The following is a 71595-nucleotide window of genomic DNA, read 5'->3' as shown; positions in this document are numbered from 1 at the left end:
ATCCACATAATCAGTCTGAAATGAAATCTGATGGTTCTATCTTCTCTAATTAAGATGAAATGCACTTGTATTATTCAAACCAATTCATAGTTTCCAGTAAGGTCAATAACTGGAGGTCTTTTGCACACATTAAAAGTGTGTCTACTTATTAGAAATGAGGGTCTTTGAAAACCTGCTTGACTGATACACATTAATACTCCTCACTGAAGTAAAGACTCCAACTAACTATATCATAAAACAATAACTGTTGAAATTTTGCAAATTATATGAAAATCCCGAGCCTGTTTTTCAGGTTTCAGGCTCGAAAATGACATTCCCAGAACAAATGACCATATCTTCCCTTCTAAAAGGGTTAAATTAATAATCTTTTTTTCTCAAAGTAATGATAAACCTGTCAGTTGGATGTAGAAAAGTCAGATTCAATATAGATTTTTTTTATTTTAAAGAAAATTCCGATTGAACAAGGTAAAAAACTGTAAATTATAGTGTCCGTCCAAAACATATTTTGTACTTATAGTGAAAACTAACCTTGGATGATGGGTTAGTAGAATAAAAGCTTTAGGAATCCAAAGTACAACATATAATAAGTGCCCTGTATCAAGATTGATGCAAAACAAGTGATATTTGACATTTTTAGACAGATTTAGCAACAAAAAAAACCTCTTCTGGGGCCATTTGGGTGGATTTTTCATATCTCTGGCTCCCCCTGCTGGATTTTGACATGTGACATCTCTTTCTAACCGTCAGAGCCAATGGAATCGAGGGGAACTCCCACATAGTCCTTATTTGGTCATGTGTGTGTATTATACTGCCGCATAGCTAAGACCGGAAGCAGCAGCCACTCTGGTGGCTACCATTAGCAGCTAACTTTTGCTCTGCGATTTTTACATAAAAATGGAATTATGGATTATAAATAATTCCAATTATTGCCCAGGAACTTTATCAACCTATGGATTAACCGATTCAGCCGCGTTTTTTCTCGTTTTAATGCCATTGAACACGTCTTTTGATCAGATTAACAGCTACGGTGAGACGATCTCCCTAGAAGCTACGTAAAGGTACGTGTTGTGATGTCTGTCTTTGCTTCCCCTGTCGCAAGTTCGGATCACTCAGTGATGATACTATATACCTAAATAATCTGTGCAACCTCAGCTTTAATCGGAGATCTTGTATGTGCAGCTACGATAAGTAATAAGGGTACTTTTATCTTGAGTTCTGTGCCAATGTCCGTTAGCATTTTTCGCTAAGGGGTCATTTAGATGCTTCTTATGAGACTTGTGTTTTGTTTTGGTAAAAATGGTTTATATCGTCAGTTAGCTGAGATTATTTCCATTAATCTTCTATAACACATTAATAGGTTCTTAAATATTAAGATCCCCTGAGACACAGTATCCTGAAGAAAAAAAAACAGGGACCCCGCCGGCGGGGACCTTGGGGCTTAACAGGTTAAAGCTGGCTTTCTAAGTCTGGCACAGTTAGAGTTATTGCTGCCGGATTTGCACTGTGGCTAGGATGGTCACAATCTAACACAAATCCCACTGTTTTTATGTTATTCCACTCTAGTTTATGCAAAGAGAAGCAATTTACCCTGAGTCTGTTTCAGAAGAAATATTAAACAGGTTATTCCTTACAGTATACTCCTTTGCTTAACTCCGTAAAAAAGTGACTTCACTATGTAACACTCGTGCTATTATTGGCTAACACTACAACACATTGTACGTGATAAGCTAAGGGGTTGGACATCTCTAAGCGGTTGATTACAACAGAGCCGGCCAGCTAACCAATCAGAGCAGACTGGGCTCTGGTTTCAGACAGAGGGTGAAAAGAGGTGTAGCATCACAGGCAGTATGAGAACAATAAAGAGCTCGTTGAACATTAAAGCATGGAAACATAAAATACAAATAGGAATCTGAAAAAGAGCAGGATACGTCCTCTTTAATAAACATCTGCTGATAATGACATTGCATTCATGGCAAATGCGTACGTGTCTCGCACTGTGATTGTTGCCCTCCAGTTGTGAGGTTTATAAACACAAAAAAAAATACTTTTGGACGGTCAATCACAGATAAGAGGAAGGGAAGCAGAGACCGTCTTTATCTCTCGGCTCCTCCTCTTCTGTCTCGCTGTTTGACAATCCTCTTCTTGTGCAAGCTGATAACTGATTGTTGAGGTAGACAGTTTAGGGAATCAATGTTCATTTACAAGTCTGTAAACAACCATCACACACACACACACACACACACACACACACACACACACACACACACACACACACACACACACACACACACACACACACACACACACACACACACACACACACACACACACACACACACACTCAGCCTTACGTACATCTAGATGTGAGTCAGACTCAATGGATATCTTAGCTTTTCCTGTAAGGACCATCGACTATGCTCTGTTTCCCCATCGCAGAGATAAGAGACGCCCACCCAGAATGGTTTGGACATCAGCCGATAGCGTCAACGAGCTGTCCGTCAAACTCTGGTGAACCAGTCAAGCCTCTATTGAATCCAAACCAGTCAGTCAGTTTGATAGAAACACAGCTGGCATGAGGAGAGAGACTGAGTCACTCCACTGCAATATCCTTCTATCTTCTGCCCCCCCCCCCCTTCCACTTCTTCCTCCGTCTCTTTTCAGCTTTCTTTCATTTTGTATTCTTTCATCAGGTGGATTTATTCAGATCCAGATCCCTGTCTAGCGAGCAGCATGGGCACAAAATAATCCATACAAATGGTAATCAAAATAAACAAAACAAGGCAGCAATCACACAGCCAGACAGGAAAAACAAATTCAAACCTCAGAGAGTATGTGAGCGTTTAACTTAGAGTGATTTCAGTATGCTAAATGTATACGACGTATAGCATAACACTTGTCTTACCTTGTGAAGAGTATAGGTGTGTAGCATTTGAGTCTGACCTTTATGAGATTTTTCATTTCATTTAATCGTTTATTTAGCAGGGACAATGCACATTAATGAACACTTAAAACTAAACAAATGCAAATAGTGTAAATATGCCGGATTTTAGCTTGGAGCTAATTTCCATCCGCAGTCCCTCACATAAAACATTTAAGAACGTGACAATTATACACATAGCAAAAACAAATACATCATGATATGCAACAAGTGCAAAAGAGCAAGAGCAGCATACACAAGTATTTACCACATGGCAGTAAAATCTAGCAGCAACGACATGTAAAGTGCAGGAGATGATAAAAGAGCTAAAGTGCGAGAGGAGATACCCCTGTGCTAAAGTGCATTTAGCGGTGATTGTTTCTCAACCATTCTTTGAGTTGACCTTTAAAGCTATTGAGAGTGGGACAATCTCGTATCTCAGTGGGGAGGCTATTCCAGAAAGAGCTGCTTTTAATGGAGTACATTTGGTCCAAAAGTGGTCCGTCTGCGGTGGACTTCACAGTCTCCTCTGGTTTCTGACCTAGTTCAAGGTTCAAGGTTCTTTATTGTCAAACTAACATAGCTACAGAGTAATTATTTTGTTGAAAATCTTAGGTCACAGGCTTCTCCAACAATGCAACACAATAATACAGATACTAGTGCAGCGTCCAGTGGATGAATTCCCCTAAGGGAGGGGGGCCAGTCCATGGAAACATTTAGAAAAAAAACACGTACTTTTAAAAGACTTACAATTGTCAAAACTCAAGAAATTGTGTTTTTCAAGGATGGTACAGTGGTGGTACGAATTTGGCTTTCTGTCAAACACCTTGATAGCTCTCTTGTACAGTTGTATGGATTTCAGGTTTGTGGCACAAGCAAACGACCAGTTTGTCAAACAGTATTCAATGTGGGATAGATCTGAAACTATAAATGATGGATTTTGGAGCCACATAGTAATTTGTTGAGCCATGGCTTATTTAATTTCCCTTCTGGAAAACCAACTTTTTGATATAAATCTCCACTGGGACTGTGAAATGTATTGGATAAAAACAAGGCACTGATGGAAATGACTATCTTCAGAATGAAAGGCAGCATCTGAATAGAACATTTCGCTGTTGCATTTAAAGGAATAGTTCAACATTTTGGAAAATGTGTTTATTCCCATTTTTGTTGCACATTACAAGAGAAGATCACTCTTTTGTGTCAGTACACTAAGTGTAAGTATTCAACAAGCAGCTGGCTAGCTTATCTTCGATTATATTAGTTTTGCCTAACTTTGTGTAAAGACTGGGAACAAGGGGGAACAGAAATAATCTGAAACATACTCTCTCATAAAGCTGCAACGTTGATGCATTTTTTATTTGTTCTACCAACGTTTTATCTTAAATCTTATAAACTGTATATCAACATTTATTGCGTAGTTCAGCCATTTGCTAAAGTAAACTGTGGTCTGGTGCTGGGAGAATTTACGCATGACAAAGGTGGTTTGTTAGAGATTTAAATGCAGTAGAGTTTTGATATTCAAAGTGTAGGCTAAGATTTCATCTTTTGCTGTTCAAAAGTGCGATGATTTTGTCTGTCTTTTTCTATTCTTGTGTTAGGCATGCACGTCATTGCAGCCCCTTACATTGACCCTATTTACTGACCTTGTTTTTGTTCCTTCAGTGTAGTTGTGAAACTACATATATATTTATAATACTACAAAAGTACCAATGGCTAAAACATGTTTTATAGTGTTTTATACATTACAGAAATTATGTATTACCTGGGATTTTGTTAGCTCTAAGAGGTGCTGCAGTGACAAGTAGACAGAGCCAGGCTAGCTTTTTCTCCCTTCTTTATGCTAAACTAAGCTGACTGGCTTACTAGTGCAGGATATTCATATAATATTGGCATCAATATTCTAATTTACTCTAACTTTAATTCCTCTAATGGCAAGGAAATCATTCCTAAACTGAAGTAGCAATAATCAGTTTCCCCCCTCATCACATGTAGCTTTCCGCTCCCATTTGCTGTTTCCTTCACCACTTATTTTCTACTCAATCCACCTCTCCCTGACAACTTGACCGTTTCTCCTTCACCAGGAACGACCTCCTGTGCTGTGCATAATGTCCATTAGCTTCTCCATACGCAGACTGACCATAGTTGCCATGGAAGCCACTGCAGAGAGTCAAGCGCTACAGGTGCTTCATGCTGAGATGTAATTGCATTATGTTGCTATCACTGCATGTCGTATCAGCGTACTGTACTGCTGTTCCGATTTTCCTGTAAGAAAGGCTTTGTGTGAAACTCAAGCCCATACTGAAGTGGTGAAGTTATTTTCTTTTAACTGGAGCGAGAGGCAGAGTGAGAAGTCATGCCTTAAGAAGTAAATACATATTTTATCATCTCGAATCCTGCCCCATTATTTTTGACTCAGACAAAAAAGCTACAGTGCGGGATCCACAAGCCAGTGCACTTTACTACTAAATTGAAAATGTTCACATCCAGTCCAGGTTGGGCAAAACACTCCAGGCTTATCCCTCAGGTCATCAGGGATGTCAATAGCCTGAGCAGATAGAAATCTTTCATTAACATTTCATTTAATTGCAAACTCCACGAATATTCAGCAGAATGCAAAACTCTAGCATACGATTTGTCCTTCAGCTGAAGAGAAAATCAAAATGTGAAACAGTATTGTGTCGTTTCAGCTGTGGTGGTGTTTGAGTATTCTGAAAGAAAGCATTGCTACAGTATTATTGCCTTTATTTAACAGCAGCTCAGCCTGTTCCAGAGGGCTTGAAGTGTGCAAACATTGAGTATGAATCCGGCTGCTACAGTGAGTATAACAAATTGGTGCAATGCATCTCTCTCCAGTGATGCCTGTAGTCCTGATGCACTGTAGAGCCACTGTAGATTACTGAGGCCATATAGAGAAAAGCAACTGAAGGGCTTTTGGTACTCCGACAGCAAAATAACCACAACATCATAAATAGCCAATATGCTGTATATTTTATTCACCACCTCAGTGGATCCAGCAAATCAGTGGGTGTAGGAGCTTGAGTTTTGTTGCAGAGATTTGAGCAGGGGGTGTATTGCCATTCCCCAAAACCACTGTCATGATCAGATTTAAAGTATTACAGAAAACACAAGTTTTTCTTCTGGTTCAGACTCGGATGATTTCCACTGAGTTTTGACCCAGACTGAGAAATAATCTGTGCAATTTCTACTCGCAGGTCATGAAATATTCAACTCATATCAAATGAATAATATATCCAGTATTTCTCACTTTTACTCAAATGCTGTTCCTCTCTGTGTATTGTCACAACAGGACAAGAATGTAAATACATCTAATGCTGACATATGAGTTATATAACCAGTAATGCTGTTCAGGGACTGAGGATATTTGTCATATACAGCCCATGAATGATGATGACATATTCTGACATGGTAGTTTTGTTTTATAATAAAACTGACAGTTTTCTGAGATTTTCACCCAATTCTCTGCCAAATCAATGCTCTGCTTTACTCCACTAGATTTTGAAATAACTTCAATTTAAAGTGTTGCAAATGGAAACACTTTGCGGGGAACATATGAAACTCTGTTCAAAGCCCTCCTCATTGACTTCCTCCACTCTCATTCCCTCTAACACCACCTCTGTCTCGCCTGTCACTCACCACAGCGAGCAGCAATTTTCTCTCCCTTCATTCCTTCACTCATTTGTCCTTCTCGCGGTGGGATCCATACAGGTGTTATTGATTTACTGAGTGCAGAAGTGGGAGACTCACACAAGGGAATCCAACCTTGGTCTCATCTGATATAAAGCATTACATCAGAAACGGTGAGTAGTAGGACCATTTTAGTTTTGTTTGCTTCAGGAGCAAAGAGTGTTACCGTAGGTAAGGCTTGTTTTTTTTTTTAAAGACACTGTAAGTTACAATCATTAATGGACTGTTGTTTTTTATAAATGTTGGGACACATGGTCACTATACAAGTAAAATACTACAGTATTTTTAATCAACTCTTCAAGATTTCAGAGGATGAAGATTAAATAATTCTTACCATCTTATTTGGTTGGTTGGTTGGTTGGTTGGTTGGTTGGTTGGTTTGGTTGGTTTGTAGGTTGGTTGGTTGGTTGGTTGGTTGGTTGGTTGGTTGGTTGGTTGGTTGGTTGGTTGGTTGGTTGGTTGGTTGGTTGGTTGGTTGGTTGGTTGGTTTGGTTGGTAAGTTGGTTGGTAAGTTGGTTGGTTGGTTGGTTGGTTGGTTGGTTTGGTTGGTAAGTTGGTTGGTTAGTTGGTTGGTTGGTTGGTTGGTTGGTTGGTTGGTTGGTTGGTTGGTTGGTTGGTTGGTTGGTTGGTTGGTTGGTTGGTTGGTTGGTTGGTTGGTTGGTTGGTTGGTTGGTTGGTTGGTTTGGTTGGTTGGTTGGTTGGTTTGGTTGGTTTGGTTGGTTGGTTGGTTGGTTGGTTGGTTGGTTGGTTGGTTGGTTGGTTGGTTGGTTGGTTGGTTGGTTGGTTGGTTGGTTGGTTTGGTTGGTTGGTTGGTTGGTTTGGTTGGTTGGTTGGTTGGTTGGTTGGTTGGTTGGTTGGTTGGTTGGTTGGTTGGTTGGTTGGTTTGGTTGGTTGGTTGGTTGGTTTGGTTGGTTTGGTTGGTTGGTTTGGTTGGTTGGTTGGTTGGTTGGTTGGTTGGTGGTTGTTGGTTGGTTGGTTGGTTTGGTTGGTTTGGTTGGTTGGTTAAAGCATAGCATTAAAAATTGTAGTATACTGAAAATGCAAGTCACAATGGATGGTCATTAAACTCTCACAAGTTAATCATTAATACAAAATACAAGAAACTATGTTAGAAAATACCTGGTACATTAAAGTAAAGATCATTTAACAAAAATTACTAACACGTTTCTGTCTAGGAATTCCAATCTTTAAAGTATTTTACAAAGATCACTAAAGATTAGTTTTAAGGGTAGGGTTTTGTAGAAAACGTTGCAGTTTTAAATAATTTACTTCACATGATTGTTTTCTTATTGAATGCTGTTTTGTTTCAGAATTGTAGAGATCAAAAGTACTTCAGAAACCAACAGAACCAACTTTTTAAGTATGAAAAGTCAAAGCCCTTTTCACCTTGTGAAGCAAAGTTATATATATTATATAGAATTCAAACCCATAAATAGACCGAATGTCCGGTTCATTTCGAGCGTTAAATAGTTTTTTGGGATGTTTCGGATTTTCAGACCAATTACAGGAAGTTCTGTCAAGAGCGGCAAAGTGAGTGTGTGGTCGAGAGAGAAGGAAGGGGTGGATGCTGATACTAAAGTTTTCGTGTCTTGCTTCTCAACTGCTGGTTAGCCCAGTTTGAAAAGACTAAAATCTTGAAAATAAACCAATCAATTGCAAGAAATAGCAAGATGCAGCTCACAAAGGAGATGGCGACAAGAAATAGATATGTCATATATAGGGTAGTATAGTGCAATGAGGAGAAAAACACGTTTACCTGTTACCTGTTTTGTTCAACAGGATCAATGTTAACACCACTTGAGCAAATTTGAAGCATAAAAGCAATCGGCAGTATTAAAAAGCTGACATTGCTACAAACAAACTACATCACAGAACTTCACGTCACCACCGCCAAGCTGACAATTGACTTCATGAGGAGGGAACCAGAAGGCACTGTGCTTCACTGTGCCGTCAAATCAAACTCAGCTTCTTCTATGCAACGGTAGAGTCTGTTCTCCTCTATGGCAGGGGTTCCCAAAGTGATTACAAAATAAAAATTGAAAATTAAAAAATAAAAATAAAAAATTGACCCTGCTGGACCCTGAAGCCAACCCTGCAAAAGTCTCTAGTCGGATGCTACACCAGAATGTTGCGAGCAGTACTTAACATCAGCAAGAGTTTACATGTAACCAACAAGAGACCTAGAGAGAGAACCTGGATGCTAACTACCCACATGTTTAGGACTCCTTCCTGCACCACTGCAGCATTTGACCTTGATTCTGACTTTGAAGTATAAAAAAACCTCTACCTATCATATACCTGTACCTAGAACAATGCAAGAACAAATCCGGAGTCAACAAATCCCCTCGGTTTCCAAACAGGTTATATAACTGGTCCTGTCCTCAGCTGTTTCCTCCAAAGTCGACCTATACAACATCCTGTCCTTTCCTGTCCTGTCTATTTCCATTTCCTCTTCTCCCACTCTCTCTTTCTTCCAACAACCTAACAAATATCTTGCATCATTTAGTGTAATCACGGATGGGGACTTGTTGGGGGATGGTTACGCACCATATGGCTTATTAACAGTTAAAAGACGTGACAGGTATTTTCTATAGCGTTCTCTCCTCTAATTAACGCACTCCTCCCTCCCCCCTTTTCTCCGTTTTTTATAACTCCGCCCTTCTATTCTTTTCCTCTTTTCCTTATTCAATCCTAAACAATTGAACACAATCATTCCTTTTAGGCTCCTGACAGCATGGCAGGAGTTCACTGTATGACAGCCAATCAAATGTTAATCGCTGTCTCTGAGGAGCGCTGCTCTCAACACCCCGCCATTTCATCCCTTGTGCAGTCCTTTCATTAAACCGTCCTTTTCTTCTCCTTCAAGGGTGCGGCTTTAAACTGTCTTTGTTCGCTTATATTAACACTGTGCATCACAGTGGGCCCTCTTCTGACAGGTTGAGAGTTCTTTGACAGGTAAGGATGGTGCGATAGTGTCATTGCACTTATTTATTGTGAAAAAATCACACTCTTCTAACACCAAAGCTATATTATTGTTGTTTGTAAACAATAGCAAGGTGGAAATCAAGGTGACAACACAATTGAATGTATGCTGGAGTTTCATTGCTGTGGTGTTTTTTGCAAAGAGCTTCCCAGAGATCATCTACACATCAAATACTCTGTTTAAAGGCATCATATGCAACTAATCACTGAGGCCCAGACATCAATACATTTTTATGAATGGTTACAGATTCAGAAAAACACAGATTTATATTTGAAAATGTGACATATCGCCCGATTGCACTTGTGTTACCTTTAATGAATTGTGCATTAGACCATTTTGTCTGGAGCAATGGAAAAGGTGATTCAGAGTTTACAGCGTCATGACAGCAAAGTCACCACAAACATAATTTATCTCTGTATCAATTTGTCTTTCTCTTTTGTTTCCTTCCTCTCTGCTGTACTGAACGGAAACCAAAGTCTGAATAGATGGGTTTATGAATATTCAGATACTCTGTCTGGCATAAACCATGAATACCACTCCCCTGAGTGCAGTGTGGACTAAATTGACTACACAGCAGCCACGGAGCAATGCAATGATAATGATATGATAATTGGGAGTAAAAAAAGGGTTGAAACTGAACATCCGCCTCATGCTCAATCACTGAGGAGTCTCAGGCTGTTTGATCTGATGTATGCTAATTTAATACATGTGAAGCATGGTAATTTGATAGCATTTCATATTTGACGGGGCTACCCAACCCAACCCCACCCCCAACATATTAACCTTTCTTTCCTGCATACCTCAGCACTATCAAGATGTCGGGACTATTGTTCGCTCAGGATTTCACATAAAAACAAAGGCAATCATCTCCTGGAAAGAATATGAAAGGAGAGTGTAAATCAAAAAGGGCAAATGCAGGGTTTAATAGTTTTTTCGGGTGGGCCAGTCATCACATTCGGAGATACCTTGTTGATCTTTATTCTAATTGACGGTGGTATTGCAGTTGCATATGAAATGATCCACAACCTCAAAGAACAGGAGTAACAGAAATAATGTGTACTTTTTGCTTCTTTGATATTGTTTCTTAAGATTCATTTAAATGATCAGCAAGTAATAATTGGGTTAGACTTTTCACAGATAACTTTTACAAGATAACTGTCAACTCCATTTTTGATATTAGTCATTCTCCATGCATCCTTTTGAGATCTTCTTTGGTCTCACTGAGACCTTGGAAAAGCTGGCTCTGATTAATGTATTTCCCATTTTGAACCTGCTTCACAGAAAATATTGTTTGTAAAAATGCAGATGCAGGTTTTTGAAAAGGATGGGGACACTTTGCCATTCTGACAAGGTGGAAAATGGTCTCTCATCTCAAATGTTACCAACATGTTGCCAATAACTTTGCTTAACTGAGAAGACACTGTGAAAAGGATAAAGTTATAAAACAAAATCAAGGACAGCACACACCAACACAGTGTAGTAGCGAACTGTCAATCATAACATAATTAATCACTGCTTTATCCTGTATTTTACTCTATATGGGACCATCATTTACTAAATTAGTATCATGCTTCATTGAAGAACACTTGAAAACAAGTGATTGAGGCCATCAAGAACATTTCATACTGAGATAACAAATCAAGCGAGAAGAGGTATACATTTCTCATAGACACAATTGGACTTCTCTTTGTAATCAGTAGAGTGCTGGCTATTATAAAAAATCAAATTTAAGACCCTTGGTAGCAGCATATGAACATTCTGAGAAAAAGGGGTGAAAAATAAAAGCACAACCTTTAATGCAACAACATCTAAACTCAGGGCTCCAATTCCTTTCTATTTCTTTCTATTGTGTCTTCTCTAGAGACGGTACTGCATGATCGATTGTGTTTACTCATATAAACCCCCCACATTGCAGAAACAACACTCGTATGCAGACATTAATGTTCGGTTGTGTTTTGTACTTGTTACTCTCCTTGGCTTTCACAGAAAATCAGATTAACACGAAGAGATGAGAGGCAGGCGTTCTGAAAATGGAAAACACACACAGACACCTCGTGAGGAGTCAAGCAAGGATGACATCTTGAAATAGCCATGCAATGACATGGCATGGCAATGTATTTTTTTTCGCTCTGTCACCCTCAGCAGTTTGCCAAATAAGGGGAGAATCACCAGCGACTCATGAGGCTACATAAAGCCCATTACATAAGGGCAGAGCAGAGACAGGTCATTCTAACATTTACCGGCTGGATGAAAGGAGCTATTATATATAATTAAAAATGGGATTTAAATGTGTGTTTGCTATTATGTGAGGGCAAACCCGACTAACCCTTTTAAAGGTGTTCAAATGTCTCTATTCAAGGAAATACAAATCATAGAACATTATTCGGATTACTCACAGACCTTAAGTCTTGAAAACACTTCATTGATGAGTCTCTCTCTCTTATGGGAAAAAAACACTTAGACCCATTTAAAGATCTGTGTGTCTGTGTTTAAGCCCCTTATTAGGCTATTCCTGTCTGTGCCGACTGTAGCACACAGGTGCTTACACAAGCTGAAGGAACTAAACTGCACTGTGTGTGTGTGTGTGTGTGTGTGTGTGTGTGTGTGTGTGTGTGTGTGTGTGTGTGTGTGTGTGTGTGTGTGTGTGTGTGTGTGTGTGTGTGTGTGTGTGTGTGTGTGTGTGTGTGTGTGTGTGTGTGTGTGTGTGTGTGTTCCTCACAAAGTGACATTCAAACAGAGCAGAAGGCCAGATGACACTCACATTATGAACCAATCTGCGTCACTTATACGATCCACACAGTCTGACTTCACTGCACTCAATCTGTTCCTCTCTCACACACACATACACACAGCCATATCCTCATTAGGGCACAAATGATAGGTGAGGATGTATATGTGTATATACAGGCCTGCTCTGCAGAGAGAGTGTGACTGGCAAAAATGAACTAATTAACACATGCAGCAGTCATGTGCACACAAGCCCATCAATCAACATGCAAATGATACCACCAACAACCTGGCAAGGGTGGTGTGGCACCAATATTCATACTCACACACACACACGCACACACACACACACACACACACACACACACACACACACACACACACACACACACATAAAAGTAATCATGCAGAAATGATAGTCCATTGAAAGCCTCTCTAAGTGTTATCACCATTATGATGGACTGAACAGTGCGTTTGTGTGTGTGCGTGCATGCGTGCGTGCGTGCGTGCGTGTGTGTGTGCGTGCGTGCGTGCGTGCGCGTGTGTGTGTGCGTGTGTGTATGACGGATGTATTGTAGTTTATCATGCCTCATCTCTGCCCCGGCGGCACCTATGAGGACTAACTCTGTTACCTCCATTACAGAGCAAACTCCCAGCGGGGCTTTCTTGAAAAAGACTCATTTGAAATGTGATTTGGGCCTGCACACAAACGGACACACGGACACAAGTATCTGTGAAATGGTCCACAGATTAAATGTGTCCAGTCACTGGCTCCCAAAGTGAAAGACAGCAGGTGCTCCATTCTTTTTTTGGTGGCTGAGTTCAAAAGCACAGAGGGAGTCTGCGGTTCACAGCAGAGGCTGCAGCAGAGCTGTGGACCCTCACATGTCACGCTTTAATGTTGCCACATCAGATGCGACCAGATGGCTGCATGTGGTCCGCTTGTTCTGTATTTCTGTTTTTCTGTGGCATTCAAAACATCTTCCTTTTCTTCCCAGTGTTAGCATCCATATCTGAACCCTATCTACTGTTGCAGAAGTTAGTTCACAGCATTTTGGGAAATATGCTCACCCTGTTGGCTTTTCATGCTGAGAGTTGGATGAGAGGAATCTGTGCACTGAAAATGAAGCTTTAGCAAGTGGAGCGTTAGTTTATCTTAGCATGAAGACAGAGAGGGTGGTTGAGCATTGACTTAATTTAAGAGCTCTGTTTTTTCTGTACTGATTACTTTTTTTTAAGAGCGAGATACAGCTATAGATTTTCCTCCAGCAACACAATGCGGTCAACTTTTGATGTTTTCAGTGAACGTCTCAAGCATTGAATAGCTTGAAATAACAGAGCGCAACCATCGGATCTTAATTACACTTTTACAGCGGTAATTACATTTTTTAAAAGTCTCAAAAATGCTACAACTCCTAAACTGGATGAATGTGAAGTCTTTAGTTAAAGGAGGATGAAAGTGTAATTAAGGAGCACTATTGGAGTGACTTTGATGGTTATTGGACTCAGGATTCATTCATTTGGATTCCCGCTGTATGAAGAAATTAAAGGACGGCGCGGAAGTGGAAACAATTCAGAAAGGGATTAAACTGTTTAAAACTCATGCTCAAAGTAAGCCGGACTTTGCCGATGTGTTTATGTGGATTCAAAAGTCGTAAATAATCTACAAAATGGAGGAGACCGATCTGATCGGAGCAACTGTGACAAATAATCCAACTGAAACCGGCATGGACAATGACTATGTTTTAAAAATGCGCTTATCCAGAAAAGCCTGGTTTGGACACTTTACGGGCAGAAGAAACATTTCTATTAAAGAAAGAATTATACACTTCTGTCTTTTTATGCCTTTAATAGCTACTAACTTGAATTGTTATTCAAATTAATTAATCAATTATTTGTTATATTTTATTGTAATGTAGAGACAAGGCTTTTAGTGACAATCATGTATTGCCTTACAATTATATGTAAAAAAAAAAAAAAATTAAAAGTCTAAATATGATATTTGGCCTCAAATCATCTGAGGCCTGCGATCTTTGGCGCCCCCCAGGTTGGGAACCACTGGTGTAGACCAGATCTACACTGCTATTTGTTGCACCCTGATTTTGTTGGTGTACTACTTGCCTTTTTATGTAGGTATTTTTCTCCATCACATCACTTTCATATCATCCCGCAGGCCTGTCTGTGTCAGATGAAAGGTGAGTTACATCATCTGTAGCCTGCAGGTAAAGAAAAAGGGTTATAATCAGACATTTCAAGGTGAGAAATGGTTTAGACAGTCCTATACCTCCATTATTCTTAATAGATGAAAGTAGCTGCTAATGTGAGTAATAACTAGCTGTGAATCTGTTAGCAGTATTGTGTGTAGAAGTAGTCTGTAAGAAAGCAGCGTGCATGTTTATTATTCCTCCTTGACTCTGGAGAATTGTCTTTCTTGGCCTTAGAAATCTTAAAAACAACAAGAAAGGAGTTATCCTTGTTACAATTAGCACAACTCCCCCACTGACAGCAGTGCCAACAATGCTAGTGAGACTAATGCTAAGTGAGGTAAAGAGGGTTTGGTTTAATCAATAACGATTAGCTTACTCTGATACAGACCTAGAAGGAAGCCCAGCCCAGACACACTTACATCCAGTTGGAGTAGTTTCACTTCAGCTTTATTTTTCCAGGAACCTCTGCAACACACGGGATGACATTTTCCTTGAGCATGAATTCCCAACATCACCTTCTAATCTATCTTTATCCAGTCGTATTCCTGTCATGTGAACGGCCTGGAATAAAGGAGTGGGGTTGTTTCTAAATAAAGATGCAGAACCTTTGGCTTTACTTAGACGTCATAGTTATTTGTCAGGATTTTCTGTGAATATCTTACTCATGTCTAATCTATTTCCGGGTCTGTGCTGCTTGAAGCGCCTCAGGGATACACAGTGCCATGGCTCTAGAGAAATGTTATTTGGGGATTGTGATACTTTGATGAGAAACAGAGGCCAATAAATCAGATAAAAGCAGCAGCAGGTTTAGATGAAAGGTCGACTTCTTCCTTTGAATAAAATATTTTTGTGAGACTGATAATGAATGTGTAAAAAAAAAATAACACAGTGTATTTGTGTATTGATGCCCTTTTGTGCCTATATGTGGGTGTTAGTAGTCCTGATTCTTAAGTAGGCAGATGTTTGTAAGCCACGAATAAAGAGAAATCCTTGGAAACATCCCTCTTGCATTCGCAACAACTCGCTTGTAACCATGACAAATTAAAACCTGTAAACCCAGACAGATTAATTGCCTTAAATAAGCTTATGAACATGGATAAGAACAGCCAAAGACATCCTTACCACAGCACTGCTCATGATTTTCATTGTGTGGAGGCATGAGGAGGGAGAAAGTGGGTTAAGGGGAAAGAACGATGAAGGCAGAGGGGCTGAAAAATGAAATGCAAAGCTGCTCGTTCTTTGGTAAGGGATTAGTCTATTGTCCCTGCACACTCAGAAATTCTCTAAATCCAAGATATCACGCTGAAATTATAATAGGGATGAATGGATTAATGTAAAAAGGTCTCCAATATATTTTTATGGTGACCGTGGGAATAATTGCTAATCTAACATGTCCGACCTTGACCTCATGAACTCACAAGTGTATCAGATGACCCTTTAAAGGGATAATGACAATTCCACGGATGGATCCTGCATTAATAATATGTCATAGCTAATGATATTAGCAGCCAGTTTGATTCAATTGAAGAAATGTGTTTTCATAATTAGTATGCCTGCTGTGTTTAAAAAGTGGGGACAACATCCTAATTTGCTCACCTTCTAAATAAATAATGAATGTTCTGAATAATCATGGTTGCAGCTATTATTATTTTGTTTTGTTGTCTTGTTTTATTTTGATTCCAATTTGTAATGCATCCATCCATCCATCCATCTTCTCCCGCTTATCCGTGGTCGGGTCGCGGGGGTAGCAGTTCCAGCAGAGAGCCCCAAACTTTATTTTCCCTGGCCACATCAACCAGCTCTGACTGGGGGATCCCAAGGCGGTCCCAGGCCAGCGAAGAGATATAATCCCTCCACCTGGTCCTAGGTCTACCCCTTGGTCTCTTCCCAGCTGGACGTAGCACCTCCCTAGGGAGGCGCCCAGGTGGCATCCTTAATAGGTGCCCGAACCACCTCAACTGGCTCCTTTCGACGCGATGCAATGAAGTAATATTTCTCACCATGTGCTCCATGTTTTCTATAGCCTGTAGGGATTAATAAATATATGGGACGAATATCTAACATGTGCTTTTAGTAATCCATTACAAAAAATGTTTTTCGCAGGTTGAGTGGCATTTCATAGGAGCAGTAAACCCCTCGAGTGCTTCCCCAATTCTCTCCAGTAAATGGAAATAAAGTTTGGAAGAGGTTTTTTTACCCTATGGATTTCCTGCACTACACCTTATTCCTCAGCTTTCTTTTCTTTCTCTGAACGTGTCCAACCCGAACAGACGAATCGCTGACGTTTGCAGTCTGCTGCCCGTCTAAATTTGGTCAGCTCAAGATGGTGCACTTAAAAAAACAAAACAGATAAAGGCAATTATAAATGTCCTCTCTTATAATTTCCAAGCATCACACAGGTAGAGCTGTCATTCACACATGTAGTTCTACAGATGAACACTTCCAGATTGAATGCATTGCAGTGTGCAGCAGGCAGCTTCTTTCAGCTTGTCTGGAAGGATCGTTTCAGGCATGCATCCTTACTGTAAGCAGGTGTTGCTCTCTGCTGCTTTGCTTATTCATGGTCTTTGCTTCCTCTAAACCCGGAGGAGGAGACACATCCACAGCCACGGCCTTTGGGAAACCAGGAAAAAAATGGATGACCTTTTAACTATTTCCATCCCTGAAACCCAAAGTAACTTATTCATGAAGCTGACTGAGTGCATTCTCTATGAAATGTGTTTGGTTTAACGCTAAGAAGGTGAAAACATACATGAAAAAACTTAAATATTTGATGGCCCTGTTTTTTCCCAGCAGCGATTCACCACAATGCTGGAAGAGGTTTTTTTGAGGACATCATGAATCTTACTCCTAAAGAGGAATCTCAATTTCAGATTAATTTACGGCTGGAGATGGGCATCACATAAGAAATATGTCTTAAAATGCAAATTTGAAGAACCGCACTGGCTGTGAGTCAGAGAGACTTCCATGATGTAGTGTTATGTAACTCTCAGTGTCACTCTGCCAGCCAGGACAAGCCATTAAGCTGCTCGCCTTGTGACCACGAGTTAACTGGGTCAAAATGTGTCAGTTTAGGCTAAGCTAGATAGCCTGAGTGATGTCAGAGGGATGACCGGAGTTCCAAGGTCTTACTCTGCTCTGGCTTCAGCAGCAGTGTGAAAGTGTACGGTGTGTGTGTGTGTGTGTGTGTGTGTGTGTGTGTGTGTGTGTGTGTGTGTGTGTGTGTGTGTGTGTGTTTGTGTGTGTGTGCGTGCGTGCGTGCGTGCGTATGTGCGTGCGTGCGTGTGTGTGGTGAACAGCAGGTGTGGAGGGCAAAGCGCAGCAGCCGTGAAGGTAACACACAGCAGGATTTAGTTGTCTGGCTCTGAGTGCTGTTGGGTACAGCCAGGGAAACTATTATGACATGCTGATACCAGCAGTGTTTCCTCCCTGAGCTACTACATTTCTGCACGGTGTGATTCCAGAGTAAGTTATCATTGGTCGTGCATTACCGAAAACACTTAAGTGCCTTAGGTCATTTCTACAGCAGTCAACACAGCAACTTATAACAACTCAAGTCAAAAGTTATTTTGCATTCTCAAAGGCCAAGGTATTCAACCAAAGGAGGAACTACAGAAAAGACCTCAAAGACAAATACTGGTAAAACAACAAACATATTGATTTATTTTTGGATATGACCCCAAACTTTTCTCAGACGTTTTCTCTAAGTATGCTTAATTTAGTCTCTCCTTAGGGCTCTGTGAGTATACAAACAGTGCTTTCTGAGCGTCCTATTAGTGTTAACCTGTTAGGTTGGAAAGGTTGAAATATTGTCATAATTTCCATCATTATTTCCTACCACTTTATTCTGAGAAAAAGGTCTTATCAGTCTAAAAAAATGAAATCAGCTGCTGGGTTTCCAGAGCCTTTAACAAACCATGAACATTAATCTTGTCAGCAGTTACTTCATCTCCTTAGAAAGGCTTTAAAGAGCAACTTGCAGGTTAGAGACACCAGTGAATAAATGTGTAGGAAAATGATGAATACACTAGATTTTCCCAAAAATATCCCGAAATATACACTACAGTGACATCTGGCGTCGTTTTAGTAAGACATTTTCACTTCAGCATAAAAAAGCCTCCGCACGTGACCTCCCGCGTGGGACGTAACATGGGGGAAACAAGGGGTAGAGCGGCCGGTCTAACGTATGAATAAACATGGATCACAATCAGTGTTGGGTGTAACGCGTTACAAAAGTAACGGAGTCACAGTAATATATTACTTTTTGCTGTAACGAAGTAATGTAACGCATTACTAATGAAATGTGGGTAATATATTACCCGTTACAATGCTCAGTAACGCAGTTACAACACATTTTAACCCGAAATTAAATGGTGTTTTGTTTTTTAAGAAATGTATTAACATAGCGAGACATTCCGACACCGGACAAATTGTGCGGGTCGATTAGTAAACCTGGTGTTTACCCTTCAGGCTTCGCGTCGAGATCTTCGGGGAAGTTGAACGTTATGCAACCATTCAAAAAAGAGAACGTAGCGAAAAATACAAACAACAAATTGTGTCAGGTGCGCGTGACCTGCTCCGCTGCGCATGCATCATTTCCAAAGTGCTTCCACAGCAGTGACACACATCTGATCTGTGGATAATCATTTATACGAAAATGGTTAAAGCAACCATCACTAAACGCCAGCAACACTGCATCTAATGCAGACAGTAGCAACAGGTCAGATGCGGACATCACGTTACCCTCCGTTGTGGACACTAGCTTACTCCCGCCTGACTCACCAGCCCCGGAGCAGCAGTCTTCGTCGCCCGAAACTACGCCGCCCCTCTGCGGCCCGCAGGTGCCAGGTATATCTAAACAACTACCCGCCTGTACAGTGGGGTAAGGCGGTCATTTTGCAGCTTGTGGTATAAAAATAGACAATGGCTAGAATATTCATGTGAAAATAGTACCATATTCTGACATGCCTGTAGAAATGTTGGGTCAAAAATAATGCATACAATAGCCATACTTGTCAACCCTCCCGATTTTCGCGGGAGACTCCCGATTTCATTGCCCTCTCCCAGTTTCCTCCCGGGGTCATATTTCTCCCGCATTTCTCCCGATTTCTGACAAAATCTGATTTAAACACGACTGTTTCCACTCCGACTTTAATACAGCTACACCATTGTTTGGTTTCCATGGTAACACGTCTCTTTAGTAGCGCGCGCAACTCAAAGTCTGAGAGGGTGAACAGAACAGAAAACAGAACAAGAATCAACAAATCTACTCTCTGCTCACTCCTTTCCTGTAAAATACAGGTCCAACCCACACATATGCTCCATCAAGGATGGTGCTACAGGCCGCAAGGCAGTGCACTTACAACTACAATAAGCATGTTAATGTTAATCTAACAGCTCCGGCGATCCACTAGCACCGCCCCCCCCCCCCCCCCTCCAATTTTGCATTTTCAAATGCTCCCGATTTCTGAGGTCTAAAGGTTGGCAAGTATGACAATAGCACAGATGCCTTCACCACGAATGGCTACAAAAATATCTCATATCCCAAGCTTATTATCAACGAGCTGATGTTGCAGCTGAAATGTTCTCCAGGTCACAAAGTCAACCTCACATAATGATGTGATACCAGTTTTCAAGCACAGTAAATATTCTCTTCCCATCGTATATGATGGGACCAAGGTGATGATGTAGTAGGCTACATGGTTTTAATAATACTTTTGCCTTTCAATGTTTGCCATTTCAAACCATGAGCATGGTTTAAATAATATTTGCCTTGATTTACAATATGTTAACCTTCATTATAGTCCTTGACAGCGGTCTGTACTGCTGTATTAACAACATTTCACATGTTAAGAATTTACAATCAGAATCGAGTATTCAACGAAGCCGTGTAATACAATTTGTTAGTAGCCTTAAGGGCCTACACAGTTGTTATGCTACCACATCGCCCTTCACTGGATGCATAATGAGCTGCACTAAACTACATTTTAGCATTTAAAATACCTAGCTATTCTTTTGCGGTTATTTTGGTGAAAGTAACTAAAAAGTAACTAAAGTAGTGTAACTCATTACATTTCAGAGACAGTAATATTGTAATGTAACTTATTACTTTCAAAAGAGAGTAATGAGTAATATGTAATATATTACATTTTGGAAGTAACTTGCCCAACACTGATCACAATGCTAGTTTTGACACAGAAAACACAGAAGAAGTTGAACATGAATATTCAAATGCATATGACGGACCACAACCTTATAATTATGAGCCTTCTAGGCATCCAAGAGACCAGGAGCAGCCAAGGATGAGAAAAAATAACGGCCATCGGAGAGAAATGGAGCTTTGGTGTGAGGAGAACCAGTGGAGAACAGAGCAGCTGTCTTGGTGAGTGACCGGCGTTAGCATGTTAGCTAACGTCAGTCACATCACAACATTGTAAAGTTAGCAATCATATATCAGGCTATAACTAAAGTAGTATTGATAATATTGTAACGTTACTGGCAGGACTGTTGATACTGATCCATAACAGAAACTAATGCGCAAGTATCAGCCGTATCTCGCGTTAACTAATGCAACTCCACACTACGGTGCTGACCGGAGGGGAGACGCGAGATACGGCTGATACTTGACGACAGAGGCGCGGGAAGGTATTTTGAGTGGGGGTGCTGAGGTGCTGGCAGAGGTGCGGGAAGGTATTTTGAGTGGGGGTGCTGAGGTGCTGGACTCCAGTGAACACTATTACGGGCACTATAGAGCAGTGGTTCTCAAAGTGGGGTCCGCGACCCCCCGGGGGTCCGTGGCACTCTGCCAGGGGGTCCGTGAAAAGTTTTCAGATTCATTAATTTAAATTATCATGATATCATTTTTTTTTTTTTACAAAAGGCTTCATAGTTCAACAAATAATATTTTATTTTTTTAATCTAAAATAGTTCATAGATTACGTTCTAATCTAACAAATCTATACATTTAAAAATCAAGCGCGTCACTCGTTACCATGGAAACAACAATAACTGGTACGTCAGTCAGAGAGCGCCACTGCTAGCATCATAGAGATATAACACGGCTAGCATACTACGAAGATGGACCGATTTTTAAAACGACAGGTTACGGCTACAAATGAAGTAAATGAAAAACAAAAAACAAAAGTAAGGAAATACGATGAGGAGTATCTCCAATAAGGATTTATTGAAGTGGAAGGGAAACCGAAATGTCTGATATGCCTGCGGTGTCTTGCCAATGAGGCGATGAAGCCTGCCAAATTGAAGAGGCACCTCGAGACCAAGCATCCAGATTATGTAAAAAAAGACCGGGCTTTTTTTGAGAGGAAGGGCGAGGACTACAGCCAGCAACAACAACGGATGGTTAATGTTACGTCTGTTTCTGCTAAAGAGCAGATGACGAATTTAGGACATGTCTGCTGATATCAAATCACAACTGCTGGAAAGACTGAGAGGGTCTAAATTCGCGGTTCAATTGGATGAGTCCACTGATGTGTCCGGCTCTGCGCGGCTCATCGCACTGGCGCGAGAGGAGAGGGAGAGCCGCAGAAGTGAGACTGACTGAGATTACTTTGAGCAACATGCATGGGAATAAGTTACAATATAATACATTTGTGTATATTTCTCGCTATTCAGATGGTCTGCTGCCTGGTGCTGCTGTTGCGCAATGTGCAGTAGTGTCCTCTTTTCGCACCATGACATTATCAGTTATGAATTTGTTTTTCACTGCTTGAGAAAATGGACTTGTGGCTGAGAACGTGTGAAAAATGTCAATTGTGTGAGAGTTGGCAGCCCTGTGAACTCGCTTGACATTATTATGTATGAAACTGCCAATCAGATTTATTTACTTATTAATCGAAGGTGCCGAAACGCTGTTCTGGATCGTTCCCTCCCACTTTAAACCATGTGTGTGTGTGTGTGTGTGTGTGTGTGTGTGTGTGTGTGTGTGTGTGTGTGTGTGTGTGTGTGTGTGTGTGTGTGTGTGTGTGTGTGTGTGTGTGTGTGTGTGTGTGTGGTTATGTGTGTGAGCAACAGAAATGTCAGATACTGTATGTTGCATTTATTGATTTAGTTTGATATGTGTGTCTTCACTTGCAGAGAGAAGCAATCAGCTTCATGGACTGCCTTGCATCACTCCAATAGTGTCCAGAGCTGGCTGCCATTACAAGTAGTGGTTTGGGATTGTAGCAATGCAGTTGCAGTTGTTTTGCAATTTACTTGATATATGTTGCAATGCAGGCATGTGTTCAATTGTTTATAGCCTGCATTTATTTTGTTATTAGACTTTTATAAATCATTTAATTTTAACTAAGAGTGAAACACTTGATGTGTTATCTTTGTGTGTGTGTGTGTGTGTGTGTGTGTGTGTGTGTGTGTGTGTGTGTGTGTGTGTGTGTGTGTGTGTGTGTGTGTGTGTGTGTGTGTGTGTGTGTGTGTGTGTGTGTGTGTGTGTGTGTTCTGAAATGCACTTCAAATTATCACTTTTCTCTTGATTTCCCTTTGATATTTTGTTTAGGTACAGTATTACTTGCAGCTAATTGATTGATTGTTTTATGGGTATTCTGTGTTGAGATGGTGCAAATATTTTTAATACATATCTAATATATTTCTAATACATTGCTCTTGTGTTCTTCTTTCACATAACTAAGACTATAGAAGTGTAAAAAATAGGCTACATCAGATTATTCCAAGGGACATACATGTCGAGTCAGGTCAAGTCAATTTTTATTTATATAGCCCAAAATCACAAATCAGAATGAGGGGGTCCTTGGTGTATTCTCTATCTTGTAAGGGGTCCTTGGCTGAAAAACAATTGAGAACCTCTGCTATAGAGCACTCACAAAGAAACTCCCCACACGCAAACACACAGTAAACCCGTGACTGTTACAATGAAGGCTCGATAATCAGCTCACGGCATATAGGCAGGGGTAAAGTGCTATTTTTTACGAGTGGGGAGCGGACCTCACCTCCTCTAGGGGGGTCCGGGGGGATGCTCCCCCGGGAAGATTTTTTGTAAATATTGAAGTTAAAAGCATCAATCTGGTGCACTTTGAGAGCAACATTAAGAGATCTATGGATACATCTCTCAACACCCAGATGAAACACAACTGTAAGCAGATGTTCTTTTTCTTTATGGATATTTTACAAATCACTCCCCTTTCAAACTGTATTCTTGTTTTACTGCCATATAGTATTTCATAACTGTTTTTCCTTTATTCTATAACTATAATGATCATATGAAGGTGTGCCGCGGAAATAATCTTTTGAATAATTTTTGACCAAACCGTTTGAGACCCACTGAGATAACTTAGACTAAAGTTAACTATCTAAACACTCAGAGAGTCCTTTAGCTCACCTGAGCCTCTCAGTCTGAGAGGAGAGCTCTCCTCCAGCTTGTTGTGGAACAAACAGCTCCGTATGTCCGTTAGTGCAGCTAGCTAACCAGATGCTAACAACACGGTCCCTGCTACTGGCACCGGTCCCTTTCTCTCTCCCCCTCTCTCACACACACTAAATGCGCTATTTCCGCACACACACAGAGCCGCGAGCTTGAATGACACAAGCACACTTTTATTTCCATGCAACTCTCTGATTGGTCTGGTGTCTTGCCTCTGTTGCATTCACTGAACACGGGAAATTACAGTCGTGCCGTCCTTTCTAGTGTCTTGATGAGATTCACGTAAAGCACGGTTAATGTATTATATTATTGAGGTAGAATTGTCCGGGGCTACAGAAAAAACATTCGGGGCAGGCCAAAATATTATTTTACCAACAATGTGGAATTTATTGGCTCCATATTACACAGATTATGCACAGCGGGAGCAGCAATAACCGTCAAATAATAATTCAGACAGGGGAGCTCCGCACCCCCTGCCTGCCGCTAGGGGGTGCTGCAGCGCCCTCAGCACCCCCCTTCCCGCGCCCATGCTTGACGATCTGGCGGAGAAAGGTTGTGGAGCCTCCGTTGATATGCCATTGTAAATGGCTTGATGGAAAGCAGGTGTGTAGTCGGGGAGGGTGCACATCTGATTGCAGCAGGTGATTGGAGGTTGAGCCGGGAGCCAGGAGTGACAGCCACCACGCCCACACAAACAACACAGACAGGGGGAAACAAACAAACACAAAGGAGACGGCTGGAGCAATACAGCCACCACAGCGTTACCTAATGCAACTCCACACTACGTCTTACGGTGCCGTGTACCGGAGGGGAGAGAGAGCAGCGAAGGGGGGGGGGAGATAGATGTAATACGGTTTCTTGATAAAGCTGTGGAGACGGAGTATGTGCTGCAGGGAGGTGGATGCACAACGCACCCAGGAACGAACGCTAGCTCCGGTCCTTTTCCCGTGAGGGAAACTGTGGACTCGATGCCCTGATAGGCTTGAGTTTGTGCAACCTGCACAAACACAAGCTCACCACGATTACAAATGGTGAAATGCAATGTAAAATTACCGAAAAAATACCAGCTCACTAAATCACAACCGCTCAAACCAACTACAAACTACTACCGCGGATTGGGCAGAGAACAGTCTGAGAAAGTTAACTCCCCCATCTGACGTAATATGACGCGTTTGACGTATGACATTAAAAAAAGCAGTTTTTAGTAGCAGAGCTCAAAACGGCGCCTTTTCCTCTGAATTCCTGCCCTTATGTCTTGTAAAACATATCAAATCCTGCATTAACATTTTTTATAGTAATTTTAAGGCAAGGTTAAGCATAAATGTAGTAAAAAAAAAACATGCAAGCTGCTCTTTAAGAACAGTTAATGAATACCAAAAAGGAGAAAATATAGGTCGATCAGTGACATCCTAAATGCATACATTAACTTGTGGTGGAGACATTAGACTTCAGAAAGCGGATTTTGACTTCATCCCATTTGCTGTAAATTTGAGCCACTCAGCACGTAAGTAAACATCTGGACTTCCTCCAGAATCATTACCTTGATGAATTCTGCAGGAACATCTTGATCAAAAGTCGCTTTTCCGTGGTTAAACATCAACATGATCCTCCCACAACAGATGTAGAAACAAGTTAGAATAAAAGGCAGAAATGAGAGAGTGGGAGACCTAGAGAAAGAGAGATGAGGGATGATTCTGCTTTCTTTTTTTCACCTCTTTATAATAAGTCACGTGTAGGCAGCAGGTGGGTTCAGGCAGTGTGGGTTTGACTCATCCATGAGGAGAAGTGTGTATTTACGTGTGTGTGTGGGCAACACAGCACACGCTGCCTCTGACCTGATCAAGTATCACATGTAATTATTGAGAGGAAACAGAAAAAAGTGAATTGTGTTTTTTACACTTTCTTTCAGATTAAGCATTTTATTACATGATGTACAAACAACGAACATACTCCCCCCCCCCCCCCCCCCCCCCCCCCCCAAATCCACCCCCCACCCACAACAGCGAGGGTGAAGCAACCAATGTGTTTATGTGTTTATTGGATTATGTGTACGTTGCTGTGGACATTTTTTTAGAAAGAGCATGACAATACATTATGTTACCCTAAAGGTGTGTGTGTGTGTGTGTGTGTGTGTGTGTGTGTGTGTGTGTGTGTGTGTGTGTGAGCAGAATCAGATAGTATCATTAGCTACTTGTGTTTTATGATGTCGAGTGTCACCATCCCCCCCAAGCTAGACTTAGAATTAGACTGCTGTGAAGACCACACCCTGTCCGAACAAAAAACTCACACACACACACTAACACAAACACACACACTAACACAAACACACACACACACATACACATACACACACACCAAGGAATTCACACACTGCTTCACATATACTTATTTTAGGCCACTATGGGATAAAATTGTACACGCAGGTCAATGTGTTTGCAAATAATTACGCAAAAGCAAACACACAAACATACAAACACTGAAGAGACAGACACCAAAAGATGCATACATTCAAAACACGCAAGCAGAACAAGAATACACACACACAAACACGCACACGCTAGACAGTGATTAATGAGCTTTTGTGGTTGCTGTGTAACACCACATCTGCTGCCACGGGGACTCCAGCACGAGCCGGAAACAATATGGTTTATTTGGCCCATTATGCAGTGGCTAGTCGTTTTGAAACAAACACACACACACACAAACACACACACACACACACTTCTGCCCTCATTATGCTGGTGGCAACCGCATTTCGTCCCAAACCAACCCCCTCCTCTTAACAAACACATGACCCCTGCTAACACACACATATGCCCATTATACGTTTTGTATCCATCATCCCCCCAAAGACCAAGACAACCTGCATCTCTAAGAACTCCCAGAATGCTTCATTCAGGCTTTATTCAAAGACTCCCCTCTCATTGTGACCTGCAGACGATTAGCCCTACACCACTGCAGGCTATAACATGCACCAAAACCACAATATGTGACTTTTCCTGTTGCTCTTTTGCAAAGAACAGCAATTGTGTGCTTTCATTGGAATCAAAAACAAGTGTTTTGTCAAGTAGGTTAACACATGCAAGGAATATGCTTTAGTGAGCAATGGTGCATACATAAACACAGTAGAAAAAAGAGAATGAGTTTGTAAAAAAGGAGAAAATAAAGAAATATAACAAAAACTTTTATAAAAAACGCTATACAATTAATATATTAAAAAAGATATATACAAACATGTACGTACAAGAAGAATATGACAAGTTGCTCTGAAAACATTTAATATAGGCAGTGTAATAACAGCATTTAAAAGGAAAAAGCAGCCAAACACATTGTGCAGATATTAACCATATCTTTCTACTATAGAAGTATGAAATATTCCAAATCAGCAGAGAAAGTATTATTGAAAAATGACAAAGAAACATAAATATACACAAAATATACAAACAAGTAAGTACAACAAGAATATGAAACGTTACTCTGATAAATAATAGAAGGTGTTATCGTCTCGTTAGATACCATCAGTTTTACAACAGAGTTTCTCCTCTTCCTGTCTTCTCTTCTCTGCAGCCATGTTGACGTATAGAGCTGGCTGGTGGTCAGATGTGTGTGGGTGGAAGTGTGTTTGATGTGCATGTGGCCAGGTCACCTTGTGTGTGTGTGGTGGGTGTGTGTTGCATGTTAGTTGGTGTTGGATGGTTGGGGGGGGGTTGGAATAGCTTGGCCTCGATGGGGGTCACATCAAAAGGCAGAAGTTGGAGCCAAATGGCGAAACAAAGGCGTGGCCCTGGCTGGAGCCTGCCGTGTGTGTGTGTGTGTGTGTGTGTGTGTGTGTGTGTGTGTGTGTGTGTGTGTGTGTGTGTGTGTGTGTGTGTGTGTGTGTGTGTGTGTGTGTGTGTGTGTGTGTGTGTGTGTGTGTGTGTGTGTGTGTGTGTCGAAAGGGATGAAACAGTCTGTTTTGATTTACAATGTTTAGAACTGTGACCGTGATGCAAAAGAAAATACTTTTCCCCTTCAAGGTATTTAAAAGTTTGATTGTATGTGAATTTAATTATTTTAATACATTTTATCAGTCAAACCCAAGCGTTTCACTCATCAGACGTGTGCTCAATGTGTGCTGTGAAAAGCAAATGTATAATGAAGCAGAATTCCCCCAGCATGTGTCTTAATATCCTGAAAACACACGCCCTCCGGGAAAAAAACAGCCTCTGGCGAACACCAACATACCAATATTAATTATAAGAATGTGAGATTCTGCACTGATTGTCTTCCCATGCATCGTTTGAATGGGAAGAATCGTTTAGAAGCTCTAATTGGTGAATTGGAGGGATGGCTGCACGAGTGTACAGTAAATCATAACTATGTATATGATAGCTAATTGACTCGTAATCACACTGTGACAGCTGGTGATGAAAATGATAGATTTCCTCTTCTTCACTGTGTAATGAGCAAGGTTTAAATGTTACAGTAGGACCAGCTTATTCCCTGCACAGCATTGTGTTTTGCACGCCATTAACAAACACTGGAAATAGAATAACTCGCATTATGCAGATACATCCACACCGACGGCTCACATTCTCACCTCTAACATTAAACGACAAGAGAGAGAGAGTAGTGGCATCTACAGACTCAGATAATTAAACCAGAGGGAAATTATAACAACTCTCTTTCCCCTCCTCCCCCCTCTCTCTCTGTTTTCTCTCACTTCCTTGTTCACTCCCACTCTTACTGCTTATCAGCAAATCAGCCTGGATGCAGATGAAAATGGCAATCCAAAAAGGAGGAGAGAACAGGAGGACAGTAAATGCATTTGGGGACACAAAGCTAAGATACAATTGCATATTTTTAAATATTTTACGGCCGACAGGTGCAAACGTGCTACAACGACCCAAAACATTTCCATTCCTAGAAACGCTTTGCACTTTCAACAAACAATGTCACTGAAATAGACTGTCAGGGGAAATGTACTTAACCCTTGATGCACGAGTGACTGGACCCTACACTCTTCCATAAGTGGGTCAAAAAGGACCCGTATTAGAATAATATGTGTTTTTATGCCATTTTTGTCATTTTGGTTAAGAGAAATCACTTGTATAATATTTAGTATTATATTTTGGTTCACATTAGAAATATTTATATTTAATTTTTCACTATTTATAATTTTAGAAACAAAATTTACATTTTGAAAAAAAAACGTTTTCCCATAGGATTCCATAGAAAATGCATGCGGGCCATTTTTGACCCACTTATGGAAGCTTGGGGTAGTAGTATTTTTTTTTTTTTGAGGAATAGCTGGAATATGAAATAATAAAAAAAATGTAATTACAAAGATACTTCAAGAAAACCACCTCACCGGGTCAAAAAAGACCCACTTATGCATCTAAGGGTTCAAATGTAACTTTTATCAGCCTTTTGTTAACCAATGTGATTGCGTGAATCCTTCTGATATTATTGCAGATCTGTTGTAAGCTAGTTAGCTAATTTAGTAATTTCAAATATACTGACAAAAAATGTACAACTATGACACTGACAGTTGGCCAATGTTATAATCCGGTCCCAGCTGGTTTCCGTGTGTTTTGAGCTTCTTGTAGCTTTTTTCTACAGCATTTCGTTTATTTCGCTCCTTTAGTAAATGCTGCACATATTTCATCAACACATTGAATGTTTTCTTAATGTGTTGTCAAAGATGTTTCTTCATTTGCATGTGTTTTGATACCTTTGTGTTTTTATATTTGCATAATTTTTAAAAGTCCAACACGTTTCTCCTAATGGAAATGTTTTGAGGCGTTGTAGCGCGTTTGCACCTGTCGGCCACCGTAATCTAGTACCTTACATTTGTGCTGTTTTTTAACTCAATAATTCAATTACTGCTATTGATAAGTGCTTTGCTGCACCAGCTGTGACAAGCCTCGTGCAGCAGCCATCATTGAGCTAATTTATAGTTTTCATCTATCGTTTGTATCACCCCATTATGGCCATTAGACACCCATTCAAACAGACAGTGGCACCCCGGAGAGGGTGCAACAAATATAATAGTCGTGCCGCTCACCAGCCTTTGTGTCGTGTGTGTCATTACTGTTTGCAACACAATTGGGCCCTGCTCACCTCCGCATTAGGGCCTTGACTCACGCTGTGTGTGTGTGTGTGTGTGTGTGTGTGTGTGTGTGTGTGTGTGTGTGTGTGTGTGTGTGTGTGTGTGTGTGTGTGTGTGTGTGTGTGTGTGTGTGTGTGTGTGTGTATCTCTGTGTGTCTCTGTGTGTGTGTGGGAGTGTGTGGAGAGTTAATGGATGTGCAGAGAGCAGTGCGTAGGAGTGTAACCCCCAATATGATTCATATCTAAGAATACTGTGGAATTACTAACACAAATCAGCTGTGATGAGACAAGGCCTATTGCACACACACACACACACACACACACACACACACACACACACAGACACACACACACACACACACACACACACACACGCGCGCACACACATTTTTTACATTTACCATACGGCACTTGGACACACAGAGACACACACACACAGAGCAAAGGCCATTGTCCAGATAGGGAAGAGAAAGGGTGGGTGAGGACGATTGGGTGGGGTGTTTCCATGGTGACCAGGGCGACAGAGGGGAGAGGGGGTTCGCCTCTTGACCTTCATTGAGGTGAATGAGTATCAATAAGCAGAGGCAAGTAGCTAAATCGAGACAAGAACGAGTGAGAGGAGCGATCAGCGGCCATGATGGCTGTGGGCCGTCGCGAGCTTCAGCGGTCGGTCTGAGGCACTTAGCATTAGCATCAGAAAGACATTATGCTAATAGCATCAAAGGCTGCAGACCCCCGCCTTTGTGTTTCCCGGGCCAACCCAAGGGCACGGAGAGATTTTTACATTTCAAGCCCCTTCCAGCCCTGAACTACCAAAGCATTTGCATGAGGATGAAATAAAAAGTAGAAAAATGGGACGCATTGCACAAAAAGATGAAGCACGGCAGAGTTTCTAAAGGTTTGTAGTCCATGGAAACTGAGAAGAAAGGTCACAAGAAAGGAGGATAAAACACGAGACACAAATGAGAATTAAAGATATTAATACGTGTGTCAAGGAGTAGTGAACTTCATACGTTTTTGTCACTGTACAGAAAGGGATGGTATACAATATATCGATTTTTTATCGGCTTATTTCTGTTTTCAGTGGCATTCAGTCATGAACTCCACATAAGAAGACCAAGATATATGCAGGTTTACCGTCATCCATCATTAAACACTAATGCCTTTCAACTGGCTAGCTGCTGCACCGAGATTGTAGGCCAACCCAGAAGTTAGCATCACCTTAGTTCACGCAACGAAAAGCCATTCGATTTTGGGTGGTTGTTGAATTGATACATAGTGATGTCACTATGTTAGAGCGGTAAACAAAGGAGACCAATGAGGGCGTTTCTTTGCAGACCAAAACTTCAGGAAAGGGAAAACCACAAAAAGCACAATAGGGCCTTTTTTTAAAGTACCTTACATTTTTACTCAAGTAAAAGCAAACATAAAGTAGGTCATTTAAAATATGGTTTAAGTAAACTTTACTGCATTACATTTTTACTGGGTGTTGATCATATTTTTGACTCAATAGTTTTAGGGCACAAACTAAAGTGCATTAAAATGTTAGTATAATAGCAGCCGAACAGCAATAGCCAAGGACACCCCTTTTCTGGTGATGGACTGTGCGGCCTGTGCATGTGACCGATTATAAATTATAGATACATGCCTTCCTCGCTGTAGTCTAACTGGAATCAACCTCTCTTAAAGCTCTCTTTCTTTAGGTGCAAAAGGTGACATTAGGTAATTAGTAGGCTCTGCAGAGTTAAGTGCTGCATTAAATACATGTATAGTTAGATCAGACAATTATGAATTAATCTGTATTGATAAGCAAAGATAAATGCTGGAAGATTAATTTCTTGATTTATTGATAACTATAAGCATGCTCGTTTGTTTAATGCCTTCCTTTGACCTAAATGTACATTTTCAGGGAGTTGAATTAACTATTTAGAGACTGCGAAGGCAACAGATCACCTGACACTACACCAAGACTGCATTACACTGCACTAGTGCCTTTCTTTTGAGAAGACAATTTGTTGAGTGTCCAATTTAATGCACCATGAAATTGGAGACCGGGAGTCTCTTCCCGCAGACAAAATGAAATATCACAGTGTCTGGAGTAGTACAGTGTTTACTCTAGCCAACATGTTATATATGGACTCCCCTGCGTTAAAGCCCCCTTCAAGCCTAATAAAGAAGGGGGAAAATAGTCCACCTCCACACGAACCGGGCAGTAAACACCATTCAATTTCTCCCAACTCCTCCATAGGCAGAGACCGATGTGGCAGAAACATTTTGGTCATTATACAGGATGGAGGAAGGAGACCCAGGTGAGGGAACATGATGTTTCTCTGGGGGTGTCATGAGCAATAACAGAAGGTGAAGTCATCCAACACACCTCAGCACTTTATAATGAGATATATCTACAGCACAATACTTCTCCGGTTAGTCAAGCATCACGACACAGAGCCACGCTCGCTGTCAGTGTGACCCTGTGGCAGAAATGTCACAGCGAGCACACACAATTGCAAACCAGATAAAAACAGCATTTAATTCAATTTCTGAGCCCTCACAATTGGCTGATTATTGGATTGAAAGGGTGCCCTTGACCAGCGCCGCGGTGACTCGCTGCAGGCAGGATGTTCGTCATCCAGAGGAAGAGGAGCGTGGTTAAAGGCTGAGAATAGGCCAGATATGAAGATAGAATGAATAGAGGTAACTAACATGAGCAAATACATGATGCTCAAGGTGTAACACATGGGAGTTAAAAGAACAGTTGGTCTCATGCCAAAATGTATTTTTACTTGAGTGTGGGAAAATGACATGTATTGCTACTTGTTGAGTGCTTCATGCTTCGTGCATCGTGCTGCTGGTGTTCTCGCTCTCTGGGTCTGTTCAGGTTCAACAACCATTTTATATCGGATCCAATCTTCAGGCCCTGGGTTTGTATTCTTTTGGCTTTTCAGTTCATATCTTTGAATGGATTTGGATGTAATTGTACGATGAGTTTCTTTTGCAGTATGTCTTAATGTATTTCAAAGCACTTTGAATTGCTTTGATATGCTATATAATAAACTTGCCTTGCATTTTAGATCAGCTATTCTTTGATGTGCTTTAAATTGGCTACATTTATATCGTGTTTTTATCTAAAGGATTCAAAAAAACATGAATAATCCTTGAACTGGGTAATACAATTATGAATACAACAGAAGACATGCATGTTGTTTTTGTGCGGTTCTCGTGCAGTCAACGTGTCGACGTGTCCTTGGGCAAGATACTTAACCCTGAGTTGCTCACGATGGCATGGATGAGCAATTGGTACTGCTCTTTATGAATGATTTGTGAAAGGGTGAATGACTTGATTTATGTAAAAGCACTTTGAGGGGTCGTAAAGACCTGATAAAGCGCTATACAGTATAAGTACAGTCCATTTACCATTTCTTACTTCTTCTGTACTTAAACGGCTTAAAACTGTATAAAAGAAATTATTACATTTGAATAAAAATAATGTGTGCTATTTGTACATTTTACGTGAAAATGTGTTCATTGGTCCGACTAGTTTGACATTTTGGAGAATAAGCTTCTTTTTTTTTAATCGAAAATGTTTGTATTTCCAGAAATGTCAAAATATCCCTTTTAAAAGCAAGAATGGAAAAGCAAGATTTCAACATGCCACAGAAATATGGTTAAAGTTCAACCAGTAATGGATAGTACATGCAGCGTCTAAAAAGAAAGAGGAGAAACAAGAAAGAAAAAACTGGACTATTTTTGATGAATATATGGCATCTGAGACCCTCCCCCTTCCCACAATAAAAGGTGGAAGTCCTCACCAAACCACGGCTGACTAATCGGGACACGTGTGAGGAAATCCTCAGGGGAGAGTGACAGCCAGGGACGAGGGGTGTCTGTATTACCCTCACTGCATAGATCACAAACCAATAACAGGGCTCATCCCCCTCCTCTGTCCCAGAGGAGGGGGCTCTGGGGTCAGGGGGGCGTGCCGCCGTGGTTGAGCCCCAGCAGGAGGAGGCGTGGCGGGCCGTAACCTGCCTGATGACGCTGCCCTGTAACAGCATCTGGGCCTGTCTGAGAGACATGAGGCTATAGTTACACAGAGACGGTTGTGAGAAGACACTCGAGCTGAGTGACCCTGAACGTGCCACCATGCAGGAGGCGGTCTGACACGTTTACTCAGCAAGACTGCTAACAGAAACCCAGCCTGACCGTCTAAAGGTCCTACTTTAAAGGTCCCCTATTATACTGTTTTTCATCAATATATTATAGCTCTCAGATATATACAGAACATGTCTCTGAAGTGTTTGGCTCCAAACAACAAACAGATCATTGCAGCATCCCATAATCCCCTTTGTTTCAGCCCTGTTTCCAAAGTGCTGATTCTCTGTCTGTTACTTTAGATGAAAATACGGAGCCCCTCCCCACGCCCCTCTGAGAGATATTTGGTTAAAAAGAACACAATGGTGCTCTAGGAGGAGATTCAGGTGATAAGGTGTGGGGGGGGGGTTACCTTGGTTGCTGATTGGCTAATGGTTAAACAAGCCAAAAAATTGTTATGACAACATAAAGTGGCCAAAATCTGATCAGCTCATTTTCAGACAGGTTTTTATATAAATGGATCAGGACGAAAAGTGAGAGAATATTTTTTCCTGAAATTTTCAGAATCTCTTTCCACAGAGGGGACATGGATTGATTTTGCATAATAGGTGGCCTATAAATCCTACTGGGATACGCTCCGATGCTGCACAAACACTAAAGCAATGAAAAATACTTTTGTGATGAATCCAATTGGAGATGTGTTTTGTTTATGTCTCTTTTATCGTTGATGCAATGGTAAACCTGTAGTAAATCACATGTTGTTAAAGGATATTTTATAAATTAAAGAAAAACCATATTTGCTTATATTTGGGATCTTAAAGGAATCATCTTATTCTATCATTTAATCCTAATATCGGTGGTAGTAACAGCAGCTACGTTAACGTAGGAAAATATTAGTACTAAATATACTAAAATAGCATTAGTTTCAGCAGCTCTCAATGGTGATATTCTATAGTATTTTAAAATCGTTCTTTATCCATTAAAAAACTATACTTTAGCTGAATCACGCACCTGTACAGAAGAAGATAAGGACCATGTTTAAAATATATATTTCTAGTTCTGACTTTAAGCTTTAAGTTCCCCTATTATACTGTTTTTCATCAATATATTATAGGTCTCAGATATATACAAAACTGTTTCCAAAGTGCTGATTCTCTGTCTGTTACTTTAGATGAAAATAAGGAGCCATGGTGCTCTAGGAGGTGATTCAGGTGATATGGTGGGGGGGGGTTACCTTGGTTGCTGATTGGCTAATGGTTACACAAGCCAAAAAATCGTTATGACATAACGAAAGTGGCCAAAATCTGATCAGCTCATTTTCACACAGGTTTTTATATAAATGGATCAGGACAAAAAGAGAGACAATCTTTTTTCCTGAAACTTTCAGAGTCTCTTTCCACAGGGGGGACACATGTTGATGTAGAAGAGACATGAAAAAGTGCATTTTGCATGGGGGACCTTTAAATAGTAAAATACTATAATAACACTTCATATTGACACATATAAGCCTTAAAAATAATGAACTTCTAAACTACTGTACATGGGAAAAAATTTACATTATACAATGGATATGGAAAATATGAAATTATTCTGTAAATGGTTCTGAATAATTTCCAGGAAATACGTTATTTAATGTGTTTTACTTATGTATTATGTCTATTCCATTTGTCATCCCATACGTCTTGACTAATTATGTAAAAATGAAGCATTCAAAGTGACTTATTTGTTTGAATCTGTTGAATCTTCAACAATGACAAAAACACATTACTCCAACAAGGATCGTTTAATAACAAAAATTATAATACAAACAAATAAAGAGTGGATTCATTTCTGACCGTGTGGAGTGATCAGGCACATAATCACCATCAAACAGCTTTTGCATTGAATATTTGAGGCTGTTAGAAACCTGAGCTTGATACAAAACGTCATGAAGTGTGTGTGGTACAAATGGATGTTGCAATGATTAGGAAGCATTACAAAAGGTAGAGTGAAAGAGTATAAATACACGGTATGTACAACTGATGGACTATATTCCTCAATGCAGAATCAGACTGGCGCCGCGCAGCTCTTTCATATTTTCTTCTGTACAGTTGGGAGTTTAATAAATTGCCTCTGCTGCCAACTGAGAGCTTCAACAGGGACATAAAAAAACAAATGTGTCTCCTGGCAGCCACCCAGTGCCGAAAAGTATTTGTTTTTCCTCACTAATCCTCCCGTATACTCGCTAATGATTTGTATTTCTTTTAAATTAGCTTTGAGAAGGATTGGCAGAGTCAGGGTGCTGAGCAGAAATAATAAACCATGTCCCTAGTCGGCAACAGAATCACAAGTTTGACAACAAATAATACGGGGTAATGATATTGTGCAGGCGACCACGGGGGAACCAGCTTTGTCAAACTTCAATTCAGGCTTTTCATTTCAAGGGTCACAGGTTGAAGGTCAGGGGTCGCAGAACAGCGGTCACTAGGAGGGGGCGTCTTCTCCGTGGATCGCCTTATACTTGACCATCTCCTCGGGAAACACTTTGCCCAGCTCGGACACCAGAAGGCTCTTGAATTTCTGTCATAAAATAAAATAAAACAGAAGAGGTGGGTTTATAAGTGACTTGTTACTATTTTAACTTCATGATGAAGGCAACACATTTTTATCTTTCACAGTCCACATGTTTATATTTGACTCTTTAGTCCCGTTTTATTTTCTATTTGGGATGTTTTGTTTTTATTTATTTTCAACTTTTCATGCGTGCAATGCCTTGTTTTAATAATAATAATAATTTCAATTTATATAGCGCCTTTCACGAAACCCAAGGATGCTAATATGCTGTAGATTCCAAAATTGGGATCAAAAGTATATCTTATCTTAATTAATGTATGAATATGTTTTTCAAGGAAATAGCAAGTTAAGAATTGATAAAACAATATGAAATCTTAAGTCTGCCCAGTTTTAGGGCACGGTGAGACTTCAATAGGCACGTTCACACCGGAGTACTTTTACCCGTACTTTTCCCATTTAGTTCCGTTAGTGCCTGGAATGTTGCGTTCACACCAAAAAGAGTACTTAGTTCCGAGAACTTTTACCCCCATTTGTAGTGCCTTCTAGAGAGGTGGTACTATCCTGGGGAGAAAAAAGTACCAATTTCGATTGGCTGGGCGAATTGCAAACCATGCCCCGTAAAACAAAACAAAAAAGTTTTGTGAAGCCGCCATTGTATTTGCTGGCATTAGCATTATTAGCATTAGCCCCACGCACCAACGGAGAGAGAATAACTTATGGCAACACAAAAAAAAACATGGGAGCAGTGGAGTGATGAGGTGGTGTCTGCGTTCTGGCGATTTACTCGGAAGGCTTCAGTAGAAGCTGCTGGGAGTCCCAGCAGCTTCTACTGAAGCCAGTCCCCTACTCCGGGGACTTCGGGGGCAGTATACGCCTTGAAATGGTTTGCGGCCTGCCAGTAAACCCAAAGCAGAAGAAGAAGAAGTGACGTCAGCGGCTTCATTTGCGTAATCTTCCCTCAGGGAACTTATTCCGGTGTGAACGCGATCTGTACTTAGTTCCATGGGGGTACTAAGTGCTGGCACTAAGTGCTGGGCACTAAGTACGGTAAAGTGTGAAAGCGGCTACTGTGATAATTGATCACATTTCAGTGGCATCATATTCAGTAAATTGACAATAACAAGCACCGACTAACTCACACTACTCTGAGGATCTGATGTGAATTAGTTGAGGGAATATCATTTGAATATTGTGGTTTTGTTTTTTCATCTCACTAAACATCATCACTTAAAGGTCCCATGTCATGCTTTTCTGGTTATTACCCGTCCCCTTGTGTGTTATGAAGGTTTTTCTGCATGTAAACGGTCTGCAGAGTCACAAACCCTCAAAGTACACCCTGAAGCGAGTAAAACTCTAACACAGAAAATACCTGTCTATGCTGCCCCAGAACGCCTCGTTTGAGATTTCTCTTTTTCCATTGTTTTCTTCCTGGGTACAGTGACGTGACCATACCCAAATAGACCCATTGGTCCAATCAATCCGTGGAGCCATTACTTTACGTCCGTGGAGCTCCTCACACACACACACACTCTCTCTCGTCATTACTGGTGTCATTTTCTGGTTACTATCAAACGCCATTGCAACACATAATCACTGATGTTCCGCTGTAACGGTGGTGGACTCATCAGAACAGAGTGGGCCAGCTGACCAATCAGAGCACAGTGGGCTCACAGGGAAGGGGGGGCAGGAGCTCCAACAAGCCGTTTAGGGCAGAGAGTGAATATGCATACTATACAGAGATGCTGTGTGACAAATCAATGTGAGTTAGGAAAATTGCACAGTATAAATATACTCTAGTAGACCTCAACAATGGAATTATGATCAGTAGAAATGGCCATGACATGGGATCTTTAAATCAAATCGATTAACAAACAGGACTCCTGTTAAATCAAACTGTTCATCTGATTACTCTGTATTTGTGTCCATGCATGTAAACATAGTCAGCGTAAACCTGACAATTATAAAAATAAACTATCTATAATTTCATTTTAAACTACCAGTGGGTTAATTTTGCACCAGAGTACAAAAAATAGCCTTTAAAAGTTGTTATTTTGTAAAGAATAGTCATTAGATGCGTAATCAGAATATGTGTTTAAGGTTATATATATATACAGTGTTTTCCCCTGTATACAAATAGTGGCGGCACTATTTTTTATTAAAATAATAATAAGTGGTGACCCTTTTTCATTTTTGATTGTTTGTGATTTGTAGTATTTGTGTTACTGTATGTTCAATAAAGGTGTATTTTTGCTAAATCTTGAGACATTTCCACTGTATGTACTGGCAGGGCCGATCTGTGGCATAGGCGACATAGGCGGTCGCCTAGGGTGCCAGATCTGGGGGGTGCTGTGCTGGTAGCTCTGGGAGGGGAAAAAACATTTTTGACCGTTGGCGCTCATCCTAATTTTTGGCCTTGATGTAACAACATTCATAATTATTTAAATGTAACACCCTTTTCACCCCGGTTAAGCTTTTCATTTGCCCTGTACGATGGGCGCTGTAAGTGATGAAAGTGGGGGATGTTGGCTTATCAGGCGCCCGCAGCTCACAGCCAAAATGCGAGCGAGAGAGCGAGAGAGGGAGAGCGAGAGAGAGAGAGAGGGCGCACCGGTACCGGCTCTGTTGTTATTAGAATCTGGTGCTAGCTGCGCTAACGGATATAAGAAGTAGATGTTTCTACAACCAGGGTGGAGGAGAGCTCTCCTGTCAGACTGAGAGGCTCAGTGAGGTAAAGGACTCTTTGAGTGTTTAGATTTTAGTCTAAGTTATCTCAAACAAATATGTGTTTACAAATTATGTAAACACATATTTCCAAGGCGATCCTTATAATTATTAGGATAAATAAAAACAGGTTTGAAATCATTCCAATGTATACTATAGGACAGTAAACCAAAAATATCGTTTAAAGTTGGAGAGATACAAAAATATGCATAAATAAATAAATGTAAACATTTATTTGTTATTGGCTATGGTAGGTTATTGGTTATGTTCACATACTTATTTGATTATAAAAATGTAAACAGATCTTTTTCATATGGGCGTTTTAGAGTTGTGCCCCCTAGATCAGGTCTCTAGTAATTGTGTGCTCAAAGTGCACCAGATTGAAGCATTTTACTTTAAAACGTTCAAAAATCTTCCTGGGGGGGGACATACCCCCGGACCCCCCTAGAGGATGTGATGTCCACCCCCCAATTAAAACATGTTCATATAATACTGGATACTAGGGGTGTAACGGTTCACAAACATTTTGGTTCGGTACGTACCTCGGTTTTTAGGTCACGGTTTGGTACGTTTTCAGTCCAGCAGAAAAGATTATCACAAAACTAAAATATTTGTTGTTTTGTTTTTATTATTATTAAACTGTGAATAATGTATTCACTCAAATAAATACAAAATATAATCAAATAAACATTAAGGTGCAGCATTTCGATGTACTGAAATAATCTGTATTTGAACTTTACTGTACTAGTTTGACATTAGGACTTGCTTGCTTGTCATTGTATTTTCCAGTTTTTTCTAAAGAAAAATTAACTTGTCCACATTGCTTGCCGAAAGGGCAGATCTGCTGGCACTAACAATGTCTCCTGCTGTGGAGAACACCCTCTCGCTGGGGACAGAGGTAGCAGATACAGCCAGGTAGCGTTTTGCTAACATGGCAACATAAGGATATTTGGCGTTTGTAATAGCTTTGGCTCGGTCTGAACTTTTTACGGGTGGTGGAGGCTTAAATGCTAGCGGGAGTTGGGTTTGCACTTCAGTCTTTTTTTCTTTTTGTACTGGTGATATTCACGTTCGGGTGATGCCTTTTCAAATGAGTGTGCAAGTTTGATGTATTGCCAGCCGCGTAACCAATTTTAGTTGAACAATGCCGACAAACAGCTTTGGTTTGGTCCACCTGTCTTTGTCCGTCATCCTTGTACGTAACTGCGAAACCAAAATGTTCCTAAACCGGAGACTTCAATGATGCTGGAGGATTTTCGAGCTCAACTTTATCTGCGTTCGCCAATTCGACAGTTCCTCAAATTATTGACTACATTTGAAAGCATCCCTCTGACCAGCTCTCATAGTATGCCTCTCGTCCAATGAAATGACTTGCTCGCTCTGTGACGCGTTGAACCCAACGTGAGCAAATTACTCTGAATGCTGCGACGCAGCACCTGAGATTACTTCCAAAAAGTTGTTCACGTTCTCAATTTTTTACGTGTAACGTTATATTTGTTCGGTACACTTTGGTACACACGTGTAATTTCGGTATGGGTACGTATACCGTTACACCCCTACTGAATACATTTGAAGCCATTTTGACATATTATTATATGTCAATAAGTTTCTGTTTTTGTAGTGTATTTCTCTTTTGTAGAGATTTTCATTTATTCTTTATATATAAAATCTCGCCTAAAATCTCTTCTAGGGCAGCAACTTGTCTAGAACCAGCCCTGGTCCTAGGCCTCAAGAGCCTTTCTTGTGCTGGCAGACACATAGAAACAAATTGGCGGGGCGCACTTCGCACGCACACTAAAAAATTCCACGTGCTCCACGCTCACATTATTCTGGGCCCACGTGCCTTAGCACCGCTGCTATGACATCCTAGGGGAAACACTGATATATATATATATATATATATATATCATAATAAAATATTTTGGTATTTTTGCCTAGCCCACCCACTTGGATTCCAAATAAGTGCTGTGTTTAGCCACATAAACACACACATATTTAAGCCTTGGGTTTAAGGACAAATAATTGTATCAACAACAAAAAGGCCACTGGGGAAAAGGGTTAGCTGAAGGACATGCCTCTTTGTTGACTCTCCTTGAAAAAGGGGACATTTTGATCTTTGAAAACATTCCAAATATCCTTGGGAGCCGTTTAATCAGTGGAATAGTTTGTTGGCTCGGTTTATATTTTTTCTTCTGTGTCATTGGAGGGGAATCTCAGTGACCCTGGGACTATCTCTTACCGTCATGGTGTCAATCTTCCCTTTGACCTGCTCGTTCCTGGCTAAGGCTCGCTCCAGACATTCCTTCGTGTACAGCTGTGGGTTTCGACCTTGGTCAATGTATCTGCAAACACAAGGCAAAACAATATCAGTCAGGGGAACTGAGAAGCACAGATAAGGTTTTATTAATACCAGTTTCTAGATTGCTAATATAAAGCTTTGTTTGCTGTTTCTCTATCATTTTAGCCATCCTCCACATGAATACGGTAAATTAGAAGTGGCCACAATTTCCAAATTTGTATATTTTGCCAGTTTGTACAATCTGAATTCATAAGTGCCTCCTAATAATCAAAACTAAAAGTGAAATGTGCAATGTAGCGTAACCACAAGGGAAGAAAAGGGAATGGAGATATACAATTGTGGGATTTTAGAATGGGCTTTGGCGAGGCTTTATCGCAAAGTAATATATATTCTCTCACACAACACATACATGTATTCAGCAAAGGTGGAAAAGTACCCAGATGATTGACTTGAGTAAAAGCACTGACACCACCATGTAAAAATACTCAATTTCAAGTAAAAGTACTGCATCAAGAATGGTACTATAAAAGTATTTAGGTACGATTAGGAGCATTTATCTGAAGTATTTGGATTAAAAGTACTATAATATTAGAATATTAAAGGTCCCATGTCATGGCCATTTCTACTGGTCATAATTCCATTGTTGAGGTAAACTAGAATACATTTATATTGTGCAATTTTCCAAACTCACATTGGTTTCTCATATAGCATCTCTGTATAGTATGTGTATTCACTCTGTCCTAAACGGCTTGTTGGAGCTCCTGCCCCCCCCTCCCTATGAGCCCAGTGGCCGTCTGCGAGACACAGCGAAACACACACACACCCACAGCCTGGCTGGGAGTTTGTGTGTGTGCTCAGGCTGAGTTCCGCTGTGTGTCCCTGTCTCGCCGACCCCACACCAGTGAGCCAGCTCACACTGTCCGCTCCTCGCAGCAGCGAGCCTCGCAACGTCCCGCCGAGTGTGTGTGTGTGAGGAAGTCCGCGGATTGTTCCAAATGTAACGGCTCCGCGGCCGCTAAGTTACGTCACTATACCCTAATACGTCACTATACCCAAGAAGAAAACAATGGAAAATGAGAAATCTCCAACGAGGCGTTCTGGGGCAGCACAGACAGGTATTTTCTGTGTTAGAGTTTTACTCGCTACAGGGTGTACTTTGAGGGTTTGTGACTCTGCAGACCGTTTACATGCCGAAAAACCTTCATAACACACAAGGGGACGGGCATGACATGGGACCTTTAAAATATTTAAAGCAAAAGCAGGAAATCATCCCATTTAAGAAGCTGGGACTGTTACATTGTTGCCAATTCATTTTCTGTTAACCCGATAATCATTTTAGATACTTAATTATAATGTTGGATGGTTTAATCTATTCCAAATAATCATATGTTAAAAGTATTATGTGTCAAAATACAGTACTTGAGTAAATGTACTCAGTTACTTTACACCACTGGTATTCACAGCTTTAAAACAATGACATACTAAAGCAGAGGTGTAAGGAAAATATTATTTAAAGGTTAAAAAGCCGGAAAAGCACAAAAACACCACGGATGACGTCACTCACTCAAACACCTCCAGAGGAACGTTGATCTCGTGCAGTTGCTGGCGACATTTCTCTATGTCCTGCAGTCCAGAGATCATCAGATTCCTGATAAAACAGGTCCATTAAATGTGTTAACAGGGTGTTTATTTACAGATTTGTGCCATTTATAAGGTTATATATATAAAACTCACAGTTTCTGGTTGAGTCCTGCCTGGCTGCTGGGCTGAAAATCACTAACGATGATTCCCAGCTGTCGAATATTCTCGATAAATTTCTCCAGATGCTCCTCCAGGTTATCAAATTTCTCTGCCATCTTAATTATCTGTATCTAAACTACTAAATATAAATATAAGCTGTTCCGCTTAGAGGAAGCGTTTTGTCAAATGTTGGCTTCGACAGTCGGAACACCGAAATGCTTTACGGTAGAGACGTAGCCAATTGATGTGGTTGCTGCTCGGTAACCTAGGTAGCGACTAATGACAGATTGTCGTTAACTGCCTAAAAATGTCGTGATGCCGGTTATGTAGAAGCTTCTTTGTGAGGAACATTATGACATGAGTTTCTTACAGCAGTGTAGTGGTGGCTTGCCTGCCTCTAAACCAGTATTTTAAAAATGTAATATAAAATGTGAATGTTCTTGTTATTTGAATCATATTACCGTGTTCAATACAATAATTATTCTGTAACAATTAAAGAATGCAGTAATTATATATTGCATTTTCAGGATTAACATTCACAATGTTGTTATAGATGGTAGGCTGGTACAAAACATATTTTTATGCCTTTTTTCTATATTGTATATATTTTTTTAAGTCTCAAAGTATCCTGTATTTCCCAACATACATCTAAAATAAAGCTGAGCTCTGCTTAGAGAATTGGGTAACTTTGACTCAATGTAAATATATAGGCCAAAAGGACTGTCTGCATTGTGGGAGGCTAAAAGTAAAAGTGAATGTCAATGATGTTGAGTTTACATTCCTCTGGCATTTCTGCTCAGCCTGTATTCGTGCAGGTAAACAGAGCAAAGCCAGTTAGCCAGAAAAACCAGAAAATACACCATGAAACTTCAAAATAAAAGTAATATTACATGAACAGATTTGGCTCCTTGCACAGGCCAGTAATGTACTTTATGAAGCCCCTAAATGAAAACATGCTTGTGTACAGCAACAATTTTTAACAAAAAATAATGTTACCAAAGTAACTGGTTTTAGATTAATTTAAATAGGCAATTTCCTTTAGAAATAAACTCACTACAGACTAGAAATGAACCTTTTAGGAAACATTTGATCAACTGTTGACTTGTTGTGAATTGAAATGATTGATTGTTTTATGTGTACGGTGTTAAACCAACTTTTTTGCAATCAGCTATTCCTGTCATAATGTTCCCGGTTATAAATCAATTGTTATTGTCTTGTTGCTTGTTACATCTTTTCACTATCATTTTCATTATCACTAATATCATAATTGTTTACAGAAAACAACAGTTATCAATCATGGACTGTATCCCCATCCCCATTTTCGAGCATATTTTCCCCTTAATTCAAGACAATATGTGCACTGTACATCAAACATGATATACACACAAAACATTGACATCAGGTACACAGGTACATATACTGAGTAAAACAATAAATACAAAAGAAAGTAAAAACAAAAGGTAACAGTTCAAGTAAAATGTTAAGCGAATACACATTTGGTTACCATGTCAGAGCTTGAATGTTAAACACCTGAACTTTTGAAAGAACATACATAACATTCATCTGTTTACAACTCATATATCAATATTCCAATTACTGTAGACTATTCTGCACAGTTTTCTATTATATTCTGTTTCTATTATATTCTATTTTATTTTATTTACTTTACTGTTTTATTGTTTTATTGTGTTGTTGCACTGTTGGAGGAGCCTGTCTGTGACCTAAGATTTGCATTGGCATAACTACACTGTAGCTATGCGACCAAACATGACAATAAAAGCCTTGAAACTTGAAAATGTAACCGATAACGTCAGTGCTTTTATTTTGAAAGGCCGTCGTAGCAGCGCCTCTCCGGTGAGAGCAGACTGGCTGAGGAGGATTAACGGGGGCTGGTTTGTCCTCGGCTGCATTAAAGCTGGAGCTGCCGCAGCTGCGAACACATCAAAGACTCTGCTTCTCCTCGCACTGCAGCTCCACCGACGGCAAGTCCAACTGGATGCTGGAGGAGCCATTCCTTCTTCTTTTTTACGCACAACGAGGATCGGTGTCCGGTCTATCACAACAAGGATATACAAAACAGACATAGGCTACCTCGAGTTTCAGCCCTCTATGGTAAGCAACGGGCTGCTGTTTTAATATTGGTTCTGTGTGGGCGGAAGAGCACCCATAAAGAATAATGTATGATATTCTTATGATTGAGTCTTTAAGTGAATATATCGTGCATTCATTGGGATTTGTGGGGTTTAAATCCTCCATAATAATATAATTGTATATGAATAGCCTGTTTAGAGTGTCCTTGGCAATGTTCCATAGCCTCTATGATTCCTATACATTTCCTATAGGTGTTTCTTGTAATCATTAGTACGATTTGTTAACACGCTTCAGATGCATTATGGGGTTTTCCACCTTTAATGTCACTACATAGTTCCTTCTTTGTTTTTCTTGTGTTTTAATCACGTTGCCTGACATTTCGCTATAATAAAATATATTATAGCATCCCCTTCGCGATCCTGCGTAATGGATCATCGAACAACTGCAGTCATGATGTGGAGGGGGGGTGATCTGTTTCGAACCAACTGTGAGAGAATATTCATTTAATCTCGCCTGTTTTTGTTGTTTTACTGTTTTTTTCTTCAGTCGAGTCGTGTCCAGATGCTGCACTGAGGAGGAACCTGCTCCCCGGTTGTGTTGATCCTGAGGCTGCAGTGGGGGGGATTGCGGTACAACAAGGTTAATAATCAGCATCGATAAAAGGTCTTCTGTGAGGAGACCCGACTTTTTAAGGGTGATTCTTGCCCCTGTGCGGGGGGAACGGAGGATAGATCTATATAAAAAGTATGGCCACCTTACTGCGGAAGATCGGTCTCATCCGCCTGCACGACCGGGACACCGAGGACCCAAAGCACCATCAGGGATCGCTAAAGGGCACCAAGGGAGGGAACCAGAAGAACAACGCCAACAAACACTGTCAGACCGCCAACGAGACCAACAACATCCTGAGCACCCCGGAGATCAAGGCGAGGAAGCTGGACCAGGTGGGCAAGGACAAGGCCGGGTCCGGGAAGGATAAGCTGGGCAAGGATGCGAAGGAGAAGCAGCAGACTGGAGGAGGAGGAGGTGGAGGTGGGAGTAAAACCACCAGTGCCTCCTCCTCCTCCTCGATACCACCGCTGGCGCCTCACCGGCAACACTGCACCCAGGTCCGGACGCGCAGGCTGATGAAGGAGCTGCAGGAGATCCGGAGGTTAGGGGACAACTTCATCACGGTGGAGCTGGTGGAGGACAACCTGTACGACTGGAACGTGAAGCTACACCAGGTGGACAAGGACTCGGCGCTGTGGCAGGACATGAAGGAGACCAGCACCGAGTTCATTCTGCTCAACGTCACCTTTCCAGATAATTTCCCCTTCTCGCCACCGTTCATGCGCGTCCTGACGCCCCGGTTGGAGAACGGATACGTGCTGGACGGAGGGGCCATATGCATGGAGCTGTTGACCCCCCGCGGATGGTCCAGCGCCTACACGGTGGAGGCGGTGATGAGGCAGTTTGCAGCGAGTCTCGTAAAAGGACAGGTGAGAGGAGGAAGGGGTGTTGTGGGGGAGGGTGGGTGAGAATTCCTTGCATGGAATATCATTAAGTATCAAGCATGTTAATCGTGTTAAGTACATCTATTTTCAGCCATGACACGCTCTCGGTATGAGCAGTGCCATTTACGTCATGCGTAATTAATGCGTAATAATGCTATACTCATGTGCAGCATTAAGTGGAGGCTTTTAGTCTAATAAGGGTGTTTAAAGCAGTTTTTGATTGAAAAATATGATAATATGTTCTTGTTAATCTCATCTATTCCCTATCATTTCCTTGATTAAGTGTCATTGTTGAACACCAGTGGAGTTATATTTCAAGATGTTTTATTTTATTTTTTTACATAATCAATTGGAAGCATGTCCCAATGAGAGGCAGTCTTCTCATCATATTTATATTCAAATATCATTTTAACAGAAACTCATTCAGTTAAATGGATGCATTGCTTTTTGTTTAGTCTATTTTTAGCATTTGCTCAATGTGTGCTATAGGTCTGTAGTCTCCTCCTCTGCCTTCTGCAAACTCATTATGAATATTATTAATCTTTATGTGACTTTACGGCAGCCATTTCATGCGGAGCAAACCTCAGTGTGTCCTTTATGCCAGCTCTTCGCTGCAGTCCCGGTTTTCTCTCCTTTTATTGCCTCCATAAATCAGCATCCTTTGACAACAAAGACCCACTGCTGTGTAATGGAACCGTCTCCAAAGCCCATCTAATGCAGTCTCACAATATATCTGTATACTCCTATCAGATTATTCTAAAGGAGGAATAAAACACTTGTGATGGATAGAAAGAGGGATGATTGTATAGAGACAGCAGGTAGTCTACCTACCAGCAGTGCTTCCTGATGTAGACTCACTGGATTATGTAATCCTGTCAAATCTGTTTTTCACATCCTCAGTGCACTGCAGCAGCTCTGCAATTCAGATGGAAATGGCTGCATCTCCAAAAGCACTGAATAGATTCTCTATTTCTCAACTGGATGAGCATCCCAGTTTTCTAACCATGTTACAAGGTGACACCATAGCAAAACATTTAGGACAAAACATAATAAACATAATAAAACCCACAAACGAAAACAGATGAGGAGAAAAAACCACAAACAAAAAAACATCAGCAGTAACAACCCAGTGCGGTACTCATGTGTGAGTCCTTATTCTGTTATATCTATGCCCATAGTTAACTCTGAACCATTCCTCTTTCATGTATGGTGCAATTGGGTTTAATAACTCAGGGTTCATCAAATTTGATAACCTCTCCAATGGTTTTGATTAGGAGTTCTATGTGCTAAGTTCAATTGGAGCCATTACGTTTATTTTTTAATATTTTCTTTTATTGAGGAAGCAATCTGTTGTGTTTTGGCAGACTGAAATGTATGGAACAGCAGAATAGGTACCCCTTTAATTAAGACTACATCAACAAAAACATGTAGAAATAATGCAAGAAAACAATATATTCATAAATGAAACACATATATACCTCCAATCAGTTTGTCAAACCATAACAAAATATCAGGCGGATCTTCATTTTTGGATTATTGTGAGGCGTGCGGCATACAAAGCAATTCTAATGGTGTGCCTGTCTACGTTCAATGGATTAGAAGTTATATCTATCCCAAACCCTTTCTTTAAAACTGTTCGAAAGGCTCACTCTTTAGTCATATCACGTTCATCTCATCCGTAGAGCCTGCCCCTCTGACGCTCTCTGACGTCAGCAGTATGACGGCGCTGTGGCAGGAGACCTTACGTAAACTGTCAGTGGATTCTCCTGCCCTCCCCCCACCCCCCACCCTCATGCTTTATTGGTCTCTGATGATGATAACATTTGTCCCGCGTCCTCTTTAGGGCATCTGTAAACCAAGATAGGTCATGCATAGAGAGAGAGAGAGAAAGAGAAAGAAAGAGAAAGACAGAGAGAGAGAGAGAGAGAGAGACAGAGAGACATATGTGTGTGTCGGTGTGTGTGTTCTTCTTGATTTGCTGCTTGAGGAGATGAGCAGCTCCGCAGTGCTCCCTAATTATGGTGCAGTGTCTTCCCTCTCCAGATTGCTAATGGAAACAATATTGATTAATTATTCCTGTGTGCGCTTGTATGTGTGCGTGCAGCTCTTTATCTCATTGTTTGCCTCGTTTGCATATGCTCCCTCTAGCTTGTGTCCCAATTTTGCAGGAGATGCACCCGTCTCTCATTCATCAGGACAGACGCAGAGCTATATAACCCTTCATACACACAGAGTATATTTATTCATCCTTGGGCACCAGTTTGCTGTGGCAATAGTGATGTGGCTTGTTTAGAAGCTCCCTGCCTATTTTTAGTGTGAGAGGATACACGCCGTGACAAACTGTTGAAGGGAAAGTCAACGTAACTCCCACGTGTCTTCACCTCTGAGGGAAACACTGACACAAGCACACAGGGTGAGGTGACAGGAAGGAGGCACTGAAGGTGATCACCATTATGGCACGATGGAATCTTTTATGACAGTAATTTAAGCCTCGTGTGCCATGCAGGTTGTTGGAAAAAACTGTGGTTTTGTGCGGCATCTTGTTGGATGAAGGTTTATTCATAGTGTGAGACAGCTGGATAATTGATCTCTGTTGAATTGTTGTCTGTAAAGCAGTGTTTAGTACTCCTGGTTATTCTTTTTGATATGTTATGAAAGCAAGGCTAATTGGATTTTGTTTTGCAGACATTTCTTTGCTATTCATTTCTTGAAACTGTCATTTTCTTGAGCTCACATTGACGTAAGTTACAGTCTTTAGACATTCATCGCGTATAATTCAGTTGTGTTGTGTGACATCAGCTGTGAAATGAAGAATAATAGTGATAGTTGATGAAGAAAACCCAAATATATGCTGGTACCAACCTTCTTAAATGTTAAAGTACATTGCTGCTTCTTCCCAGTTTGAATCTGAAATAAAAAAAAACATTTTTTACATTGACTCAACAATCAATATTATAAATGCTATGATTAATAGAGTCAAAGATAATGAAATGGATTGTCAGTTACTCTAATCAAAACTGATGAAAGGGGTATTTTTTAAAATGTAGGGACTCACAAGTGAAGGATCAAAATTTGAATTGAAAGAAAAGACACTGAGACCTCACAACTTTTTGTCCCCAGTATAGATGAAGCGTTTAAAAACCCTGGATCCTACATTACCCATAGTGCAACTGGATAGTATTTTACGCAATGCCTCTTAAAAGCAGACTTTCTGTAAAAAATGTCTAAGCCAAAACCGAGATTCCCCCACATGCCCTCATTAGGGTTTTTTTTTTTTCTTACACTCAATCGGAGTTCATTGTAACTGCACCAGGATGAATGAGTGTTGTGTTGTTGACAGTGTGCAGACAGCAGACGATACACTAAACATCTAACAAAAAATGAGGCATTAATAACACGGTGGAGTTATCCTTTGATGACCCCGCCACAGCGCTCCTTAATGATCTGATGAGTGAGGATGATGATGACATTGATCCCTGTTTGTTTATTCGACCCCGTTAAGCACATGCCTTGGTTATGTAATCCCCACCCCAACCCTCTAGCCCACAGAGCTGCTTCCCAGCATGCACTGGGGCCTTCCCTCCTCTGCCCATTGACTGATCTCCATTCACACGATTACCCAGCAGCCACTTTACACGAGTGTGTACCTCTCAACGAGCAAGCGCTTAGCTGAAATAGATAAACACTGACATGGCACTGTATAGGCCCGGGGCGCTCGGCTAAATACACACACACACATTTTTAATTACTCTGTCCGTCCATCTTTGGCACACCGAGCCATTCTTGTAGATGTGTGCAACCACAATGGTGCTAATTAATGCTCAATTTAAAATTTCCATGTTGAAGACGTGGACTTTCTGGGAGATTTGTGCGTATTTCCCCTCTTTCACACACTCTCTCTTCCCCTTTACTTTTATGATATTGTTAAAAGTATCAGTAGAAAACGGCACTTTAAAATGTCATCCTTTTTTTATTTGAGTTTCCTGTTTTAAGTTAAAGGTTACATTTGTTCCATAAAAGAATTTCAATGGAAACTCTGAATAAGTACCCTTTTAGCTAAGACTACATCAACAACAAATTGAGAAATCATGTAAGCAAACAATATATTTAACCATAAACAAAAACACTTGAAGTAAACAGAGATAACCTATTTTGTTTGGGTGATGTTTACAAGATCAGTATATTTATTACAAGTTATATTGTTATTGCAATATTCAAAGATATCATTGCATATTATGCCACATGCTCCATTCATAGGTTACAATCAATGTGAAATTAAAATCAAATCAATGTGAAATTAAAATCAAATCAACGTGAAATTAAAAACACAAAGGTTGCTCTCTGCGATTTGTTCAATGATAAATAAAGAAAATGGTACACTCCCTTCCTCTATCACTGTTTAGCACCTCTTTAAAAAATGCTAATTGCCTGAAGGATATCCATTGCAGCAAGCGCCATGTTAAGGTAATGACAGCAACCATATGGCAGCATGTGGAGATATATGGTTATACGTTGCTTGTGATTTTGAGAAGAGAACAGCATCTCCCAGCTTTCCCCCAGTGCTTTGCGACGTTAGCCAAACAACAAAGTGCATTATCTGTCAGCCTCAGTAATCTGTATCACAGGCCACAGGAGGGGCAGGTTTTCATGCAGCGCCTCATGGTGACACCCAGTTGGTTTGTTTTCCATTCAAAATGCTCTGGGACTCAAGGCCAGTCCCAGAGGAACGCTGCATGTATCTACCTGAATGAGTCAGTTATTGTTTTCCTCCATTGAATTTCTCAAAACAATTGAAAAACCTGCCAAACAAAGGGAACGTTTTTTTCTAGTTTCCAGTGCAAATCAACTTCCACTAATAATTCATTGTCTTCTTACTAAAGGTGAGATCCAATCAGAATACTATCCAGGGGGGAAATTAGATTTTGGGACAGTTTTGATCCATTTTAGAATAAAATACAAAACTACAAAGATAAAATACAATAGAATAAAACCTTTTTATTTAAACAAAGTTAAAGTTCAAATGTTGAATGCGTAGATAAAATTAAAAAGTACAAAAAAAATGATATAAACAGAAATCAGGAAACCTTTTTTATCCCTGGGGGAAATGATGTGCACATAAGATAACATAATAAAAACCTTTTTATTATCATAATCATTTATGTAAAAATGTGCACGTTGTACCACAATATATAACAGCAATAAATATGTACAAATGTATTTAAAATATATACAATATAATGTAAAAGCATTAATGAAGACAATATGGATGAAACCAGATTATTGCCTCCTGCCTTTCTAAAGTTGTCTGACTTCATTAGAAGTATGTCATGCATCAAATACACTTATCTTTGTTTATAGCAAGGCCCTTACATTGATTAACATCCAATGGAAAGGACAAGCTCTTCAAACATGTGTAACTGTTTGAGACAGACACACTGAGTGTGTCTAAGCCCTGCAGTGAAACGAGGCCAGTGTTGCTACAGGAATGGAAACTGTAACCCTAATCTCCAGATCCTTCAACGTTATCACTTCATCTCCATTTATCCCTGGCACCACTTTCGACCCAAAATAGCAGAGACCGTACGCAGTAGGACGTACTGATTATCCATCAGATGTCATGGGTGCAGAGAATAAACACTGGATAGGCAAAATGCAAATCAACTCTGATAAAGGGAAAAGCTTAGTCAAATAGCACCAATGCTATCCTTAAGCTAATGTCGCTATAAAGCTAAAGTTGTCTAATCTCTCTAACCTTCATCTGAATATTTTATTTAGTCTCAGTTTTTAAACAAAGGTAGTTGAAGGCATTGCACTGCAGTAGTTGTTTTAACCCTAATGTTGTTTCAGTAGTCACGTTACATTTCCGTGGTTATCATAACCCAAACCTTGTTTCCTGTAAACAGGTGTACATTTTAAAAAGACTGTATGCATTTAACGAGCTAATGATTGATACGTGTTGCAAGACAATTGTAGAAGAACACTCCTGAAATAGTTCATCCATTTTGTTTGTATTTGCTTTGAAAATAATGCGTTTTATTGTTGGATCTAACCATCCAATCCATTTAGTTGTAAAACGTGTCCAGGTTTTTAGCTAGCATCTCTGAGATTTCTGACAAGACCCAGCACAGGGGGTGAATAGATATTGTGTTTGTGGTGTTAACAGATTTGAAACATTTCATTGAAAATAAACAGTAAAGTATTTTCCTAGAGACATAGTCCCATTTGATCTCTCTGTGGCTTAAGAAATAAGAACATGCCTCTAAGATGATGATGATGACTACATGATAACTGTATTAGTTTGAGTTTAATGGGGGCTAGTTTTCTTACCTTTCGACCGAGCGAGCTTTTCCCACCTATCTCCAGTCTTTATGCTAAGCTAACACAGCTGTAGCTTTATTTACCTCTCATACAGATATGAGAATTGTGTCATATACTTCTTAAAATGTCAAACAACATCTTTACGCAGCAGCTGGAGAATGAAATCGCTTTATAAGTTCATCATTGTGTACCAGACTACATAACAGTGGTTGACCCTCTGATCTTCTGCAGCGGGATAATGGATGTATTTATCCGGCGTTTTCTTCCTGGAAAACAGGACAGAAGTTTAACTGCAGGATTAAAAGAGCACATCGTGGATGTGTGACAATATGAGGGTATTTATCTGCAGTGCAGCATGCAGAGGAGCTCACCATCTAAAATAATTCCATTAGTATTGGTTTCAGTGGAGTGGCCTTTGTGCCATTCTTTTCCTGCCAAGAAAGGTCCCGGGTCGAGGGAAGTGGTGCAGTGTTACAGAACTGGTACAAACACGATGTACCAACAAAGTAGAGCGAATAGTTAGGAGAAAAAATGAGTCGACAGAAAAACGTTTCCCAACAATTTTTAGCTTGCATTGATATCTTATGAATACTAATGCACCACTGTAATGTCTTTTCTTAACATGTTATATATTGTAGTACAATGTGCACATTTGACCTTTAACCTCTTGTGTTTATATACATATTTTTATTATTTGTCATACTTTATTGGACATTTAACTTGTTGTGTTTGTATTTATTTTATCTTTTTATTGCACATTCTTACTTCTAACTTCTTATGTTTATATAAATATATCTATTAGGGATGTCCTGATCACCTTTTATTGCTCCCGATCCGATTCCGATCATTTGATTTTGACAATTTGCCGATACCGATTTTTCCCGATCCGCTCTTTATGCAATGCATTAAGAGAAAAAAAAGAAAAAAAGCATTCAAGTTGTCCCTTAAGGTTATTTTTTTTATTTAAATTGGATATTCTATCCAACATGGATATCGCTTCTTTCTTTCACAGCAGCATTGGATCAGTTCAGTTGTGCAGCTTTGGATCAAAACAAAATAAAGCTTTCAGTACTCGTTAGCTTACTGCTACAATTAGACACTGCGCCCTGCCCACTCTGTTGCCAGATTTGAGAGAAAGAAGCCACACATACATGATGTTCTGTAATTTGAAACCAAAACTAAGGCCTCAGGATGACTTTAAGACTTGAACATGGTCATTTTTGTTTTGTAACATTGAATACAACATTTAAAAAAAAGTATTTAAAAAAAAAAAAAAAAAAAGAATCCCGATCCCCGATTTTTTTTCTCCCGATTCCGATCTTTTGAAAATCACGTGATCGGCTCCGATCCCCGATCACGTGATCGGATCGGGACATCTCTAATATCTATAATTTGTACCTTTTATTTATTTCATTCTAAATTGGAACAACCAATTCAATTTCCCCCAGTGTTTTTTCATGCAATAATGGCAGAAAACACCATTTTAAATGCCTCAAATATGGACCTTTTCTGTGTTTCTCTTTTTTAATATCATATCAAATGTATATCTTTGGGTGTTGGATTGACAAACAAGACATTAAAGACATCACATTGGACTTAATTAGACCAAATGATTCATCCAAACATCATTGGCAGGTTAATTTGTAATGAAATAACATTTAGTTGCAGTCCTACAGAAGATAACTGCAGAGTTACCAAAGACATACTGTACAGTCAGAACCATCCTCCCAATTGTGGTGTGTCTGTGATTCGGAGTAGATTTCTATAAATGTACTTCAACAGTCTTGACGTTCATATGAATCACACCTCTGTCACGGCTGTCTGAGTGTTTCTATGTGAAGACAGTTGTTTCCTTTTTCTATTCATCCTCCCACACACTCTGCTTAAGGGGAAGACTTGGCACTGCTGGCAACGACAGAATAAGCAGCTTTATCCTCACACCCACTCCTCTTTTCTCCATTTTTCTTTGCCCCCCTGTCATCCCACACTTATTATTAGCTCCAGTGTGTGAAGTAGGGAGGAGGGGCCTTTAGTAAGGTGGTGCCTGGGTGAAAACGTCTCTTTGTGAGATGTCACGGTGCTCTGAGTGAGATGCTTTTCACACTGAGGGTTACATGCTCATATATTTATTTTCTGTCATATTTACAAGCCTTTCATCGTTTAGCACAGTGGATGCTTCTGGGTCTTCACTTATCTCCCCATTGCCCCGTTGTGGTGGAGGTTTTATTCTCGCTTGTGATTGGACGTGACATTTTAAAAGCCCGTTCGCTGCCTTTTAAACATTGATCTAATGCTGGTCAGCCTGCATTCAGACCACTTGTCTTGTCAACGTTTCCCCTGCGGCCGTGCATTCACCAACTAGTCGGTTCATGTGCACTTGTGGGCTGTGTCTCTGAATTTCTATACATTGTCTGTGATTTTGACAAGACCAATCGTGACAACCAAAGCCATCTTTCTTTTTATAGCACATCCAGATCAGTCAAATTACATGATATACTTTTTCTTAAATTTCACCCAAAAATATTCTTCTTTTTGACACAGAAAGTCATGTCCTTATGCTTAAAGACGTGAAAATTAAGAAAGAATATCCTTCTACTTAAAACCACTGTGTTGAAAATGTCTGGTAGCAGCGTGTTTGGTGGAATGACTTTATATGATTGTACATTAAATACATTTAGGTTTTGGACTGTTAATAACACAAATTAAGACCTTTACAGATGTCACCATGACATTTAGATAATAGAGATGGCTAGTTGTTCCCACAGGCCATACATTTAGGGGACTTACCAGGAACATTATCGGTAGGTTAATCAATAATGACTAATTGCAGCTTTAAATAGATGCTGCAGTCACCCCAAAAATTCTGCACATGGAGGCTGTAGATTTTTGCTGTTTGGTAAACTGACCTTCAGATTTGGAATTAAGCCTCAATTTCTATTAATGTCATAATTAAGGAAAGCAGAAATACATTAATCACTTAATGGCAGAGAAGCTTCCTTGATTTAGATCAATGCCAACATCGAATCAATTGTACTTTGGCTCAGGGCCTGTTTGTCTATCCGATTTAGTGGAAATTCATTCAGTATTTGGAGGTTTTCCTCCTGAGAGACACACATAGTTAACATCAGTTAGCATTGCAAGGGGTCCCTGAGTAAAAAGGCAAGCTCCTTGGCTTATGATTTTTTTGGATATTCTCCACATTAACACCGCTTGTATAAATGTTGAGATTTGAATTCAATCACCAGAGGTAAAAACCTAACATTATGCTAGTTTTATGCTGTACATAACTACATTGCCACAATTGCTAAGCTAAAGGCAGCTAAAGTTTGACTTGATCACATTGAGTTTTCTTATGTACCCACTTGTTTGTCTACGCCTGTTTTTAAAAGCTTCAGACATTCTTGATTCGGTTATTTACCAACACTACTTACTTAAGTATTTTGTGTCCTTATTTCAGGCATCTAAGAAAAAACCCGTTCAAAAAAATGTTGGCTTTGTGATGAGCAAACCGGGAGTACTAAAATGCTAACTCATATCCATGTTACAGGGATCATTCCTGCATCTATTAAGGACACAACCTTGGTTTCCTTATTGTTAGCTACACCTCTGTCAAGATGTCCCATATGCAAATCATGGGAAAATATAAAGAAAAATATATATTGAGTAGCAATTAGCAAACTGTATGCTACTTTACTCTCTGGACAGTAGAGGACAGTTTGCTTCTGTATTTTGTACTTTTCCACAAAATGCTAACTTAATTTCCCTCTCATCCCTCCCCCTTTATCTTTCCTCACAGGGGCGTATATGTAGGAAAGCAGGGAAATCCAAGAAAGCGTTCAGCCGTAAAGAAGCCGAGGCCACCTTCAAGTCCCTGGTGAAGACCCACGAGAAGTACGGCTGGGTGTCTCCGCCCGTGTCCGACGGCTGAGCGTCCGCTGACCCTCCAACCCCAAGCGCTAGCCGGATAAAACCCCAGCTAGCACCGACACGCAAAATGACACACCACGCTAACTCAACAATCTCCCATCTTCACCTTTTGCTGTTACACTTCTAAGAGTTCTTTTTTTCTTCTTGGTTTGTGTGTCTGTGTTATTATCTTTGGAGGGTGTTTTTTTTTGTTGCCCTCATCTCCACAAAACTCTCGGAGAGCAGACACACCGCCATCATCTTTCGTTCCTCTCCCTCTTGCCAGGGAGATACTTCTTTCCCCCCATTTTGGAAAGACCTGTGAGGGAGGTATGTGTGTGTGTTTCTCACTCCATTGGACATCAACTGGGAGTGTGTGCACGTGCATAGGAGTGTGCGTTACTGTCGTGGATTTCTTTTTTTTGTCCTAACGCACACCCATGCACGTACGGGAAAAATCGGTTACTGTGGACTTTTCCACCCATGTGAAAGACTACTGAATGAAGAAGACTCATCCCCCTCTCCTGTCCTCTTCATCCCATCTATTTCTCTACAGCACTGAACCGGCGTCACTTCCCGCCGTCTCTCTCTGTAGCCGTCAGGTCATTTACATATAAATGAAGCTGTTAATGTTTAATATATGGGCAGCGCGCTGGCGTTTATACTTAATCATTCGCCCCTTTATTACCCCCTTCTTTTGACTGTGCCGTTGCTCACAGTTCAATGCAACAAGATTGTAATTTACATGGAGCTGTGCTCTTTCTCTCTCTATTACTTTAGCTTGCTTTGCTCACTTTGTTCCTCTTTGTTTCTCAGTCTCTCGTGGCTAAATTTAGAGCTCATTGTTGCGTAGATTGGATATTGATTTCTAATGGAGAAATGAAAAAGTCACATTGCTTTATGCAGACACTATGTATGATAAATAGAATGACAGTCAGTCGCCTCTCTTTCTTTCTCTGTCTCTCTACTCGTGTGTGTGTGTGTGTGTGTGTGTGTGTGTGTGTGTGTGTGTGTGTGTGTGTGTGTGTGTGTGTGTGTGTGTGTGTGTGTGTGTGTGTGTGTGTGTGTGTGTGTGTGTGTGTGTGTGTGTGTGTGTGTGTGTGTGTGTGTGTGTGTGTGTGTGTGTGTGTGTGTGTGTGTGTGTGTGTGTGTGTGTGTGTGTGTGTGTGTGTGTGGGGCAGAGGAATAAGACTGTAATTCCCATGATTCAGATACCAGATAGTACAGCTGAAGGCCATGCCTCTGTGTGTGTATGTGTGTGTGTGTGAGCAAGGGAGACAACCCTTTAAACAGAGAAGAATATGATTTACTGTGAATGACACTAAGGCCTAAAGGGAGTGCTGTTTTTAATTTGTATTTGCTAAAGTACTCGTCGCTTTCTTGTTCCACTTTCTATGTCAGCTCCTGATTATTAGTACTGTAAACACGTGAATATCTCGTCTGTCTCTCCGATCCGTGTAAAACACTTAAAGGACAGTAGAATATACGCAGGTTTAGCTGTGCGTCAGACGCCTACACACACACACGTAAGCTCGCCCTTACTCAACACACACACACAGACACAGAAATGAAGAAGGACACAGGCTCTAGCGCCTCTGAGGATGGAGAGGTGCTTTAAATGAACCAGCCTGATTGATGTCTGCTGAAAGAGAGAGACTGAAGGCAGAAGAAGAGCAGAGCCGAGAGGAGGGAATCGCGTTTCCTTTGATCACCACCGGCTGCTTGTGGAAATGTCAGGTGGCTTGCAAAATGGCGGAAGACAGATATTAGTTGCTCTGTGATTACATAAGAGACACGTTCCTGAGTTTCAACCTTTTTAAAAAGGACTTTTATAAATAACTCATATAAAGTCTGAGGCTGCAGCAACGTCCGTCTCAACCAATCTGGCCTCCACTAGCCACAGACTATCTGTCCGTCCTCGTGTGTTTGTTTGTCTATCTGCCAGTTAAATGTCAGAGGGAGAGCTGCTAATTGGTCTGACATTTCAGCCGAGCGTCATTAGAGAAGAGCCACCGAGAGGAGAAAGATGGAGGATGTCAAACCTCCTGCCTGGCGCTGACATTTTGTCACTCCTGCCCTATTTTTTTGGGGGGGAGGGTGGTTCAGGGTTTTTAGGAGCATCTCTATACCCTTCGGCTCTCAGCAGGCCAAAACGTTGCCAGCATTTCGCCTTCGGATCGCGCCACGCTACGTTTTCATGTGTCGTGTCTGTGGTCAATAACAAATGTGCGTCTGTGTGTGAGTGCATGTGCAAGCAAATATGTGTGTTACAACCTCCAATCGTGAAAAGAAAAGGCAAAAGACTAAAAAACACACCGTCTGGTATGTGATCATGTACGAGCGCGTGTTAGTCCTCTTTGAATTTGGCTAGTCATTTCAGGGTCGATGGTATAGTGATCTCTCTGCTTGTCAGCGGAGAAAACTGTAAACTGAATTATTAGTACGACAAAATATCTCAAAATGCTGAGTGTTTGCTGGTTTCAAGAGAATACTTTTGTGATATAGGTTAGATTGGTAGTTTGCAGACACTAACTGGTTGAACTGATTATGTTGTATTATATCTGCATGTGATATGTGATTGGTAGCTAGCTACTGTATATCTTTTTTCAAGAAAAGCAAGAAAAAATATGGGAAAAAACAAAAAATGCAAATGCTTCTCTTTTATTGGTCTTTTTGTTTCTTTTTTGGGTTATGTATTGTATGTATATTTCTTTGATTCCGAAGCGTCCTCAAAATGTCACATTGTGTTCTATGAATGTTTGTGTTTTAATTTATTTGTGGTTTGCCAAAATGAAGATTTGAAGCATGTTGCCGGTATTGTCACAAGAAAATGAGAAAAAAAAACCTTACTAAGAATGATAGCCTATGTATTTGTGTGATGGGGGAAGGTGTGTTTATTAGGGGGGGATTTCAGGGAGTAAAGAAGAAGGACAGAAGGTTGAAACGCCTCAAGATTATAAAAGGGAGTATTTTCTTAATTGGGAGTGCATCAAAGTGGAATCAAGAAAATTCCTACGCTCCCGTGAAAACTTCCTAGTCCCCTCCATGATGTCACTACTGTCCCTTCCCCATTGGTCCTGCTCTCGACAGTGATTTGGCTTATGGGTAATGCAGTCAACACAAAGATCTGCACTGACATTTTCCCCAGTCGCAGATCAAGGATCAGTATGACCTCCCTATGCTTCAAATCTTACTCGTAAAGGGAACGCGCACATCTGACCTGTGATCAGTTACTTCTTGGCGACTTTATCCCACTCCTGAATTGAGTGTTTGGTCGAAACCGAGGTCTTAAAAGTTTTAAAAGGTGAAAGGTCGTTGCAAGACCAAACAGGAATGTGCAATAAAAGTTACAGCTTATCAAACTGATTGGATTGTGGTTTTGTTTCACACTTTTTGAGTTTTGTGTGCTGCTACACCTGCATGCATTTTAATGACCTACCTAGTGTGTCCTCTGCATGGCCTCCTGCATTGTCCTACATTCCTTTACTGCAGTCAAGAAGTCATCTTTCTAACATCCTCAGTAAGGACAGACTGTAATCATCCGCCCTCTCTTCACTTGGGCTTATATCAGACATCCCCCAGCTTGATGGAAACAAAGTGTTCCCTCTCTGCCTGTGGATCTAGAGTGCCATAATCTGACACAGGCGCCCGTAAATGGATTAATTTTAAAAGCACGGGTCATGCCGACTCCAACTGTACGAAAACAGTTGTTTGAAGGTCACCTGTAAAGACAATACACAATTACTAAACAACCATCTTACTATCTGGGAGTCCAACATGAGTAGGGACCAAACCTTACAAAACAACCTTTTACATTTAACTGTCAAATCCTGACCTACTTTATAGTCCATTGTAAATACATATAAGGATATTACCAATTTCAGAACCCATCGACTATCAGTCATGCAACAATAAGGCTCAGGGGATAAGGGTTTATATTTTGAAAGTACTGCTGTAGACTGTAGATATATGGGTCAAAAATCAATGCGCTTGTCATTGTTTATAGTGTAGTTAGTTATTAAAGACATGGCATTGAAAGATGATGTTTTTTTCAACTAAATTGTCATCAGGCATTAGCTGATGGGTTCTGAGATTGCATTTCTCCAATGTGATCCACTTCCTTAGCTCAGCACACAGACTGTTTACCTGCAATCAACCAAGTTCTGCTCTAACGCGATTGATCAATTCAACTACAAACGAAAAACAGAACGCTTCAAGTACCAAAATCTTGTCTGACTGACCTTGGCCTTGATCAACAGTGTTATCCATATTGTATCACCCCACCCTCCTCTAACCTGAGCAGAGTTCTAGTCGAATAAATGAAGAAACGCTTTATAGATTTTATTATAATGATAATGAGGTTATTTCTTTTGCAATGTTCTGGCATATATAAAGAAAGTGTCATCTGATCCAGAAGATTGAAAAAGATATTGAAGTAGCTGGATTGATCTCAACCGTGTTACAATTTTGGGTCCAGAACAGGCCTTATTTCGCTGAAGACATTTTGAAATAGGAAAAGCACAGGTGTCCATACACGTAATTAAGCTACTTTGTGTTTAGGACAATGCATGCTGGCTTACTTGGACACTTAAATATAATGGAGCCATCGTTAACATGATTGGTAACACCTGCGGTTCTTCCTCTCTTCTGTCTTTTGACATAGCTCTTCACTATTATTTCACTTAAGCCTTCTCGCGTTAAGAAATAGTTTCTTTCACTGAGTTTTGACTAATCTGAGAATGAACATGAAATACTTGAAACACATAGGTGTCATTTATACCATTAATGAGGAGTGCATTTAATTGAGGTATTACTGATCCTACTGGGACCCTTAAATGAAATGTTAGTGTTATACGGTAAGTAGGCCTACCACATGTTCTTTTCCTGCTGTTAGGAAAGTAGATATGAAGCTACAGTCAGAAGCCAGCTAGCTAAGCTATTTACCATTAATGTTTTTAGCAAAACCTGTGATTTTCATTCTTTCTATCAAAATGCCTGCTATGATAAAGAGATGTCTGTAGCCTATAATAGAGATACAGAGCTACAGTCAGAATAGTGATATGTGATATAGAAAAACCTGTCAAAATGTGTCAAAATGCCTGTTGTGGAAAAGTAATATCTCTGTAGGCCTACTGTACAGCTACAGCCAGCAGCAGCCAGCTAGCTTAGCCGTTTCCCTGAAAATGGGGAGACGATTGCCTGGCTGTTTCCAAAGGTAACCAACTCAGTCTCACGGCATTTCGTGTTATAGTCACGAAATTAATTTGATCTATTGATTCGTGTTCACCAACACGACTTATGCATTGTTTCCCTGTCAAACAGAACGATAAAAGCAATGTGCCTGCAACACGTATTTTTGTGCGGTCGGGTCTTGGAAGACCAGAAGCTGTGTGGTTCATAAAAACATTTCCTTACTCAATATCTTACCCTAAGCCTAACCCTTTTATTTTAAATTGTATAATGTCGGAGTTTGTTTGCTGACTGCGAGGGAAATAAATGGGGCTCAGAGCCTCAGAATAGGGGAGAGGGGGGTAAATTGAGCCAGTGGGTAAATTGAAACACCCTTTGTAACTAGGCAACGCCTTATAGTTGTAATCACGTGACTAGAAATGATGCAAGCTCCTCCCATTTCTCATTGCCTGTGAAAGAGAGATGCTCATTGTGGTCTGGTAAGTAAATATTTTTACAAAAAAAACGTTTTTTGCTTGTCAAAGTAAATAATCTAGATGTCAGCTATATCGGCTGTCATGTCAAAAAAAAGGGTATTAAACCATGTGAATCATTAAGCTAAAGATGACTCTGAATTTTAATGCTAGGCTATTTTTTCTAAAATGGTGGCTATGGGGTAAAGTGAACCATGGGCCTTGGGGTAAGTTGAGCCAGTTTTTCAATGGAGAAATTAATGAAAGTAGGCCAAGTTGATAATAAGAGCTCATTGTAGGCTATATTTAAAGTTGAATTTACCCTGTTTGATTGGTAAGATGTATGATTACTTTTCCTTTTAACATGTTAAAAAAAAATCAATCAAAAACTAAACTTGTGATTGGTTTGTTATTTATTGTTTAAAGTTACCTTTAAGATGTGTTGTAGGTATGCCCAGGTTTGAACAGGTATGCCCAGTGGTTAAATGTACCCCCTAACCCGGGGGAAGTTGAGCCACAAGACAACTTTTTTTAGAAGTAATATTTTCACTGCCCTTGATCAAATATGAATTCTTATCATTGCCATTGATAGGAGACATCCTGAATTATAGGTGTGTGCTTTCATTTTACTATGTGTCATTTCTCCTTGCTTAGAGGACAGCATAACTAAAAAATGGCTCAACTTACCACTCTCCCCTACTGGAATCTGTATTTATTTTTTATTATTTTATTCCTTCTCATTTTTTATTATTTGGTGCAGGCACGAAACATACTACCAATAGAAATACATCGCTTCTAAAATCGTTCTGTGTCAGAATACTGAAATCTGTATTTTTGTTATCTCTTTTTCCTTCAAATTTGTTATTATTTACATTGCTTTTAAAATCGTTGTGTGACACGGAAAAAATGCGAAAATCGTGTTGGTGAACACAAATCAATAGATTAGTTTTGTGACTATAACACGAAATGCCGTGAGACTGTGTTGAAGGTAACATACTCTGATTGCAAGCATCTCTAAAGCTTGCTAATTAACACGGTAAAGCAACAAATCTGTGTTGAAACCTGGTTTTACAGGGGGTGAAGTAAGGCCACAAAAGCGTACGGATACACACTTTGATGTCAAAATTCACACTTTGCCAGCAACTGTTCAACAGGTGTATGTTAAGACTAATATCTGTTGAACAACGCACATTTATACACCCTTACTGAACACACACACACATTGCTATCATCATTGCTGACATACCCTAATTAATTGATCCCTGAGGACTTGTTTTTGTTTAGTTGATTTTTCCCTGCAGCTCATTAAGAAGGGAGAGAGAGACTGAGCAGTGTGTGGATCAGAAAGAGTGAGCAAGATATTGCTTAAAGGTCTACCGAATACTGTGAGGACATCAAGCATACACAAAAGCCAGTTGTGTGTGTGTGTGTGTGTGTGTGTGTGTGTGTGTGTGTGTGTGTGTGTGTGTGTGTGTGTGTGTGTGTGTGTGTGTGTGTGTGTGTGTGTGTGTGTGTGTGTGTGTGTGTGTGTGTGTGTGTGTGTGTGTGTGTGTGTGTGTGTGTGTGTGTGTGTGTGTGAGAGAGAGAGAATGTTTCAAGCCCAAGTAGAAGCAACAGGCCTTCATTATTCAATTGTGAGAAAACAAAACCATCCCCTGAAGGTTACCTTGACATAGAAAACATCCAAAAGAACCTCAGCGAGTTTAGGGAAGGTGTCCGTCAATGTGATTATGTATTCAGGTAAACGTAACACGCAGCATGATGAAATAGCACCCTAACGATCAGAGAGATGCGAGCATATTGCACCTGTTTTCACGAGGCGAGCTTAGTTGGAATGAGATTTAAATGGAGGTGAGGAAATGATAAGCTGTTTTTTATGGTTAGCTGGATAATTGTTTTGTTCAGGATTATGGATGTCGAGATGGGTAAAAGCTCTTTAAAGCAATCACGTTTGTTTGTATCTGTGGAATAGGTTACCTTCCTGTTCTGTGTGAACATAAATCTTTAAGACAAAGTCAGAGGATTCATCACGGCAACTCGTAGCTATAGGGTGTAAGATAACAATACATTTTTTTAAGTGAAAAAGCTTAAATAGATTTTTTTTATCGCAGAATTGCAGAATGCTTCACATGATAGAAATAAAGTCTGAAAACATACATGTGAAGCTATAAAAAGACAGTTTAAACGATTATGGAGGACTAAAGCCGCAATAAAGTAAGTAATAATACATTAATTAATGAAATAATGAAGAGAAATATGAATAGATAAAGCCTTAAATATAAAATAAATGTGCAAATTACTTTAACAATAAATAACATTTATTCATGTTTTTATTTTTGTGAATATTTATTTTATTTCAAATCAACCTGCATATGCATTTTAGAATTAAGGCTTTTATTTCTCAATTTCTTCATATATGATTATTATTTATTCTTTTTTTTTCTTACAATGGCAGCTTAGGTACTCGTTAAACAATAAGTTGCTGTCCTCATCAGAAAATCAATATCATCCGTTGTTGGTTGTTAGCTTAAAGACACGTTTCCTGTGGTGGTAATGGAAATATTGACTGGCCACTCCTAAAGAAAATTTTAAACAGAATAACATTTTTTTTTTTTATACCCCTGGAAATAATTACTGCACTTTATTCTTTATTCTTACATAAGTATATGCTGCGTGTATTTGTTGTCATATGTTGTGATGTTTTTGTTTTGATGGCACCTTTCATTGTACATGTATAATGACATTCAATTATTCTATTCTATTATTACCCTGCAAAATAACTTACTTTGATTAATCGGTTATCAGTATTTTTGTCATTTTCTGTAAGTTGAGCAACAAATAATTTCAACCCTACTGGGAAACATCAACAGATAGTGGCACTACGTGGAAAAGCAGACAACGAGGGTATTGTGATAAACAAAAATAGGATGTAACAAGACGGTGAAATAAGGCCACACAGCCTGAAGAGCAAGAGGTTAGCTTCTCCTCTCCATCTGAATTATATTAGCTTTATTAGATAAGATTTGATTTGTGAGTCTCCCATTTCCTCTGCTCTGTCCTCGCTGACACACGCGATGCCGAGGAGATTTCACAGAATGTTTCTATATGAGATCAGCCATGTCGAGAGCAGGAGAGAGAGAACACACACACACCATCAGAGAGACACACACACACACACACACACACACACACACACACACACACACACACACACACACACACACACACACACGTGGAAACACTTGTCGTTCATTTGGGGACAGAGTTAATGTCAAGAGGATCAGTGGAGGCAGCAAGGGGCAGTAAAAGGGTCAGGGAAGAAAAACCTGAAGGGTAGAAATCTCCGGGGAGAAGCCATGAAAAAGCCTGTGTTGAATTATAGATCCACCTCCCCCCTGCCATACATGAGTCAATGCATGATGTCGCTCTCTTCTGAAATGCATGACATACTGGTTGAGCTTTTCCATCGATGATATGGATCACACATCATATATCATCTGTTGATCATGATAAATCTCACAGGATGACATTCAATGATGCTGTCTTGTAAAATCACACGTAAAGAAAAAAGGAGCTGAAGGACGTTTCATCTCAAGGGTTAGAGAAAAGAATACAAAAATATTATTCACATATGTGAGACTGGAGCTGGGATTCCTTTCAATACAACCTGCATGCATAATGCATACATGCCCACTGGCACTACACTACTGGTGTCTCACTTGGAAATATGGTGTTCAATAATGAATGATATCTCCCCTGTTGATACACAGATGTATAGATAAGAATGGAGGGGAATTTGCACCTTGATCATGTATGCATTGTGCATTTGTGTGAATGTAATTGGGCCATCAAAAATGGATTTTGCTCCATGGAAAACATCTGCCAGATAAATTAGAGGACTCTTCAAGCAGTACGAGGAGTGTGAGTAAAGCTGCTGTTGCTCATTAGTATCACTGTGACCTTAATCTAGCAAGGTGGCTAACTTCCGTCTATGTCATTCCCTCTAAATGATAATGTAATTCTGCTGAGAATGTCTTGTTTTGTTAAAAGCAAGAGTAGCCAATCTTATATCACTGCAGTGTGTGTGTGGTACTTGCAGTTTTTCTGGCCTTTTTCTGACCTTTTGTTTTCGAGCAACATCGATTTTCTTACTGCAAAATGTGAAGTTGTCAGTCTGTGGATTTAAAGCATAATAGTCTTCATTGATGAAAAAGCCCCTTTGTCTTTCTGTAACACTGTTATCAAGCGTGACAACCCCACCATCACAAGATACTGTTACATCTGAGACGGTGTCTTCCCAGAAAACACAGACAGATACATGTGCAAGAGACAACTAAGGCACAGTATCCAAATCACATAACTAGAGATCTGACATTTTTTTAACCTGCATCACAAATGTATGATGGTCCTTAGACGTTGCTATTGTTCATTAGTGCGAATGCTGTGTTGTCAAATCTTTATTCTTCTTATTTCAGCTAATACTTTGGCTCTCCATAACGTCAGCTTATTTTAAGCTACAGAAACCATTCAATTAAACAATTCAGCCTTTTCGGGAATCGATGGGAAACCTTCAACTTTTTAAAAATATTTTATACTTTTTGAAATATTCAGCTTTTTAAACTCTTTTTTTTAACATGGAAGTCAATGGGAGGAGCCTTCAAATCCTCTCTTAACTACACCTTACGCCAAATGCTTCTCCTTCCACATACTTTCAACTAGACACTTCATTCCAACTTTAAAATTATCAAAATACCTTTCAGCTTCACACTTTTTGAGATATTGAACTTAGTTTGGAGCTTGGTAGAGAGGGCTTTTTCAGATTTGAACATTAGTGTGGATGGAGCACCTCGTTAAGTCTAGAGTGCTCTGCCATAATTCCCAAACCCTACACTCCTCCCACATATTTTTTCATGAAAAACGTAGGAAAACCTCTACTAGGTTGGAAAATAAAAAAAACATTAACAAAACATATTAAACAAAATGCCTCTTGAGGGCATGAAGATACAAAAAGTCCACCTTGCTCCCAATTGATTCCCATGTTAAATTGTTCCGGATCTTTCTTCAGAACAGAGAGAAGTACACTATAGACAAACTGCTCCCATCTCCACATTTTACACACAAAACCAACAAAAAAACATATTTCAGTTCATTGGGGTTCCCTGATGCTCACGGTCTGGTAATTCTTTTATAGGAGCCATAGTTTTTGAACAGGTGGCAAAATTGTCAGATATAATCCTCAATGCATTCTTATGGGACTCAGTGCTGCAGTTGGTAAATCGTCATAAGTCGTCACCATGGTAACCTTTGATCTCTGGGTTTACACACTCAGGTGTTTGTAAACATTCATTCACTCCTACTTATATTTAGTATCTTTATTGAACTCCTTCATCTTAATTTCAGCTGCAGGAACCATTCAAATATCAAACTTTTCAGCCTTTTCATCACATGATGGGAAACTTTCAACTTTTTCAAAATATGTTATACTTTTTAAAATATTCAGCTTTTTAAAGTATTTTTTAACATGGAAGTCATTGCAATGCATTTGAGCTGTAACAATTTGATTCAAATCATTTCACTTTTCTGTATTTCTCTGCTAAGTTCAGCAACACACTTACTTGGTTTTTGTAGCTAAAAGCAATTACCATTCAGCTTATAAAATATTCAGCTTCCTCTGCATTTTCAGCTAAATTCAGCCACAAATGTTCACAGTTTACAGCATTCACACGCATTTTCTGCAGGAAATGCATTTTCTAGTTCAAAAGAGGTTTCATCTAAAACAATGTCTGGCATATATTTTTATTTGGACTTTAAGAAAAAAACTAAAACATTTTACCTGTAATTAGGGCGGTCTTTTTTTTCTTATCTTACTGTCGTGCCATTGTGAAACATCCTTCAGCAGTATATACACTTACCAATAGAGACACTTAACTGATTATATAGTTTAATCAAAAACATACAAATAAAATCCACCTCAATGATCGCTTAAGAGCTGGATGTTTGTATTTGCAGAAACCTTGCCATTTAACTGGACTTTAAGTGAAAGTATACCCATTGTATTTAATAGTGATATCCCACTTCGGTTAGAAAGTCTGTCATCCTGTCTGTAGTGATGACACTACTTACTGAGAAGGGTACATTTGCTGCCTAAAATAGTAAAGGCCATATCAGACAACAATAGTGAAAATCTACAACTTTCCGCAGAGAGGAAGTGTTTTCCCCTGCTACACATTTCTCCAAAAGTATAGACTGCCAGTGACGTAAAGCTTGTGGGTATTTCCCATTTGACAGTCTCATGATGAGATAAGTGATCTTTGATGTGCGCTGAAAACCCCTAAAAGTCCAGACAGTGTGGACAGTATAACCACAAGATGACTGCCTGCAGTACAGTGATACTATTTCATTTTGACTTCCTTTTTCTTATGTTTTCTGTTCACCTGACTTCTAGTGCAAGCAATGGGATATTAAGGCAATCCAAATCATAATTCTCTGTTCTTCCCTGCTCCTTAATTGTCTTTGAATTATGAATAACTCCCTAATCTGTACGCTTGGTCAAATCCAGACATGCGTAGGACAGGGGTGATATATTTAGATTTCTGGAGAAAGAACCGAATCCCTCCTCTCTCTCTTCCTGTCCGTCCCTCTCTGTTTGAGTGTGTGTGTGTGTGTTAAATACAGATAGAGTGTAAAGCTCTGCCCTCGTCTCTCTCAAATTGCAGCTCTTATGTAAGCCTGGCACTGTGATGGAGGCAACGGCAACTTCCGCACCCCCCCACCCACCCCCAATCCACCCTCTCTCTTTCTGTAGCATCTTTGCCATTCTTAGCAGACTGGGGCTTACTATAAATATTTGATATGGCACAGTGCATGTGGGAAAATGTATTTTTAGCCTCTTTCAGTGCTCTCTGTGATGCCAGACAGCTTTTTGGTGTGGATTAATTCGCCCCGTCTGTGCATTAGAGTTGGCCTTGATTAAGGAAACCAATCAATTCTCACTAATGTTCACTGGCAACAGTTACAGCATTGATTGTCAACGATTTCCTCTAAGGTAGGATATGCTGTGTGAGCACTAAATTCAATAAAGTCCCCGTTTTAAGGACCTGCGTCTGAGGTGAATGTGTGGATTTTACACAAGTTGATCCCTCACTCCCAAAGGACAATTAGAAAGATAGAGGCACTGATAGCAAACGACGGAGACTGCGAGGGAAAATCAAAGAGTAGGAAGAGAGAAAGCCGTTGCAGACGTCGCCAGCGAGGGATGGGATGTTAAAATGCAAAGCACGCCCTTCCCCCGGCCAACAGGACATGCATGCATGAACATGAGCGGCAGACAGCGGTCACACGCTCACAGTCGCAGTGCTGCAAACACACAGGGATGTAAGCCTCAGCCCAGACATAAGAAATAATGGAAAGATTTTAAAACAGACCACTAATCGGTAGTTAATAGTCCACATCCTTGGATCATTAGCTTCATCAGTGATGCAATTTGTGTGTTTCAGTGCATGGACAGAGAAGGAGATGTTTAGTTTTCAATCAAGACTCAGAACATGGTGGGAGGATGAATGTTAGTAACAAAAACACAATCTGTCTCTCTGCCTTTTTTACACCTGCTCTTTTTGCTGCTGTATTTTTTAACAAGGCTGCAGGTAACTGGGTCGATAACACACACAAACACTCATATCCAGAGTGCCCTCAACCTAACCTTGATCAATGCTTTAAAGGGTCATGATTGGATGGAAGCTACAAAAGCACATCAAGTGCCTTCCTTCCTTCCTTCCTTCCTTCCTTCCGTACTGATTTTATAAGCTCTCCGGTAAGACGCTGAATATAAATCAGATTCATTCAAAGCCATCATGTTTCATTGGATGTGTGCTGTGTTCGAACTGAGAGAATACTCGCTCAATACAAGCTTTCACGGAGCGAGAAATGATGAGAAAGTGTCGGAGCAACAAATGCTATGGCAACAACCTTGGTGGATGTTTTTTAGACAAGAGGTTTTTATTGGATTTTCTCTCCTCCACTTCTCCTTTCCTTAATTCATCTCTCTCCTCCTGCCTCTCCTTTCCTCGTCTTCTTTGTGACAGGACAGCAGCCATCCTGACTGCTAATGAGGGACTTTTCTGTGTGTGTGTGTGTGTGTGTGTGTGTGTGTGTGTGTGTGTGTGTGTGTGTGTGTGTGTGTGTGTGTGTGTGTGTGTGTGTGTGTGTGTGTGTGTGTGTGTGTGTGTGTGTGTGTGAGATCGCAGGGAAAAAGACAGAGAGAGTGTCTGAGTGTCTTTGTTTGTGTTTGTGTGCCTGTGTTGGGATTTTTGGAAAAGGGATAGTCCAAGAGCAGAAAGAGACAGAGAAAAGATAAAGGGAGATGTGCTCACTTCCCTCGATCTGTTTCCTCACTGTTACTAGGCAACACCTGCAGGCATGCACTAAATAAAGCCTTGTGCCATATTCACCCCCCACCAACTCTCTCAAACTCCAACTCTCACTAACTGTCTCTCTCCTTATCAACCTCATCCATCTCCTCCTCTCATTCATCCCTTCACTCTCCAGGACCCTTCACCCCATCATCCCAGCAACCATTACTTTCCTCCTCTTACAGATCCTGTTCTCTCCTGTGTTCCTCCTCCTTCATCCTCTTCACACCACCGGAAAGCAAGCCGGTGGGGGGGAGTTGGTTTCGGGCTGGTTTGACACTGAACAGGAATGACAGCACTCC

At 40.3% G+C, this 71595-nt stretch overlaps 2 protein-coding genes and 1 long non-coding RNA gene across 3 annotated transcripts; 2 read left to right on the top strand and 1 right to left on the bottom strand.

The window, feature by feature from the left end:
- Nucleotides 1-21297: 21297 nt before the first annotated feature.
- LOC307020971 lies at nt 21298-23151 on the top strand. Its single transcript, XR_013803044.1, has 2 exons — nt 21298-22089; nt 22637-23151. It is a non-coding gene; the product is annotated as an uncharacterized lncRNA (long non-coding RNA).
- A 12736-nt stretch (nt 23152-35887) lies between these two features.
- Nucleotides 35888-43679, bottom strand: med10 (mediator complex subunit 10). Its single transcript, XM_079652745.1, has 4 exons — nt 43427-43679; nt 43257-43340; nt 41633-41735; nt 35888-36678 (listed from the first exon to the last, which is right to left on the bottom strand). The coding sequence occupies exons 1-4, from the start codon at nt 43546-43548 to the stop codon at nt 36583-36585; spliced, it is 405 nt and encodes a 134-aa protein (XP_079508871.1). The 5' UTR covers nt 43549-43679; the 3' UTR covers nt 35888-36582.
- A 1250-nt stretch (nt 43680-44929) lies between these two features.
- ube2ql1 (ubiquitin conjugating enzyme E2 QL1) lies at nt 44930-60609 on the top strand. Its single transcript, XM_079652744.1, has 3 exons — nt 44930-45544; nt 46070-47004; nt 57134-60609. Exons 2-3 carry the CDS (start codon nt 46270-46272, stop codon nt 57263-57265), a joined length of 867 nt encoding a protein of 288 aa, XP_079508870.1. The 5' UTR covers nt 44930-45544; nt 46070-46269; the 3' UTR covers nt 57266-60609.
- Nucleotides 60610-71595: the final 10986 nt, after the last annotated feature.

The sequence above is a fragment of the Notothenia rossii genome, assembly GCF_949606895.1.
Source record: "Notothenia rossii genome assembly, chromosome: 10".
Classification (NCBI taxonomy): domain Eukaryota; kingdom Metazoa; phylum Chordata; class Actinopteri; order Perciformes; family Nototheniidae; genus Notothenia; species Notothenia rossii.
This window is presented reverse-complemented; position numbering and strand designations above follow the sequence as displayed.

Coding starts and splice junctions, on each gene's coding strand:
- med10 (XM_079652745.1), bottom strand. CDS start 43,548: ATGGCAGAGAAATTTGATAACCTGGAGGAGCATCTGGAGAAATTTATC. Junction 43,341..43,426: donor GCAGGACTCAACCAGAAACT/GTGAGTTTTATA, acceptor CTGTTTTATCAG/GAATCTGATGATCTCTGGAC. Junction 41,736..43,256: donor GTTCCTCTGGAGGTGTTTGA/GTGAGTGACGTC, acceptor TTGTGTTTGCAG/ATACATTGACCAAGGTCGAA.
- ube2ql1 (XM_079652744.1), top strand. CDS start 46,270: ATGGCCACCTTACTGCGGAAGATCGGTCTCATCCGCCTGCACGACCGG. Junction 47,005..57,133: donor CGAGTCTCGTAAAAGGACAG/GTGAGAGGAGGA, acceptor CTTTCCTCACAG/GGGCGTATATGTAGGAAAGC.